Below are 72,089 nucleotides of genomic sequence, written 5' to 3' on the forward strand. Positions count from 1 at the left end.
TTGACAACCAAATTCACCTATGCTACAGCAAAAAAAGGGCAACAATATTGGTAATTTCGATACTGATGATTATGTAGTCTAATATACTGAATTTGATGCCTTCACTAATTAACTTTCTCTTTGACAATGCAGAAGTTAACTAACAAATTTCTTAGATATCAAAATCCCTAACCATTAAAATCATGAATGATTTTGGTTAAAGCCTTATAATGGCTGGAATTGCCTAAACATTGAAGCCAAATTTAACAAGTTAACGGCACTTGACAGATGAGAATATACCATACCTTTGTATTCATAGGAGGAAGTGAAGTTAAATAATAAGATAAAAGTAGTGCATCACCCACAACAACAAATCAAATAGCGTTAAAGAAAGCAGCGCACTGTTATCATTGGTTCTTTTTTTTGGTAAATGCACTGTTATCATTGTTCAGCCAACCAATTTGTACATTAGCATTTATGGATCTCAGTTGGGGAAGTAGTTAAAACTAGGAATAAGGCATATATGAATTCACTTACAACTAGCACACTGTTTAAAAGAAAATTACTCGCTAGTTTTTAGGCAGAAAACTTCACTCAAAAACCCATCAAGTGGACACTGAGTCTATCTCATCATCTTTGAGGTCAGAAAAGAAGGGGTCCTTGAGAAGTTCAGAAGCTGAAGGTCTTGCCCTTGGCTGGGCTATGCATTTCTCGATAAATGCCTTCACTTCTGGATCTGGGACTGTGTTCAAGGCTCGGGGTCTCACGCCAGAGGTGACCTTCTTGTATATTTTGGCAACACTGTCACATTCGCTATAAGGTATCTCCATTGTCACCATCTCAAGCAAGCACATTCCAAACGAGTATATATCCACCATCTCTGTGTAATCTTCCTCGTAAAGCTCCGGTGCCATATATTCCGGTGTCCCTATTATGGAATGTGCACAATGGCTTCTCCCAACTATTGCCGCAAGTCCCAGGTCGCCAATTTTCACCTGGAGATAAAATTAAAACAATTCAAGTTTGCAGTTGTCCTTTCAAAATGTCTCAACAACTTCCCCGTTTTATCCAGGAACTTCCACTTCAAAAATTTTAAATTTCTTCTAGGAACACAGATGTAAATATTAATTAGTTTGTTTGCTCTTAATCCCTAAAAGAATTACTTAAAAGTTACTATGGGTAACTGGTAAATGAAGAAGAGAACTCCACAGTTGACATCCTTCTCTGTTATATGTCACTTCCTCAAATGACTAGAGGAAACAATATGGATCCAGCATTGCCTGCGTATACATCTTTTCTTAGATCCGTTTTCCCCCTCACAACTAAAAACCATTAGGTGACTCAGCAAGCTGCTTAATAATAAAATGGTTATCTAAAATTAGATTGGATGGCCAAAAGGCCTTAGCCTTCAGCTACTAAAATATATTTGGTTATAGATTACTTCAGTGCAATTTGGATCCAGTTTTTAAGTCCTGGAAAGTTAGAATAATTTAGTTGCCTAAATAATCATCTATGAAGTTGTAGTTACAAGGAAATAACATGACAGCGGAGGTAATGTCTCATAAAAGTTGGAAGCCAGTTTTATACATCAATAGGGAATAAGCCCACTTACTTGGCCAATGTTCCCATTGATGAAGATGTTGCTGCAATTTAGATCTCTGTGAATAATGCAAGGGTCATGTGTATGGAGATATTCCAATCCTTCAAGTACCTGCTTTGACCACTTCTTCAAGGCCTTAATGGACACGTGGCGATGCTTTTTCCTGTAAGATCTCAAGTTTCCCGATGTGCAGACCTCAGTGATAAAATTTAATGTGTTATGTTCTCGATCCCTCCAGACACTGTAGCAAACAATGATATACTTGTTTTTCAACGTTCTCAGCAACTGTACCTCGGATTGAAGCCTATTGATAAGCACAGGGTCTTCACTGAAGTTGGTCAATTTCACTTGATTCCAGGCCACCTCTATACCTTCCTCCTGATCAAATGCCCTGTAAACCTTCTTCACTGCACCGGCACCAAGCAAATCATTATAGCGCCCAAAGCGACCAGTGGGATCAACCTCAACAAATGATTCTCCCTCTCGGTCAGACATATTGGTGCTAGCAGCCGGCATCTTCAAAGATTAGAAACAAGAGATAACATTTACAGATTATAGTTGCAAAAATTATTATCCAAACAAAGAATTTTCCAGAAAAAGTACAATCTCGGCAAAACATAACATGAGAAAAACCCTGATCAAATTGAAACAAAATCCAAGATTAGCAGTAAATTAAAAGGGGGGAAAAACATGCCGATTAGCAACGACAAAGTAATTAAGAGAAGTGTTGAACTGGAACAATAATTCAGTGTCAGAGACATGTTTGAGGTTAAGGCATTGATCATACCAAAGTATTCAAGCGATGAATTTTGTTCTTTGATTCAGAACTGAGATTGCATTATCAAACGTACAGTATGATTAGGAAGAAGTAATCTTCTATTGAAATATTAGCAAAAAAAACATGCAATTAAAATTTCTTTATGACAAAATCAATATGATTAGAGAAACGGAAATGAGAAATGACTAGAGCTTGAACAAAAAGAAAGAATGAAAAAGCATTAGTACCATTGAACTACTTCAATTCAATATCCAGAATTTTGCACCAATTAAAAAATCTCTGCAGAATAACAGCCTAATTTGAATTCCTAAACTCATAGGGCGTTCTAGAAGCATGCGAAGTATAATTAATAAAAATAAGAATAAAATTGAAATAATTGATTACAAGTGCATATTAAAACAAAAAAAGAAAGGAAGGAAAAATAAAAAGATATAATGCGGTGTCAAATGTAGAAAGAAAGATCAACAAAAGAGACGCAAATTAAGCAATCAAAGTTGGAAACGGAATTCGAAAAAAAAAAAGAATGACGCCAGGATATAAACAAGAAACGTGAGGAAGTAAACAAAAAAAAGAAAGAAAGAAAAGAGTTACAAAGAATTCAAAGGTTAGAATAGTTCCAATTCGAGGTTAGGATTTAATCAGTCCCACAATTGATCCAGGCCACGGAAGCATCTTTAATCATTTCCAATACGTATCTCTTTTTTCCCGATTGATCAAACGTAAATACTAAGAAAATAAAAGGAATTTGAGATGCATGCATAAAGTTAAAAGACAAAAAAATGGGAGGGGGAGCAGAGAAAGTGAGAGAAAATTACCTTGGACGAAGAGAGGAAAGAAATTTAAACAAGGAGAAAGCAAAAGTTGTTTTGGGTAAGGAGTGAGGTGAGAGAGAGGAGTTTCGTTTGCTTTGCTTTCTTTTTGAGGTGGGAGTTGAGGAGGGTGCAGGGTGAAGCAGGTATTTATAGTTGCCGCGTTTTGCATAAACAATATGTTTAAAAAATGGAGGGTGAAACGATGACGCCCGGGGTGGTGGAAACTGAAAGGCGAATAAGTAAAAAGAAACACGTGGAGGTTGTTAAGGTTGGGGGCGCGTCGGGTAAAATCCCGAAGGGAAAGGAAGGTCAAGGGAGGGATGGTGTTGGAATCTTTTTCTGTTATACCACCTACGGAGAACCAGAAACCTTCCCTCCTTACTCACTAGTCTACAGGCAACACTCATTTTCTCATTTACAATTACAGACACAAAAACTATTTCTTTGTTTGATATTTTATCTCCAACCCACTCTTTTATTTATATAACCATCATCAATCTTTACTACAAATTTAGAAGAACAGGCCATTTCTAGCAATTCTATCTTACAAATATAAATATACATTTACTTTTTACGTCCCAACCAAAATTCTATTTATCATTTACAACGTTTTATCATAATTAAGAATTATGTGAGTTGAATTAATTGTTTTTTATTTATTTCTGGTGACATAAATCAATTAAATCGAATTAAAGAAATTATGAGATTAATTTGTTTTACCTAAAGATGAATCAGTTAGACCAATTAACTTAACCATTCATATAATTTTCTGAAGCCCCACTTTTTTGCTAACTATTGCCTCCAAAAAGCAAGAAGGTGATAGTGATACATAGTACAAACCAAAGTCAAATTACACAAGAAAAGAAGCTTCTCAAAAGCAATATAGCCATTGCTTTCCGTGGTTGGGGAAATTAATACTGTGAGAACATAAAAGTGCAATAAAGTGGAGAAAAAGGAAAGTCACAATTTTGTTCACAAAAAAAGAGAAGAGAGAGAGAGAGAGTTGTAGAGCTGAAGTGGGTGTCTACTGTGGAAAGCTCGCTTCACTCGTGAAGAAAAAAGAAAGAGAGAAAAATTATGAATTCATGAAATAGCCGTGGGCGAATCACCATCAGATAACACTTTATAAATCTCAACAACGTCATGGAAAAGCGGTGCAACTGCTAGGATTAAATTTGGTCAACTTGGCAGTTTATGCATACATCCCAATCAGAACCTGGCTACAATTGTGGGATCTTTGAGGAGTTCCATCAAGGTATAGATGACAGGTTCATCTCCTTTGCCTTTTGCCTTTTTGCTTCCTACGTTTGGAACACCCCAGAAATCACCCTAAACCACTGAATTTTGAGAATAAAATTGTTGATTCGCTTTTGATGGTGGTAACAATTTACAGGCAGGCTGGTATTTCACGGGGAAACAATGAGACTCCACAGTCCTCTCCCTAGGCGTGAGCAATTAAATGGAAATATCAAAGAAGTTAGAAGTAAGCCTACAAAAGTATCAGATAAACTATATATGGAGACATTGCCTCATCTTCTGGGTGTGATTTTATGAAACATGATACATTGGATTTCATACTCGACCTTATGTCTTAATGATTTTCCTACGACTGTATCTTGTATTCTTCCAAACCTCCCACCTCCTAAAGCATATCTACCAGATAAATGCCTGCATTTCACTATACTATAATATTCGAATTGATAATTTTTAATGAACTTAAAAGGAAAACAAATGAAATGAAATAATTTAAATATTTGATAATGAAGTTTTGACATTGTTATACTCCTTCCCCAATAATGATACGTGACAGAACGAAGGATGACTTGCCCAAACAAGTGCCCACAGGTGGCCTTCCATTCCACACCTTTCATGGTGGCTCTCCATCTAATCATTCATGACTAGATACTCGCAAACCCCACTCGAGCCAACCAAGAGGCCACTTGTTGCAAGCAACCTGCATTTAGCTACCCGTTACGAACCCTCTATGAGGACTATTGAGGGACTACTAAGGCATAACAACCTAATACAACCTCAGCAAGGAGAATGTCAAAACAAGACCACATAGTATTATGCATGGCGACAATTGACATGCAATAGACCTGCTACTTAATCGACCACCCAGGAAGGCCTACCATCCGTATTATCAATGACATGACACTACCAGATAGGGACCCTTGTATATACCTTGAAGCACGAAGGCTAAAAGATCCTTCTCCTTTCTCTCCTCCTTAGCTTTACACTTCGGTTCTCTGCTTGTCATAAGTGAACCAACCCTCCACTCACCATTACCTTCTCTTACTTGTCTTCTCCTTAATGGTTTCCTGTATCAATAATTGATGCGGTGAGCATAGATTAAACACCATGGCTCATTCTTCCATTGATGCCCTTGTGAACCCCACAAACCCAAACCCATAACTCCCTTTAACCCAAGCACAAACCCAACAACATGTGCAAGGCACTCATCAGTCACCTCTCAACTTTGATTAGCAATACAGAACTCAACCTCTACCAAGTACCTCTTCCACCCTCCTTCGTGACACTCATGCTTGTCCACCTTAGAATCAGTTTCCACCTCCACCTTGGCGGTATGCCTACCCTCCCTAGGGTTAAATGGAACAACACTGTCCATATTCTATGAAAAATAATAAGTATTTTATATAAATATAAGTGCTAAATCAAATTTGTAGTTGGGAAGAGTTGGTTACCCTTTTTTGATCTTTTATTGTTATTTTTTCCAAAATTGAGGGCGGTTAAATCTAAAAAAGGGTGAAAATGTTCCAAAGAAGTCCCAATTTTGTAATGAATTAAACTTAACCAATGATTTAATTCTCATAAAAGCATTGTCGTTTTGGGCCAAGTAGATACCAAAAAGTGATTTTTCAAAAAAATCAAGAGAATATAATAAATTTATAATGTTATAAATAAAAGATTATGATCAAATTAGTCTTAGATCAAATCAGTCTTAGAGCTAAACCTAAACCTTATTTTTTCCTATTGCTTGCAAATATTTGCAAATGTTATAATAAATTTGAATTTTCAATTAATATATCAAAACGAAAAGAGAGAAAATAATAGAAAATAAATATAATATGTAAATGGTATAATATATAAATGAATAAATACACATATAAAAAATAAAATTAGGAGAAAAACTTTCTTGTAAACGGTATAATATCTAAACGGTAATAGCTTTTTATATTTATTAATAGGCTAACACCCTAAACTAATATAAAATAAAGTTAATTTAGTCTTAAATTTCTTTTTTAACTTTCTCATATTTTATTATGGAAATCACATTACCATGTCGATGGGAAAATAACTCTTAAGGGAAAGTTAGATTCTAAGAAAAGTAAATGAAATTTGAAATACTAAACATTGAAATCACTATCCAACTAATAAATTTCCAAGAAAGTGACAACTTTTCATAATACCAAATGCTACCTTAGGATAAACTGCCTAAATAGTCACTTTAGTTTTTTAGCGAGTTCCTGTTCTGGTCACTGGAAGTTTTTTTCTTTGTTAATTTCGTCACTCTCATTAGGTGAATTTTCAATTCTAGTCACTCCATCATTAAAATGTATTTGGTCACCAAACGGAACGCCAATGTGACTTTCTTTTGATTGGTATAATGATAAATTTAGTCCCTAATATTCTACACATTTTATCAAATTGATTCTACTTCTAAAAAATTCAATATATTTTATTATTCTAAATATTAAAAATAAAATTATAAAATTATAAAGATAAAATAACTCAACCATTTTATGAAATAAAATTAAATTATGAAAGCTATAAAATATAAAATTATAAAACTAAAAAAGAAAAGAAAAGAAAAAGGTGGAGTCCTTTTAAATTAAAATATTATTATCGTTTATAAATGGTGTTGCCTAACATGTTGACTCATCGCCTTTTTCTAATTCATTTCAATTCATTCTCATAAATAATTTTTTACCACCTAAATTTCGTAAATAATATATTTTTGGTATTATTTAAATAAAAAAAACCCCTCATTTTCTATTGAAAGAAAAAAGACGTTTGTTTTTTATTTAGTTTTAAGCACTTCAAAATCCTAAACTGGGTTTTCTAGAAAATAAGGAAAAGTGTCCTTTCTCTTTCTTGGTTTTTTCCTCATATTTCACTCTTGAATTTTGGGTGCTAACAAACTTTAGGCTTTAATTTTTATTTTAGGTTGCGAGATAGGTTTTATTTTTTCTTGTTAAAAAGATGTGAGTTTTCAGCAAACATAGTGAAAAAAAATTAAAATTAAAATTGAAAATGAAAATTGTAGTGTGAAATAAGACAATAAACTAATTAACTAGAGAATAGGTGAGGTATATGTCACGGGTAGCGTATATAAGCTCTTGACGAATATGCGCAGAATGTCTCATGGAGGTCAATTGATTAAAAGGGGCTCATTTGACCCGCTTGAATTGACTCAACTCGTGAAATACACGAAAAAACTTATTTACTGATAGCCTCGGTGACCCAATGAAACACTCTAGTAAAACTAAAGTTACCAATGTAATTATTAGAAATCCTAAAAGATAAGATTATATAGAGATTAATAACTTTAGAACTCTCATCTTGTAAATAGGCATTAATCGCAATTGTTGACGTAATTCGATTTGTACCGTTGGATTTGAGGAGCTTAACTATTTATAATCACTCAATTGTATTTATTTAAAGTAATAGAATTCATTAAGAGTATCTACTCAAACGCTTAGCTTGTTATTATTCGCTTAACTTTTTTTTATTTGATATAAGTTTTTTTATCTTTTCAAATTTGTTTCCGTTTTGTTTTTAAAATTAACTTAAACCAATTTTAATACAAAAAAAAAACACCTAAAAGCATGCAGTTTATCATACTAAAATTTTAGCCATATGACACAAACATAATCAATAGGGAGAAAAAGAAGGTAAAGTTGGAAAGAGCAAGGCTGAAACAACGATCCATTGTCTTTTATTCTGCTATTTAGTGAAACAACGTTAATTAATTCATGAGTGATATTTAAAAATAGGCTTAATTTATAAATTAATATCTAAATTATACTCTCTCTTTTTAATTGATATATCAACATTTTTTATCACTTGTTATCTAAAATGATACCTAAATTATATTATGTTATCTAAATTATCCTAGCCATTAAATAAAATCTCTTAACCTATCAATTTTTTGACATGCGACAATTTTAATTAAAAATAAGTTAAATATTATTTCCTTAAACTTCTTTTTTTTTTTTAAATTATATTTGTTTCTTTTATTTTTCACCCAAGAATTCTAACGAAAGAAAATTCAAGAATCTATTAAAAGCTTATCTAAACTCTATTTTTGGCAACAAAACTCATATTTCGATGAGTTTTTTTCTTTTCTGTTTTAACCCTCAATTTTGTTCTTTTCTCACCCTGATTCAAAACATTTGTAATATTTTTCTTATAAATAACTTTCTCCATTCTCCTCTAATAATTAATGTTGGCGAACCTCTATAATAATATTAAAAAATTAGATAAATCATGAAATCTATATACTAGAAAGAAGTTGAGTAAAATAATGATAAGAGGATTGCAAAGAAAATGATTTTTTATATAAATAATATAAAAATTATTTAATTACAAAAATGGATTGAGAAACAAATTATTTACGAAAATGGATTGTTTTCAACAATGCTCAATGGTTCCGCTTATCTAAATTAAACATTTTTTATTTTCAATTTTATCTAAATTCAAATATGCTACATAATGAATTGAAACATAAGCCCTTCTCATTTTTTATTTATTTTTAAATTCAAATATGCTAGGGAATGAATTGAATGTTTAAAGTTAGATAAACTTGAGGAATTTTTTTAGGGATATATTTGGATAATTTAAATGAGATTTTATATAATTTTTAATTTAATTGTTTTAAAATTAAAATTAAAATGAGAAGGATTTATTTTTTATTCTTATATTTTTAAGGGTTATTTAAATTTAATTTTAAAAGGAAAGACCTAAAATGCAAATAGACCAAAAGTTGAAAACCATTTAATTTGGTTTCATCCACACTCCTTTATTCAACCAATCTAAAAAAAATAATTGCTTCACCAGATCCTTAAACATTTTATATAATCACACTTCAGTCCAATGTCGTCGATGTGCCAAGTAATGATTAAAGCATGATTGAAGAAAAAGTAAGTTGATACCGCTTGACATAAGGACAACACCGTTGGATACGGTTGAAAACGGTCCATTTTCGTAAATAATTTTCCCTTAAATTAATTATTTTCGTCATTAATTAATTTTTTTAATTATTTATATAAAAAAACCAAAAGAAAGTTATCCAACAGTTAAAAAAAAAGTGCATCATAAAGGAAGAAAGAATCGTGAAAATAGAGAATGAAGATTTGAGAAGTTTAAATTTAATTAAATTCTATATTTTTTTTCCTATTTTAAATTTAATTTAAAAGTGTCACGTGTTTGATTAAAAGATTTTTATTTCTTAAATGCTAGGATAATTTAACTAAAAAATATAATTTAAATATGGGTAAGAAAATATCGTTTAAGTACTATTTTATGATTTAAATCCTTACCAGAGAAGGGTGCATCGCTCCTGATCTACTTCACGGGCGCCTCTCCTATCAAATATACTAGCCTGCCATTCCCATATCCATTACTAGTTAACTGCTGCTTTCCCTTTGCAGACATTGGTTCAAGTACCATTTAGAGGTATCACATTCCCTTCCTCTATATGCTCTTCTAAGTTCTAAGCACAATGCCAATTCTGCATCACCGTCAGAAGATAGTGGTGGTTCCTTGCAGAGCATCACAAACCTAAAACCATGATCTCGTTACATCCAGACCTTCAATCACTTTTGACATTAACACTATTTAAAGTAGCAATAGCTGTCCGCCCAGCTATGTAAAACATTGGGTCCGAATTCACCACCTCTCTGAACAGTTGTGCTTAGCCCAGAAAGTGCCTCATTCATCTCTTCATACAAAAGGGTAAAGTCATACATCAATCTTTTGAGATTCTCAAATAAATTTATGCCGCATAAGATGCTATTCTAATCTTACAGAACAAAATCATGCAGAGCATATAGGCACTTTCATCTTTATACCCTTTGCCATGGGTAGTAATGGAGCCATCCTATCCCATTTCCTAATATATATCCCAACAATCAGAGAGCTTTATGGATTATAATCATCCAAGTCAATGTCAGATAATAAGATTTTATGTAACAAAATAGAGCACATTTCATATTTGAATCTGTCTTATATTTTCATTAAAAGAAAAAGAAAAAACCAAAACTAAGATGATAAAAAACCCTGAAAGGGTAGTACATACATCTACCGTTTAAACACAAATGGGTACAAACAAGTCAGTAGCATCAAACTATAATACCATTGGTACTTTAAGACAACTATTACCATGGAGGATTAGAACCCTCCCTTACAGAAGGTGATCTGGAATTCATGCTGCCATCCCTTCCAAACCTTGAAACACTTCTTACACTTTTAGGAGTAGACACCCCAGGGCTTGCACCTCGATAACTGGCACGAAGAGTTTCATCCACCGACGAAGAGGACTTTGCAATTGCACTTCTTACAAATTTCTGGGCAGCAGGGGACAGCGTACGTACACTTGGACTAGCACTACCCCCTCTATAAGGTGAGGGCAACGGTGGCTTCTTAAACATCTTTGACCTCTCTCTCAATTTCCGAGCTGCATCCCTTGATAAGGAGTGTGCCTTCACATCTCTGGCAGGAGGACAAGGAATCTTAAAATGAGGCCCATCACCGCTACCACCAATATCTATTGGTGTATCCTCAGCTTCCAACCTCAGAGGTGTCCCTTCGATTTCACCCCATGTAATAAAGGGGGATTCATCGACACCTGGTGCAGGTGAAGGTGTTCTTACAAAACTATAACCATTCTCGGCTTTCTTCCCAGATTCGACATAAAACTGATTTGGGGTCCTCCTCAAATCCTCCAAATCATACTTTTTGCCCTTATCCTGATCCCTACCTGACATAGGCATTGGAGTCGCACCGGCAACAGGAGTATATAACACCTCCACGGATCCATCATCTCTTGGCCTAGAATCCATCACTTTACCATGAAATCGTGTGTTACCACGATTTATCTCCTTTGTCAAACTCTTCAATCTTATTGCTCGTTCCTCCTCAGTCAACGGGGCCTCACCCCGATCAGCAGGATGATACATCAATAAATTCTTGGCCGTATATTTCCACCCTTCCAATGTGCTCGTTGGCTGATCAGACGTTCCATATCCATCAGTGATCCTATCCCTCTTCACATCCTCGATTAATTTAACATCCCCCTCCGTATTTTCGCTCTGGGTTAAATACCCATACTTCTCTTTCTTCTTCCTGTTAACCTTCTCTAAAATCTTAGAAAAACTATCGTTATCCTCGCTCGTATACCTCCTAAAAAACTCATCTAAGGACAATTTCGTATCAACCTCTTCCTCGCTTTCCCTACAATCACCCTCACCGGATAATCCCCTACCTAAAACACTTGGGGTTTGGGGGGTTTTGCCATCAATTTCATCAAAAGGAGTAAAATTCCTCGTAAAAGTAGAACCAGGGGTTTGCGTTAGGCCTCTACCCTCGGAATTTGCATTATTTACCTTTTTGCCGCGGCGCTCGATGATCTTCAATTGGGCATCACGGATTTGAATCGGATCGCCGGTCTTGACGGCTTCGAGCCAATCAAGTCGGTCTCGGAGCTTGGAAATATCGGGGAAGAAATCGCGTTCGACGATCTTCTCGATGGCGGCGACGTAGGAATCTTCGTCAAGGACGCGGGAGCGTTTCCTGGTAGGACCACTTGGGGTGATTGAGGAAGAAGAGGTAGGAATTCGAAGAGCGTTGTCGGAATATGGAGACGGAGACGGTGACGAAACGTGACGGGGAGAGTGGCCTGGAGATCGAAGCATCGTGTCTCAGAAATAGGGTTTTCAAAGAAATTGAAATTTGATTTTAGGGATTCCATTGTTTTATCTCTCATCTTATATTTATACGCTAGAATGCGTCGCTGGCCTCCTTCTGTAAAATATAATTTCATTTTTAAATACGTTTCGGTTTTTAAATTTTAATTTAATTATTATACAAATTACAAGTAATTAAAATATTATATCAGATCAAATGAATACATAGGGGTATCAAAATTTATGTTAAATAAATTATTAATATGCAAAATATATTATAATATTTACACATAAAATTTATTAGGGTTACAAATATTACATTGTGCAAAATTTGTGGCATAAATATTTAACGAAAAATACTATGAGTTAGGAAATGACATGAAAATACGGTACAATAAGAAATATTTATATTATATATAATCTCTTTTATTGAATCAGTATCCTCTAGTAGTGAAGTCTCAATTTAATTGTAAATTTATTAAAATCTTATTTATTTTATAAATAAATAAATATTACTTTACTATAATAAATATATGAATGGGTTAAATTTTATTATTTCAATCAAAATTTATATTTAATTTTATATTAATTTTAATAACTTTATTACATATTTATTTTATCCACATGATTGTTGTGTGCCATAATATAATAACAAAACGTTATTCACATGCAAGAATGCGTCACAATTTACTTTTAACCGGTATAAATGTTTTTAAAGTGTGATAAAAGGAGGATATTATGTTGATGTTTAGTGAGAACTAGTTCTAGTTGTTTTAATTAATATCACTTGAACTTGTTTTCCAGTGATTCTAAAGTTTTTTTTTTTGGTGTAAAAATAAACTAATTTAAAGAAAAACAAAGCCTAAATCTACATCTTTATTCGACAACTGTACCTAAGTTCTGCTTGATTTCTTTATTTGAATCTTGAGATAAATCCTACGTATGAGAGCTAGTATATCGTCTTGTCCAACAAACAGAAATCTTGATGGTCTCTGCTAGACTCCATGTTAAACTTTTGAAAACAAATAGGTTCCTATTTTTCCATATGCACCATGCAACTAGCCCAAAAAGGGTGGGCCATGAAGTTTTGGCCCATGTTAGCCACTCGTGATGCCTTAAATTTTCCTCCACCCATTCAAAAATATTACTTGAAAAGAATTGGGTTTGCCAGTTTGGAGGCACAATGTTTAACCAAACTTCTTTAGTTGTTGGGCAATCTCTGAGAATGTGTAGAACGTCTTCTGTGTTATGTTGACAGATTGGGCAAGAGGTGTTATGGTTGAGTCCTCTTTGCGCTCTTTCTAAATTGGTGAGCAACCGTTGTTTGCAATCTAACCATAGGTAGAACCGAATACGTTGGGGGACCTGGATTGTAACACCCCTAACTCGAATCCGTCGCTGGAACAAGGCTACGGAGCATTGCTGGAGTTTACAAATCAAACAAACAGAAAATGAAAAAATTTCATATCATATAGCATTCATGTCAAAACCAATCAAAATCACACATATTATCCCTTATACAAGTCCTTGAGACCTAAATTATGCATTAGACACAAATCGGGACTAAATCGAAAACTAATAATTTTTTTAACACATGCTCGTGTGGTCAGTCTATGTGGATCACACGGTCAAGGGACTCGCCCGTGTTTCAGACTGTGTGGACATTCGAAATAAGGACACACGGTCGTGTCCCAGCCCATGTCCAAAATTATGGGCTTACTAACTTGGGTCACACGGCCAAGCCACACGCCCGTGTGAAAATACTTAGGCATTTTGTTTTGTGCAATTAAAAGATACAGGGGAACACGGTCGTGTCACCTGGCCGTGTGTCACACACGACTGAGACACACGCCCGTGTCTCTACCCGTGTGGACAGAAATAGGTCATTTTACAAACCATATTTCTCACCCAATTTAGTGTCAACCTACAATCAACTTTGTGCATATCTACAAGTCATAATTAGACATCCAAAAACAAGTCAAAATCAAGCTTTAAACATATAATATTGTCACTTACAATCAATATGCTTTTAGGCACCTCAAATATCAAATTATAACAGGTATATTCATATATTCAATATATTCATATGTATAACTAACTTATATGCATATTTGTACCTAAAGTTTACCAAGATAATTTGCATTATTTCTAACCAAGTCACTTACCCACCAAAACTTACCATAAACCAAACCACACATCAAACATATAAGACAAATATGCACCAAACCAATATGTGCCAAAACACAAGCCAAATAAGTGGCTAATATTAACAAAACTCATATAAGCTAACATTGAACAAAATACTTATACATGTCATTATAACTAAAATCAAAACATTCGAAAGTATCGATTGTAACACCCTCTAACCCCAAACTATTGCCGAAACAGGGTTACAAGGCATTACCGGACATATCAAACAATTTACAATTAATTCTTAAATAAATAACAAACATATTATAAAATGATTATAAATTCATATAAATTTATGCTAATTGGCTTCATTCTTTTTTTAAAAAAAATTTCGACAGTATTTCTGCTTATTTTTACATAAAACCCCCTGCAAACTTAAAACCAAAAACAAACCAATACCAATATTTCAATCAATGATTTTATACTTTAAAACGCTACTAAATCATGCTTAATAAATTGATTCACTATTTTATTTATCATTCAAAAGATTATAACCATTTACTCACAACCAAGATCATTTAGCATATATATATATATATATATATTTATATATATACAACTCGTGTTCAATCACCTAGCACATGCCACTTAAACAAAAGGAAGAAATACATCACCAAAATTTTCTTGATGGAGTCGGGATCTTTCTGGATGCTGAACTGGACCTTGAACCCTAATGACCGCACACGAAACAATCAGACATTTGAGTATTTCATACTCAGTGGTATTACTATAATTTAAATTATTTAAGTAAAATAACAAATAAACATGCCAAATTATATAACAATTAATTCATAAATAAACTAATTTATTCTTAACTTTCATTTCTCAACAATAACAACTCAATTTGGCTATTCATCAATTTAATATCATATAACATTTCATTTGAACATAAATATCTTCATGAATCTTTGATTCATTCTTTTCATTCTCATTTCTCAATTTCAATTCACTTTTCATTTCATGAATAAAGTCGATCATTTTCATTTGATTTTTGCTATTCCATTTATTTGCCCCTATTAACAAGACTCGGACTTTGGTGGATACACGAATCCAACAAAACACACCAGAATGGCACCCAGTGCCTCATCGGATAGTTCAAAGCAAAGTTGACACCCAGCGTCTCATCGGCCAAGCCGAAGTAAGTTGGTACCCAGTACCTTATCGAATCTATCCGAAGAAATATAGTGACACCCAGTGTCGTATCGACTCGAGGTCGAAGTATCCCTGAACTCTTCCAATCCTATGGCATGCCAACTATATCCGACTCAGCCCAACTAGTTAATAGGGTATTCAAATCTTTTTTTTTCTATTTCAAATTCACTTTCGATTCAATCACAATTCAATTCAATTTCATTTTCCACTTTTTAATCAATACACAGTTCAAATAATTTCACTTCGATTCAATTCATTTCATTCACTTTTATTCAATGAAATATTTTAATACTCACCTCAATTTCACTTACCAAGTACTTTAATTGAAATTTAACAATTGAAAATAAATAAATTCAAATTATAGTAATATAAACCGTAAATCTCCCGTTTTAGTCCTTGATAGCTTTCTCCTTTCCTTTTGATGCCAATGCCTCGGGTTCTTTGTTAACTACAAAAATAATAATAATTTACACTATTAATTACAGCACTAATTATTATAAATAATTGAATTTCTATTCAATTTCTTCTTTATTCTCAATTTGATCCTAACTAAGTTCACTTACTTTCCTAATTCAATTCACACTCTATTTCTATTCAAATTTCATCCAAACTCAAATTTAACTATTAAAATTTCAGCATATTTTCCTAATTTCGAATTTCTCTCAATTTAGTCCCTAAAACATAAAACTTATAGTTTCTTTTACAATTTAATCCTTTTATCAATTCTAACTTGAAATTTATTCAATTAAATCCCTAATTCAACAATTTATTCAACATGAACCATGCTTAAAAACCTACAAACTTCCAAAACCTCAACTTATTTTCAACAAAACTTTGTTTTAAAGCTTTTAAATCATCAAAACTAAATAAAAAGAGCTTAATTTAGCTTACCAATTAAACTTGAAGTTTTAAAATCTCAATTTTCCCCTTTTCTTTTCTTTCCGTTTCTCTTCCCCTGTTTTCGTCTCTTTCTCTGTTTCTTTTATGTTCTTCTTTTGTTTCTTCTTCTTTTGTTTTACTTACTTTACTTTATTTCTTTTATTTTAACTAATAATATTAATAATATATTATTATAAAAAATATTTTACTTATTATTTAAGCATATATTTATTTTTATTACAAGTGTACCTATATAATTATAACTATTACACTTGTCTTTAATCTTTACCATACATTTGTCATCTATTTAGTTTATTTAATATATAATAATATAATTAATATAATATAATATATTATATTATATATATAATAAAATAATATATATAAAACATAAAAATCTAAGATTTTTATCACTTCTGCTGCCTCATTTCTTGTTAATGGCTTAATTGCCATTTTAATCCTTTTTATTTTCTATTAATCTATAATTCAACTTTTACCCCTAATTCAATTTAATTCTTTTTCCTAATTTCTCTTAATTAAACTAAATTCACCCAATTAATACCTAATTAAGCACTCAACTAAACTCATAATTACTTCAAATAATAATTTTTTTATGACTCAGTTTACTAAGACGGAGGCCCGATAATGTACTTTTCCGATGGTTGTGAATTTTGGGTCATTACACCGATAGAACCGATGGATAGTGTGATATAACTCCGATAAGCTTCCAACCTAATCGAGCTTCCGATAATCTGAAAAATAAAGAAAAATAATTACGTAAGCAATAAATGCTTAGTATGTTCATATAAACTTTAATCATATCCATTCATTTCAAATATGAAATTTATAAATATCAAGGATAATCTAATATTGATATCACAATACTCATGTGGCTAAATTTGTCAACTCACAAGGTAAATAAATCCACAGCATCACTTGTACATATTATCTCTAGCATAGCAGGAATTTAAACAACCTCAAACTCTTCCAAATTTCTTTATTTTTATTTGCATTTCTTTACTTTCTACACTCATTCCATATGCATAATACACATGTCATAAACATATCATTCAACCATAGCATAGCCACAAACTAATGCATTTAAACATAACTTTCTTTTTTGAATTAATCACATAATAAGTCATTTCATAAGAAATTGTATAACTTGAAACTTACCACTCTTTCATGAACACAAACATATTTCCATTGGAGCACTTGCCGTTTCAATGCATCTTATAATTAAACATATTATCATTCAACCAATAGTTTGACACTTGCCTAAGCATCAAACAACAACATTTGTTAGCGTACTTGAACATTTTTCATATAATTTCAACATCGATAACTTTACTATTTCAAAATGTTACATTTGTGTTTATTACTCGTCTCAACTTACATAATTTCCATGCATCAACATATCAAGATATTGGTATATATACATATCTTAATACATATCATTCTCTTATTGTTTCTTCATATACATATATCATTCAAAACTACTCCTGATATTTTACCTTTCGAAGAACGACTTACGGATTTGAGTATATCGTTAACAGAAGCTCGAAAGTTTAACAGAAGCTTATGAGAGCTAAACAGAAACCCATAAGGGTTGAACGGAAGCTCATAAGAGCTAAACAAAAACCTATAAGGGTTAAACAGAAGCTCAAAAGAGCTGAACGAAAACCCAATAGGGTTGAATTGAAACTCATATGAGTTAAACAGAAGCTCGTGAGAGCTAAACGGAAAGTAAACACGAAAGTTCACACGAAAGTTCACAACAAATGCTGAACTTGACTTACTTGGGTAATTTTCCGTCAATTCTTCCTTTACTATCTTTCGCCACACAACGATTGTACTTAATCTCGCGTTCCATTCGTTTGAGCATTCAATTTGAAATTTATAATTTTAACAATATTTTTCTTTCAACAATAGACATGAATGCATACATAATATCATTCATCAATTTAATATATAAACATTAAATTTTAACCATACGAACTTACCTGGTTAAATTGCAAAAATACCAATATTTAGGGGCGTTTTGGAAATTTTTCATTTTCCTCGATTTTCCACTCGACCTTGATCTAAATTAATAATTTCATTCAATATATTAATTTAGACAATAAAAATTTTATTTCATGCAATTTGGTCATTTTAACATTTTACAAAATTTCTCGTAAAGTTTTACTTTTATTCAATTTAATCCTTGGGCCCAAAACATGAAAATTAACCATTTTAATGCAAACCCATGCTAGATGAATTTTAATGACATTCAATACAGCCCATTTTTCAATAATTTCATAACAAACCCTTGTATTTTTATTATTTCAACAATTTAATCCTTAATCAAAAATTCATCAAAATCACTTAACAAAATACTTTTAAATAACAAATAATATCTCAAATTCATCATTTAACATCAAGAATCATATATATTCATCAATGACAACATCCAAAATCTTTAACAAAATAAAAAACAAAGGTAAGATTTAGTTAGACTAAATTGTAACAATCTCAAAAAACATAAAAAATATAAGAATCGGGTAAGAATTTAACTTACATGAAGAAAAATTGAAAACCCAACTTAAGCTCTCTTCCATGGTATTTTTGGGCAGAGAATTGAAGAAAGAAATGTCTAGAAATCTTTATATTTAATTTGTGTCCTTTTAATTTTGCCTAAATTACAATTTTGCCATCCATGGCTTTATTTTATTATTTTCTCTTATTATGCCCCTCATCCATTAAATTTAGGCATATTTGTTTCTTAAGTCCTCCTCGTTTATTAATCAAGCCATTTAATCACTTAAATATTATAATTAGCAAATTTTGTACTTTTTTCAATTTAGCCTTTTTAATTAATTAACTATCAAAACGTTAAAATTTTTCAACGAAACTTTAATACTACCTTAATGGCACTCGTAAATATTTATAAAATATTTACAACTCAGTTTAATAGAAATGAGGTCTTAATACCTCATTTTCTAAAACCACTTAACCGAATAAATCTTTATAAAACACAAATTACTAATTCAAAAACCTTTTTAAAACCATATTTGACTCATAAATATTAAATAATAATATTTACAAACTTACTTGTCGAATTTGGTGGCCTCGAACCACTATTTCCGACACCATTGAAAATCAGGTTGTTACATGGATATTTCCATATTTCCTTCCACCTGGTATTTCGAGTACACCATGAATTTTTTGTTATCATTTGGTATGTATTTTTTATCGAAAATTTTCCAATGGAAGCAGGCGCCCATTTAATTTCATCGGGCCCTGCTCAATGGTATGAGGAGGTATGTCTATAAACTTTTGTACTATTTCATCTGCTAAATTTTTTTGAATGCTTCTAGGTTCTAGACCCTTTCTGTTGTTATCATGTCTTTGAGTAAACAGTCATTTATTGGTCTATTTGAATTTTGAACATGGTTGATCAGTGGTCTAACTGTAGGAATCTAGTGATCTTTCCAACAGCGAATTTTCAGTCCTGCTTTAATCGACCAGCATTGATTTTCTTTTAATATAGGCCAAACCTTCTCAATTGCTTTCCATAGTGCAGAACTATTCTTTTTTCCTATATTCTCTGGAATTACCTCTTTCATTCCATATTTTGATCATAATACACGAGTCCATAAGGCATTTTGATTGGAGATGAAACTAATTCCTAATTTTAACAAGAATGATTTATTTTTTTCTTGTAAACGTCTTAGGCCTAAACCACCACTTGTACGAGGTTAGCATATTGTCCCCCAATCAATAAGTGCTAGCTTCCTACCTCCCGTGTTGGCTCCCCGAATGAACTGTCTTGCTAGACGTTCAATTTGATCGCACACCCTTTTTGGAATTTTCATGGATTGCATGAAATAGTAAGGAATAGTTAAGAGGACTGGTTACACAAGGGTAAAGCGTCTTGCCATGGATAATTGCTTTGCATCCCAATTGCATAATTTTGACCGGACCTTTTCGACCACAAATTGTATTGTAGATTTAGTGATTCTTTTGTGGAATAAAAGGATACCTAAATATTTTCCTAATTCTTGTACTTTCTGGTATCCCAAGATCCCACTAAGTCTATCGCTTAAGTCTTCCACTACTTCTTTTGAAAAAAATATGTTAGTTTTCCTTGTGTTGACATAGTGTCCTAAAAAACTGCAAAATTGATCAAGAATATTCTTTAGCAGTATGCCATGTTTGATATCTGCTTTTGAGAAAATCACCAAATCATCCATGAAGAATAGATGCGACAAGTTGGGTCTAGTTCTGGATAATTAATCGGGAGCCAATCTCTTGAAGAGATGTAGGATTAAAAGCTATGCCCTAGCCATTCCATGCATAGAACGAATAAATAAGGTGATAAAGGGCAACATTGTCTTACTCCTCTTGTAGGCTTAAATTTTTCAGTGGGTACCCCATTCCATAAGACTTGCATAGTAGTCGTTGTGATGGCTGACATAATGACTTTTCCATAGATAGTCTAGAATTTCGACAGCTTGGATAGATTTATCAATGAAATCCCATCGGACTCTGTCGTAAGCTTTTTCCAAGTCTATTTTGATCGTCATTCATTTCTTATTTTTTCCACGCATTGAATGAATGACCTCTTGCGCTATGATGATGTTGTCAGTGATGTTCCTCCTGGCGATGAATCTAGCTTGTTCTTGTGAGATAATTTTAGGGAAAACAACTTTCAATCTATTGGATATTACTTTTATGATCAGTTTGTAAAGGACGTTACAAAGGCTTATTGGTCTAAATTGAGATATTTCTTTGGGTTGAGCAATCTTTGGGATAAGGACGATTAATGTGTTGTTAAGTTCTGGGTCTATGTGCCGTCCATTGAATACTTCTTTGACCCAAGCACATACTACTCCTCCTATGTTATCCCATTGGTTTTGAAAGAAGTATGGTATCCATCACTTCTAATAGCTTTTAGTGGAGCCATATCAAAAAGTGTTGCTTTGATTTCTTCATTCATGACTTTTTTTTATAGAAAATCGATGTCACTATCTTCTAATGGAGGGAAGCGACTTGGGGGCAGCTCTCCCAATCTGCTCATTTCTCACTATATAATTTTTGAAAATAATTAACTGCTTCTTCTTGTATGTCTTATGGGTCATACAACCAGTCTCCGTTTATGTTACGGAGTGCAGTAATGCGATTAATTTTCCTTCTATGCATTAAGAATTTTGTATACCTATCCACTACCTTGAGCCAGTCGCACCTGGACTTTTGCTTCCACAATAATTCCTCATGACTAAGAACATTCTCGAGTTCTTCTCTAATGTTCATTTCCTTCTGGGCTAGCGAATATGAATATGATCTTTTAAGTTTCATTTGTATTGAACTTAAAGATTTTACTAATTTTTGTTTGCGAAGTCCAATGTGCACGTATACATTTTTGTTCCAGACTTTAAGACTTGCAGTGAGCTGATTTAAGGAACTGTACATGTCTCCACTATAGTTTCATGAATTTTTAACTATGTTTGGGAAGTCTTGGTGTTGTGCCCATCATCGAGAAACCTGAAAGGCCTTCCTCTAGGGAGTTTAAAGTCTAGGTTAATGTTGACAAACAACGGCCTATGATCGGATTTAATTCGAGTGAGATGTGTTATTGAGCACTGAGAAAATGATTGACACTAAGCTTCATTACCTATCGCTCGATCCAATCTTTCGAAGACTCCTCATCGTTGCCAAGTAAATGAGGGTCTTTGGAAACCCAGGTTTTGGAGGTTCTTGGATTCAATGAATTCTTCGAAGTGTGGGCACCTTTTCTCGATGGTGCTACCACCTTTTTTGCCTTCTTTAGAGAGTATCGCGTTAAAATCCCCTAAAGCAATTCAAAGGGTATTATCAGATGGTATGGTTGCTTTTAAAGCTTCCTATAAACTTTTCCTCTTAATGGGGTTGGGACTTCTGTAGACAATAGCAGTTAGGATTGGTTGTATTATTCCCCCATTATGAATTTTTACAAGGATAAATTTGGGGTGATTTTGGATTATTTCAAGTTGGATTGTATCCCTCCAACCAACCCAAATTCTACTGGAAAAGCCTCTTGCTTCAATTCGATGAGAGTGGTGAAAGCCTAATTTAGCAATTATGTCGTCCGCCTTGCTACCACTTACCTTTGGTTCTAAAAAGCCCACAATGTTTGGTCTAAAATTCGCATTATACTCTTTAAAGATTCGTGAAAATTTAGCACTTGCGCATCCTTGACAATTCCAAATGAAAAGTGATAAATTAAAATTAGAATTCATCATAAACGATTTAGAAAGATCATACCCAAACTAGTTTTGCTGCTGTGTGGTGTTCTTGCTATCTTTACATCTGGTTTCTTCCTCATTTTCTTTGTTGAAAACACTTTGCTTGACTTGTTCTTGTAACAGTTCCACCATGTTTGTTCTTTAACTTGTTTACATTGAAATGAATGGTTTGTATAATATGATAAATGTATGATGCTTAAGTTGTTATTAAAAGAAAAATTAGTCCTAGTTGCTTTGACAACGAATATAGTACTCTTCATTTAGACACGATGACCGAGTCGGGTGTGGGGGTACAATAATTATAAATGTTTATTAAAAATGTAATTAAATGTCAATTTAATCATTCTCAATTTTTATTGAACATAATCAAATGTTAATAATCATAACCGAAATGTTAGAAGTTTTAAGAACAACAATAATAGAAAAAGAACACATAAGTAAAAAGAGATGAACACTTGAATTCTTTGAAGTTTTAGCAACAATAATAAATAAGCAATGAATTCATGAGAGGTCGGCAACTGAATTAGATTTAGGATTTATTTTTATTTAATTAAAGAATATGTAAAAGTATAATAAAAGTTATATTTAGAATTTAGAAGCAATAAGTTTTGTTTTGGGTATTAAATGGGTTTATAAATTGAACTTATATGTTCAAACAATATTGGGGCTTTTTTGAAATTTTCAAATGTTATTTTTTACTTTTAGGTGATCAATGGAATAAACTTAAATTGAATTATGGTTCAATGATATCATCTAATCGAAATTGAACTGAATCAAATAGAATTGTCGGCTCAACTCTATTTCTTGATTTGATCAACTTTTTTTTGCTTAGTCCTACTCAAAACAATTTTAACAATAATCACATGTGACTCATATTAATCATTCACAATGTTAAATTGAGCTATCACATGAATTTGCGTTAGCTTTTATTTATTGTTTATATAGGCTTAGTGCATCATTTGATACTTGAGTTTGTGAAATTTTTTAATATAGTGTGTGTTTTTTATCCAAATTAATATCCGTATTTGACAAACAACATGCAATATAATCTAAACGAATAACAACGTTAATTTTTAAAATTGTGACATATTTATCCAATAATGTATTGACACATAAAATTTGACATGGACTTTGTGATTAATAATTCTCATACATAGATATCACTGAATATTTCATCTTTTAAAATATTAATTAATTTTAATTAAATATATTCATTCTAAATATTAGCTTTAACTAAAAATTACCATAAACTAGTTGAAGAAAAACAATTTCAATAGTTAGGAAAAAACCATATTAAATCATTAGATTTCTTAAATTCTTTAGTAACACTTCACTTTCCTTTAGCCATAATCCTTAAATTCTTTAGGAACACTTCATTTTTCTTGGCCATTCAACATTTGGATTAAACATATAACAATAACATTTAATTGATAATCTTTAAACTTGTCATTTTATCTATTAATCGACAATCATTTCAAAATTTAACAATTGAATGAAAATTCTTTTTATCATTAATTTTTAAATTTATTTATCGTTTCATTTCCTTGCATCTTAATGCATATATACATGTATTTTTAGAAATAATGCATCTTAAAGAGTGATAGAATAAGGTACAAATATCAATTACTTTAATTTGATTTTTGCATGAATGGTACGTCTCAATATACATTGATGAAAGATAATAAGTGGTTAGAATATGTAGCTAAGAATAACATTGATAATTTTTATTGATTAAAGTAGCAAAATAAAATGTAGTGGTTAGAGTATATTCATCATAGCATATGCAAAAATAAAATCAAAGTTTTTACTTTTAAAAGAATCAATTAAAGTGAATCAATAACAAATGGTAAAGACTAGAGAGCAGTCATAATTTTCTACCTCCAAAAATTAGTAACCTAAACCAAAATAAAAGATTAGTAGTTTTGTTTTACCATTTATATTAATATTCATGAGAAAATAATTTCTAAAAGAATGTTATTAAAATAAACTATTTTTATGCACATTTCAACTAATTAAATGAAAATTTTCTATCATACCCAATATCTCTTAAAACTACCCGCACAAGATACTATAATTCAAATAAAAAATGTTATTCCAAAATCTTTTATTACCCAAAATTTGGGGTCATGATATTGTTCAATATATTTTTCATTCATTGTTTTCTAATAAATTAATCATCAGTTCACCATTTAAATGTGTATGATAGATCCATAAATTATCCAAGTTATTATTGTAAACATTGATTAAAATTTGATATAATTAACACAAAAGTAATAGATTTGAGCCAAACTAAAAAATGTGAGGTTAATGCTAATATTTCATCTTTTGAGTTAATGTGTTTATATACAATGAAACGGAATCTAGGGACGCAATTAAAGAACAAGAAGGAGACAAATGGTTATATGAAACAAAATTAGAAATATGAAAAAGGTCAAGGTTAAGGTTACTTGGGGTTGGATCAGATGACGAAGACATCGGTGTAGGACATGTATCATGACTCTCTCTAGTTTGGAATAAACTTGAGTAATCGATGGCCTTGTCAGAGCAAAAATCGAAGAATTAGAATTATTTGGTTCACTAGTGATAGTGTAAATTAACCAATCATCTTCCTCCCCCTATTTCGAAAATTTCGAAGACATTTCTTCTAAAAAGAATGAAACTTGTTCTGAGAATGCAACATCAATAGACACCAAATACCTGTTGAGATCTAAACTATAACACTTATACCCCTTTTGAAGACAAGAGTGCCCTAGAAACACACGCTTTAAGGATTTTGGATTCAACTTAGTGACATAAGGCCGAACATCTCAAACAAATCAGGTACTTCTGAAAATTCTTGGTTTCATTGGAAATAATAGTTTGGATAGAAATAGAACATTATATGGGTTATCACCATTAAGTATGGAATAAGGCATGCGATTAATTAAAAAATAAGTTGTTAAAATAACATCAACCCAAAATTATTTAGGAACTTTCATTCGAAATAAAAAAGGTCCAGCTGTCTTAGGAAGATGTCTGTTCTTCCATTCTGAGATAGTGCGTCAACATAAGAGGTTTAATGAAGGATCCCATTTTGGTTCAAAAATGCCTTACAATAGTAAAAAAAGAAGTATTCTTTAGCATTATCACTTCACAAAACCTTGACAGACACTAAGTTGAGTTCCTATCTCAGCACAACATAAGATGGTGCGTCCTAGCTCGTTTGTTAGCTCTTGGGCTCAAGGGCTCCATCAGTGCTTAGCAAAGTGACATGCTTTACATTCCAAAACAAGGAAGGTTTTAAAATTTTAAACATAACTTCTTCAACAAATAAAGAGAAGGATGTATTAATCAATAATGTGCTTCCATCGGTGAGAGAACAGTAGGATGTGCCACAAATCAAGGAACCCACAAGTAAAAAATATAAAGACTATTAGATACATGCCCTTTACCAATAGTGCACTTCGTCATAAGATCCTCAAGGATACAATGATCGGGAAAAAACCAAATGGAGCAATTTAGATCACTAATTATAAGTTTACTAAAAGAGATTAAATTGAAGGCAAGGTTACGTAAATTTAATACCGACGATAAGGTGATAGACAAAATTAGATCAATATTTCCAGAACCAACAACTTTATAGGTGGAACCATTAGCAATAGTAATAGAGCATGGTGAATTATGTGATCAAAAGGTAGAGAAAATGTTGAGATTACCTCCTATATAATTTGTAGCTCCTAAATCAATTATCCATTTGGATGAAGAGGAAATAAAATTCGCATTAGATTTTCCTAACTCCAAAAGGAAGCAAAGTGACTCATTTCAGCAAAGAAAACAAAAAATAGAATAGTGTTGAAACAATACCAAACAACAACCAAATAGAGACCAAATAGCACCCAAAAAGCAACCAAATAGTGAATAGTATGAAAACTTCAAAACATCCCCCAAACCACCTCCAATAAGCAAGCTGACCATTAGGCTTTGGTCGGACCAAAGAATCGATGTCACGGACGGAAGTTGATGGCCAAACAACGCTCCACGCGCTCATACATGTTGGTACATGAAGGTGAGTTGCTTTCTTTCAGGTGGCATGTGAGCCTCACGCACAAGGTCTTTAGTGACTGAAATGTGAAAATCGATGGCGGAGGCAGTGGTCCACCTCCTTATGCCTACAGTGAACCCAAAAAATCACTTTGAACAAGTGACCTACAAAAAACTCAAATTGTTCGTGTTCAATACAATGAAACACGAACTCACTAAATCGAGCCAAGAGACTCTCATACCATGTTATCGAAAACAAAGAAAGGAAATATACGAAAATAGTCAAGAGAAATTGTTTTTATTTCATCTCTTGAGTTGGTGTGTTTATATATGTGTCTATATAGTTTAAATAAGGAAAGAACAATAAAATAAAATTCTAAACTCAATCATAAGAAATTGTAACTAAGAATATCTAACATACCAACTTGTAAATTTCAAATAGTTTAGTGTCTAATTTGCAACTTTTTGAAGTTGAGTGACTAAAATATAAACTACGTAATAGTTTAGTCACATTGAGTAAATTTACCCTTAAACACACAAAATTAATAGCGTATGAAGACAAAAGAGACATAGATGCTGGATTGTTCCCGACCGTAGTGGATTATTGTCCCAACGCTCTTCTTCCTTTCCTAACTTATTTTTGGTTGTTTCTTTAATCAGAATAACAACCTGAAACGCTCTTTCCCCACTCTACAACTTCCATCCTTCAGCTAACCAACTTTCGCTACCCGGATCCAACCTCCATCACCGCTCTGATCTACGCCTCTGATCCAATCCTCAACTCCCCCTTTGTCAACTTGATCTGCCTTGCTGCTCTCTTAAACACTTACATAGGTAAACCTTTTTTATTTATAAAAAAAATATTTTATTTACTTGGTTCAGTTTTTTTTTTTAAATTGTACCTAATTTATTTTTTCTGGAGTGAATTGAATTGCCTTTATCGTTTTCCCGCGTAATTCTTTAAATTCTGGTTCTTAATTTGTTTGTTCTGTTTGGTTGCCTAGAAACTCGAAGAAAAAGAGCGACAGAGTTTTGAAAGCCATACTCTTTGAATTAAATTTTCAATAGTTGGAAAATAAAATTCAAGTTTCGTTCTTAAAGTGAGAGATTTTTCAGTTTATTTGATGGTTCTTAGCTTTAGTGTTAAGGATAGGACGAAAATTTCTTAATTTAATCTCCTAAATTTCATAGTTGTATTACTACCTGAATTAGGAGTTGTTTGGTTGGCGTTTTGAAGCATTTCTTGTCGTGCTCAACGTAATCGTAACAGGAAAAGGTAAACAAAGAAAAAAAAGAAAAGAAAAGAAAAGAAGCTTTTGAAATGCTTAATTTTTCCGCAAAGGTTTGTTAATTTTGAAATTCTTAATCAAGCATGGCAGTCATCAGCTGATGCAATATGATAGGATTATTATTGTCTAAATTTATCAGCAATTCAGTATTAACGGCTGATTGTTCTACTTCAGATGGTTCATTTCAGAATAATCCGACCCCTATTAAGTTATGCACGCATTATTGTGTTAGTATACATAAGATGTTTTTCAAATGCCTTTTTCATGTTTGGGCTTGCTAATTTTATGGTAGCTAGGGTTTTGCTGAAATACTTTTAACTGATAAAAGATTCTTTACTTCAGATGGTTCCGTCAGGGGAGTGTGTAACTGATGAAGTTGGTAAAGATAAATTACGGAGCCCAGATGCTGGGAGTCATGCATTGCAACATAACACTGATAGTAAAATTCCCTCGTCACAATCTGATCAAGGAGGAGAAACCCCCTTGATTAAATCAGAGAAAGACCCACTTTCACAGTCGGAGAAATTAGGAAATGCTTCCTCTGTGATAACCAAGCAGACTCCCTCTCTGTTGCCTGGTATGGAAGGAAGCAGTCCTGTAGCACGTGAGAGAGCATCGCAGGATGGATATAACTGGCGTAAATATGGGCAGAAACTTGTTAAAGGAAATGAATTTGTTCGAAGTTATTACAAATGCACACATCCAAACTGCCGAGCGAAAAAGCAACTAGAACGTTCACACGATGGGAAAATGATTGACACTGTTTATGTTGGTCAGCATGATCATCCAAAGCCACTGAACCTTCCACTAGCTGTTGGTTTTGCTGTCTCTGTTGTTGAAGAGCGACCAGATAAGTCATTGCAAATTGTTGTCAAAGGTAAGTAAACATCTTAATCAGTTGCGTCTAGTCTAATCGAATGAAGTGTAAAATCTTGTTTTGTAACTGGCCTCATATTTGAAGACAAGTCATTGCATTCGCAAATGCCTCACCAAATTGAGCCAAGAAGTGGTTCTCAACCTTTATCTAGTGCTGTCAGTGATGTTAAGGGTGCAGCTTCAAAATCAAATAGGATACAGAATGTTGCCGACAGTGATGATGATCATCTCGTCTCAAAACGAAGGTACCTTAGTTTCTTTCTCTAGTGTGTTAGTTTATCTCTCAATCTTTGTTTAACAGTCATCAAATATAAATAGGAAGAAAGAAAATAGCAATGCTGATGCATCTCCAGTGGAGAAGCCAACCAATGACTCACGTATGGTTATCAAGACTTTCAGTGAGGTTGATATTGTAAATGATGGGTACCGCTGGCGCAAATATGGGCAAAAGTTAGTTAAAGGCAATCCAAATCCAAGGTATGTATTAAGGTCTTTTACGCACATTTTATCTCAGCTCATTAGCTATGCTGATGATTACACTGTTTTCCCAGCTGCAGATATCTTCTTATAATAACCGGAGAGTGAATGCATTTTACTTAACACTTTCTGATCTTAGAAAGTTTTCCTTCCTTTACATATATGTCATATTGTGGCTTTTAAAACTAATTGACTTGCTCTTCTCACTTGTGATGTAGGAGCTATTACAGGTGCTCAAGTCCTGGGTGCCCTGTCAAGAAACATGTTGAGAGGGCCTCGCATGATGCAAAATTGGTTATAACTACTTATGAGGGACAACATGATCATGATTTGCCTCCAACCAGGAGTGTTACCCACAATACAACGGGAGTAACTGTTCATTCAGCAGCTCATAGTGATGAATCAAGGACCAAGGTAGAAGAAAGTGAGACCGTCTGCCTCGACATGGTTGTTTATTCTGGTTCTGTAGCTGAGAATAAATCAAGTGAGCAATTGAATGGAGAGTTGAGAACCAAGTCAGATTTTAGCGGTACTGTTTGCGTCAGTCTGATAGATGCACCTATATCAGGTCCTTGAAGTGGATCAAATGAGCAACAGATTGGGAAGTTGGATCCTAGTGAAGAAAGCGATGCGGTTGACTGTGGTACAATTGTTCATAGTAAATCAAATTCTCAGAATACATCAAAAGAGCAACTGAGTAGCAAATTAGAAATGAAATCGGAAAAAGATACTGTTTGCATTGATAAGATGGTCCATATCACTCCACGTTCCGAGTGTACTTTCAATGAGCAACGAATGCCTAGCGCAGAACCCGTTCAAAGCTGAGCTGGGGCTGATAGTTATAAATTATAATCATGGTCGCAAATGGCAGTGTATTCAAATGGATCTATTTGGGGTATTGGAGTTGAGGCTGCACTTTTGTATCCATATTGGCAAACCATATGTGTAAAACAATTTAACCTGTTAAATAATGCGAGATTAAAGGTGCAGTAATTTTATCTGACAGTATGGTTTGATATAAAATAGTTTGTTACTTGTAATTTTTATCGAGGGCATCCTTGCAGTTATTTTTTACCTTTATTGGTTAATAACATATTTGTGGTTTTATGGCTGCAAATCTTCTTTCTACATTGTCAGTAGGACCTCCATGACAGCTTGCGAACCAAAGAAAACAATGGAATGAGATGACTGCAAAGGTGGATAACCTGTAATTTATAAGAAGTACATGGTTAAAAAGAAACCCCGCTTATAAGCTCTTGGCAGCTAAGAGAAAGAGGACTATGTACCAAAGGTAGTGCCCAGTCTCCTAAAATTAACACTAACAATAAAAGCATCATTGTCACTTCCATGCATGCCAGAGGCCTTGATCAATGGTACAAGAACAGGGTACTAAGAGGCCCTCAGTTCAAGTCCCCTGTTCTCAAATGTGTGAGGACAATAGTAAAGAGAGTAAAAGGACAAAAATGTAAATCACTTCCATGCGCAGGAAGCAACCAAATCCCTATTCATCCAACCAAGGTACAGAGCCCCATCTCTCTCTTCAAGCCTATATCTATCGCAGTAGTTCTCAAGTAGCGTTTTTATGGTGGCATTAACCAAGGAGCTTAGAGGATAAGGAGTGAACCCTGCCATTCTGAACCTTGACCTCCACTTCCCCAAGAGTTCATGTCGTTCCACTCTCTCAGCCCCCTCACAAGCTATGATGTTAACAACATCCCTTGCCAGGCATTGCTGCTCAACATCGATCCGCTCTTTATGTTCCCGGGGGAGAGTCACATCAATTGATTCAAACATGGCTGTGTAATAGTTCAATGTCTCCAGGAACCTTGGGAAGAATGGAGCAGTATTTGTGTTAGATTCCTGTTCCACAAGGGTTACAACCTTCGGAGACAGGCTCTTAACTAGCCTCAAGAGTCGGTCACGATGATTCTCAGTGCTGACACTCTCATCAGGCATGTGGTGAAGCATGAAAGCAAAATTTACAGCTACAGTCTCTCCTGGTCGAACTTGAAGGTGTTCCCGCTGGACTTCGCAACCAGACATGGCAGCAGCATGGAATTCAAATGGCACTTTAAAATACTCTGCAAGCTTAGACAGCCTCTTTCCCACAATGTTTAGGCCTCCTCCACGGGCATATGCAGATGTGGAATCATCAATACCAGTTATTCGGATATGGGGTGGTCCACCAGGCCTAGCTGCAAATGCTTGGATGAGAGTGATCCACTGACTCCCCTGAGCTATTTGGAAATCGATAATATGAACTCTATCTTCATCTTTCATGGCCTCTGCAATGGCTCCATTTGCAGACATGTAGCCAAACTTTAAGTAGGGGCAAACCTCATAAAGAATGTGCATGTAAGATAATAGATCAGCACTCTTTGGTTCTTTGCATCGCAAAGCCTTATAGATTGAGCTCCCTGAGGAGGCTAGTCGTGCCACTAGCCCTTCCAACATGTAGGCTCCCAACCTCTGGATTGGCTCCCCAGAAACCGACACCATTCGGCGTAATTCATCCATTAACCACTGTGCCATCAAGAGATCATTATCTGACAGGGCTTTTGCACAAAAGACAAGGACCTGTTTTAAGTCCCCTCTGGAGATTGCATCTGTTACAAGTCTCCAGGTGCCCATCTCTAGTGAGGTCTTACTGTCAATAACATCAGAATCAGGGCCCAACATCACAGTTTCCAGCTCTTTCAGCTTATCCCTCAAATCACTTACATCATCGGTTACGCAGGAACCACTAATAGGAGAGCCACCATTATTGTCAGGAGAGTGATGCAAGTCGGATGGATACGACTGAGAATCTTGCTGTGACATTGGGCTTCCATTTGGTGAGAAACCGACAAGTGATGTAGAGTTGTAGGCAGTATAACTGCCATTTGCAGAGGATGACTCCAAAGTGCAAAAATTTTCATTGGAACTCTCAACAGAGAAGTGGAATCCGTCACTATAGCAGAGAGAGGGGTCAGTAGGTGGGAGTTGAGGGAACCAGTAGGGCTCAGGCTCGACTTCTTGCTTTATTTGATGGTACAATCTGCTAGCCATGACTGAGCTTCTGTGTTGCTGGGATGCTTGCATTGATGGACAGCTTGCCAGAACAGTTTCTGTCCCCTTGTGGGGGTTGGAGCAATCAAAGGATTCGAGACTGGCAGGACTGTTTCCAACTAAAATGAAAATTCCAAACAGTCAGAATTCAGAATTTTCATCATGGTCATAATAGCAGTAACTTAAGAAACCATCATAATAGCAGTAACTTAAGAAACCTTGCATTCTCTTTATAAGCTAAATGCTGCTTGCAAACATATGAGAGATAAATGAACATTACCATGATCCTTCAGCCTTGACAGCCCAGATTCTTTCCATCTGTCTCTTTATGATCTGCAAAATATTGAAACAAGCTCAGCAAGAGCGAATGACAGCACTGAGGTTGTAACACAAGTTCGAGATTCAGCATGCCGACCGACAATAACATTCAATGTCAATTTGAGGGAACCCTAAGTGAAACATTTGTTTTAGTATCAAACTTTATTTGCAAAGTGGGGAAGGAAACACTAAGGTTCATAAATATACAGAACGTATCAGTGAATACAGATAATCACAATCCAGAAGGTTTTATTTCTTCCATTTCCTCTTGCTGTAGATTTAAAGCAGAGAATAAACAGTGAATATTATATACGAATACATATATATATGTATGTATCTATGCAAACAAAACAAAGCTTTTATTTCTCTCCTATTTTGCCAGGCTTTATTCAACTCAAATGAAGTGATTCAGACTCGTAAACTTAAAAGTACTGAAAATCATACTGATATTTCTATGTACCCTCTAGATTGCTAAAATTATCTCCCTTTTCTCCCCCATGGATTAGCTAGACAGATATGAAAATTTTGACATCTACAAACCTATATCAAGAAATCAAGAAACAGTTCCATATCGATGGGATCAGAGATGAAATCTCGACATCTTCAAAACACTTCCTCATCAACCGGATTCGTAAAGATGAGAGATGCAAATTTGGCTACTTAAAACCACTTCGATAATAGGTTCCTAAACCTTCAAAGAAGGAGGATGCGATGATTCTTAACGAAACAAAATCAAATGACCCAACCTACTCTACCTGCTACATTCTTTTCTTAGGTTGATACATGAGGGACCTCCCTATTCAACACAACTTTCTAGCAGAAGGAGACAAAATCATTATATAAGTAATTCAGTTAGATACTTGAACAAGATTTAGCCAAATGAAAATCCACCATCACAACTCAACACTTCAATTCCAGTCTACACATAAATGACTTTTACTCCAATTACAGCTTCAGTTTTGCTCCATAAAGTCAGAGACTCAGAGTTCGACTTATTTAGCACTTCATAAGTAAATAAAAAACACATTTCCAGCACTAGATCATATTATCCATTAGGCACCCTGTTCTAGCAGTTGCAGAGCTGAAGGAAGTTTATCTTTGAAAACTGAACAAGAACAGAGCCATTTCAAGCTTCTTTTTTTCAAAAAAAAAAAAAACCAAAACTTTGAACATCAGAAAGAGCAGATTACTTGGAGTATAACCAACTAAACTTCCAACCAAAAACTAGAAATTCTTGAAAACCATCTTACTGTTAGTTGATCCTCACCAAACCATTTCCACAAAACTCAATACATTCCCCAAAATACACACTTCCCTCCTCCCCCCCAATAAAGAAACCCTTAAAACAAGTTCAATCACCAAAACAAAGCTAAACCCAAAAAAAAGAAAAAATCAATGAAGGAAGAAGAGCAAACCTTAAATTCAAAAAAAGAACAAATTCAATTCCAACATCAAATCAATGGGGGCACCGCACCTTATTCTAAGGAATCTTCAGCTTTTGGTGAAACTGAAGTTGAAGAAAACAGAGGGTTTGAGAGATGGAATGAGACAGCATATGATTTGTTTTGGTTTCTTTTTTCTTGTAAAGAGTCACATCAGCATGTGCATTCCTTTTTTATTAACTAAAAGAAAAAGGGGTGCATTTTCAATCCCCTTCACATCAAAATTAAAACATACACCGTGAGTTGTCTTGCAAGTTACTTATACTATTATTATTGGATTTGTTGAATGGACCATAATGCCCTTCTTAATTTCACATTTGGTCAAATGTATCCTATTGTCTCCCCCAACAATAAGCATTTTATATTTATATAACTAATATGAAAAATAAAGTAAGCATACTCATGGTTGGTGTACTTATATTATAAATAAAATTATCAATATTCTAGTATCACTTAAATTTTGAGTATTTAAAATATTTTCAAAAGCCCCAATCAAAGAGATCACATCCATACATTAAAATAACATTCCAAAGATTATGATGACATATATTTATGTCTGAACATGATCTCTTCATTTCATCTTCTCTTTATCTTTTAATATCCAATTTTGGGTTTTCCTTCGACTCTACTTTTATGGAACATTCTATTTTATTGTTATATTTAGAACACTAATCATATAAATAGGAGGATAATATGTTGAAGTATCTTCAAACTCACCTTCTTTTATATTGATAATAATTTCCATGCTAATCAATTAAGACTCAATCGCTTATTCAACTTATTTAAAGAAAGAAGAAAAAGAAATGTCTGTAATTATAGAGAGCCAAACTTGTTACCTTTTACTTCAATTCTAAACACCATTCCATAGATGCAATTTTCTTTCTTTTAAGGGTTAAAATTAATATTTATTTAACATACTATACTTAATGACTAAATATACAGTTTTGAAATTATTATTATTAGAAGCGTATGTATGTGGAAAGCATGTACTATTTAAAATATATATTTGTGTTTAAAATTAATATATAATAAACAATGAAATGTATGGACATAAATATATAAAACTTTAGAACACAGATATAACTTATTAAAGTTTGAAATAAAATTAAAATTGCTTTGAAAAGGTTTTATTGATAAAATATATAAAAAAATGAAAACACCTACATAATCATATTTAGAAATATGAAAGAATAAAATTCAAATACAAAATACTATTCAATGTTTAACAAATCCACTCGTCAATAAATCCAAATTTGTCAATATTATTTTCTATACCGACTAGTACATCGTTAATATATTTCAAGCAATATGGATGAAATCTAACGGTAGAGTTGGTTTCGATTGAAATTTTTACCAGAGCGAATTTAAATTCTATTGTTTGGATTAGTTAGTAGAACAAAATATTTTGATTAAGATAAGAGTAAATCCAATGATAAAATTAATGGTAAAGTGTTTAACCTTTGGTTGTTTATTGGAGAAGAAGAGAAAGGTTAAATTGGTAAGAATGGAAAGAAGTGATGTATTTAGTTGAAATTAGCTTTAGAAAAAGAAAATCCAACATTGAGGTAATACCCAAAGTTAAGAAAAATTTAAGGAAAAGGGTAAGTTGTTTCTTCTTTGTCCCCTCCCCAAAGTTAGTGGGCCACACCACTTAAATATTATTTGTTAATGTGACTTTAAGTCTAAGTTATCATTATTATTGATTCATTGTTTGGAGGATACTATGAGTCTTGTCAACCTAACCATGATCTTCCTATTTTACTTCTTTATGTTTTGGTGACTCATCCTTCATACTTATCATCCAATTTAAATTTCAAGAAATACCCTTAACCTATTTATTTTACTTTTACTTTTCTCCGGTCGCTTTTTTTTTATAGGTGAAATTAAATTATATATTTTATGATAATTTTATCATCTCAATAGTTTATATCTTTATAAAATTTGAAGGGTTAAATCAAATTTTTATTATTTTGAGTAGTTTTATAAATTATAAAAATTTAAATTAAAATTTACATCTTTACTATGCTCCGCCTTTGATTGTAGGAGTTAAGTAAAAGTAGAATGAGAAGGATATGTATATATCACATCAAAACAACTTTCAAATTAAGGAAGGAGAGTTAAAAGGGATATATAATTGATTTGAATGAGTCAAAAGTAATAAGTTAATAATAAAGGGTAAAATGTAGTGTTGATTAAAAATTTTCATTTTTCAAACGAGAATAAAAGCAGTATTTTCTATTTTCGAGACTGCTATTTGCCCATAACACCGCCCCAATTTGAATGCAATAAGAAAACTATTAGATTTTATAAGTAATTAAAATAAATTCAGAATTTAATCTTTCTACTTTTATTTCTAGGAATTTAGTTCATTTATTCTTCAGATTTCAAAACTATTAATTTTTTTGTTACATTTCTTAGAGTGACGTTTTGAGATTAAAAAAATACTCACTCAAGAAATATGTAGTTAAAAAGGTAATGTTGCAATGATCTTGAATTTAATGAATAACTTTAATATCGTCCATTGTTAGACCTAGATTTTGGAATTTGAAAAGTAGAACTCTTTATTTTAAAAGTATAAAATTAACTTTCAAATTTTCAAGAATACAAAAACTTTATTTTAACCAAATATAAACATTAATGAATCGTCTATAAAATAGAAATGAGTTAATATATAATTTGACCCCTGAACTTGTCTATTTCTACTTATTTTGTTCTTAAAAAGATTTTCAACCTACTTGGTCCTTGAGCTTGTATTCTGTGGTACTTCCGCACTAACACCGTTAGTTGTGCTGACATGACAACCTCTCCGTGTGCCACATGGCAAACATAAATTAATATATAAATATATAAATGATGTTTGCACATGGCATTTTGAGAAGCTACCACGTGGTTGCACTAGATTGGCTAGAAATGTCACGTCAACATAAGCTAATGGTGTTAGCATGGAGGCACCAACTTGGTTGACAGAATACAAGTTCAGAGATCAACTAGATTCAATAAAATTTAGGGACCAACTAAATACAAATGAACAAGTTTAAGAGCGAAATTATATATTATTCGAGTAGGAATTTGTTAATGGATAGATATCTTCTTTTTATAAACAACAAAAACTGTCCACTAAGGAATTATAAATTTTCTATTCATAGATTCAAAAGTTAATAGACTAAGAAGGATAAAGATTTCATATTTAACAGTCTTCTCGTGCATAGTCATTGAAATTTGAAAACTTAAAGTTTGAACTTAGTCCCTCTCTCTATATTTATATTGAAATATTAAATTTAATAACAACCCTAAATCAATTGGTCAAAAGTCGTTTTGTCTAATTTATGAATTGTTTTCACGAAAATCTAAAAGATTAAAAGAGAAAAAATAACAGCACTTTTGCAAAATTTTAGATTTATTAACGAGTTGGATTAGACTGGTGATTCTACGCGGTGAGTCATTGAAAATGGATGGGTTTTTTTGGTTGAGTTGAGCAGAGTCGTGTGAGTTATTGCGGAGATCAATATTATTTACATTAAAATTCGATTTGATTTCTTTAGTAACGTTTTAATATATAATATTTTATGGAAAATAGATAAACTTTATACATGTGTCTAGCAAAGATGTGGTGTTGTGTGAAATTCATCATGTTTAGGTTCGCGTGTGATAAAGGGTGGATGGTACACTAGCTTTGTTCCGCTAGATACACATGACTCATTGAGGGAACAACTCCGCTTTTTCATATAAATGATCCTAATTTTTTTATTAATTATGAAAATAATCCACTTTTCTGATTATATACGTAAATGACCTGAAATGAACAATAAAAGTTGGTGGAATCAAAAATATGTCATGTCAACCACCGAAATAAAAATTAATTTTTTAGTGGTGTCAAAAAGAATGACGCCGCCTGTATAAATATCAGAGAAATACTGTTATTTCTCAATAATTTGGAGCTTTAGAAAATCTATTTTTTGGTGGAGCCATTAAGTATGACAACACCACTTTTTTAATGTGTCAAGAGTTTTCTTTTTTTAATTTAAAATATGTTATTTTATTGGGTGGTTCGAATTAGAATGGCGCCACCACTTTATTTATTTTGTGTCAACTTTTTTTTAAAATGTTTAGTTTTTTTTTAGTTTTATTATAGTTTTTGTTTTTTTAGCTTTTTTAAAATTAAAAAAATGTTATTTTATTAGGTGGAGCTATTTGAATCCATTACCGCAACACGAGCAAGTTTCTCAGTGCTATTAAATTGTAGCTCGAATGCTATTGACATTGATGATCTCACTCGTGAGGTTCGATTTGGAATTCCTTAAAACCTTCAAACAACCCAATGACCTAAGGAATCCCAAATAATCCACCCGTAGGCTGTATAACCAATTTAAACTAGTTATCGTCCTACCACAACCAATGAAAACACTTACATAACCAATTTGAACTCGTTACCGAATAAAAAACTGGCATTCGAAAATAACAATTAAATTTACCGGTGTTGAAGCTCTACCGAATTATCGTTAAACAAAATATGCCTTCAAATTAAAAAATTTACTAAATAAACAAAAAACACAAATACATAATAAATAAATAAATAACGCTCATCATCTCTCTCTTATTCATCCTCTAACAAAATATAATTAAAAAAAAGCTTCAACTTAGATTAATCTACAACTGGGGTTATATATAGTTGTTTGATCATGCCAAAGACAATATTCCATCAAATAAAATATATATTTTTATATTTAAATTAAAAAATACATTTAAAAAAAAGGTTAGCACAAAATAAATACATTGGTGGCGTCATTCTAATTGGAGCCACCAAATAAAATAACATTTTTTTAAAATTTTAGAAACCCAAAAGAAATAAAAAAAATACCCGAGACACATTAAAAAAGTGATGGCGCCATACTTAATGGCTCTACCAAAAATAGATTTTTTTAAAGCCCCCAATTATTGAGAAATAGCAGTATTCCCCTGGTATTTTATACAGGTGGCGTCATTCTTCTTGGAACAATCAAGAAATTGATTTTTTATTTTGGTGGCTAACGTGGCATATTAGTGGCGCAATTCTCTTTGGCTCCATCAACTTTTACTGTTCATTTCAGGTCGTTTAAGTATATAATCAGAAAAATGAGTCATTTTCATAATTAATCAAAATTTTAGGTTAATTTATATAAAAAAGCTTATCAACTCCTCTAAAGGACAAGTGTTGGGATATGTGGTGTAAGTATAACAATATTGAATTTCAAGCTTACAACAGCTTACCTTTTTTCAATGGAATAAGCTAATTAAGGTATTGTTTGTTAAACTGGAAAATTAAGTGCTTAAAAAGTAAGTTCTAGAAAATTAAGTATTGAAAATTTAAGAAGTGGATTTAAACTATAAAATGGTTTGATATATTACTTAAAATTAATTAAGGAATATAATTAGATTGTTTGATAAATATATAAAAATATAAAATTCTACATTTTATCATTAAATTTTAAGCATTTCATTTTATTCTAAATAAAAACTAAATTTTAAAGGTAAATTTTTATAATATAATATAATATTAAAATAATTAAAATAGAATAGAATTAATTGAAAATATTCTCCATTGAGTGTTAAGTAGCTCTTATCTATTTATTATTTTCACACTTTTTTATAGAAAAATTTTATCGATTATTTTTATGAGGATTATCAAACATGTGTAAAAATTAAATCATTAAATATTAATTTTCAATAGATTTAATTTTTTCAATGGTCTATCAAACAAGGTCTAAATTAAACTTCAAATTCATTTCATCTAACTTAATAATTTAATGAGTTAAAGTGCAAATTTGTCACCATACTATGCTATACTTTGTTTTAATTTACATTTGCCATTATATTTTGAAAATATTAGTAAATCTGCGTGTAACAGCCCGATTTTTAGTGGTATCGAAAAATACAGTTTCGGAACTCCATTTTCGTAAACTAAGCTCATAATTATTAAATATTAATATTTACGAGGATTTATATTAGCGATTAAAGTTTGGTCCGATAATTGTGTTGAATTAGTAGTTAATTAAGGTCCAAGGACTAAATTGTAAAATTTCAATCACTATAGGTTTTTAATTGGTCAATGACTTAAGGTGTAACACCCCTGAAATTGATAGATTATAAAAGTAGTATAAAATGACTATTGTAATATTGATTTTTCGGCAAAATGAGAAAATGATATAAAGATGATAAAAGAAAAGATTGAGAAGTATGTTGCGGGATACTAAATTAAAGTAAGGATTAAATCATAAAGGTGTCAAAAGTTTTGAGGTAAGTCTTATACTATACATATGAACTTACTAAGTATCTTATATGCTTACCTTGTTTGTTTTCTCTTTTTCCTGTAGATCGTCACATTGCAAAACTCGTCAAGTCAAATTGTCTTGAAGCTCACACTATCATTGAATATAATCATTTTGAGTCTAGGGTTGTGGCATGTATATAAGTATCTTGGTGTAATCCTTAATGTATAAAAGTCTTGATGAGTTGAAAATTGTGATGACTATGGTACATTGTTAGGATCGTCCCGATTAAGCAACAAACAAGTACAAATAGCAGAAGAAATTGAGAAGATGAACACATAAAATTTAACGTGGAAAAACCCCTCCAAAGAGGATAAAAAACCACGGGCAAAGTTAATTTTACTATAATGGCAAAAGAATGAAGAGTACAAAAGATGGAGATAAAAACTAAACCCGAAAACCCGAAAAACAAAGAACCCGAAAACGTAAACACAAAATTCTCTGAATGTGTTATGAGTTCTAATCTAATGGGTGTGTCTAATTTCTAAGATTGTAAAAGAGCCTATTTATAGGCTAAATTAGTAAGTCAAATAAACTATACTAATAAATGCTAAATATATTATACTAATAAATACCAAATCTTCTAGAAAGAAAATATATTTTTGTTTAACTTGACTTGCAAGCAATCTCTTAGAATTTGGGTCACACAATTCTAACATACATGATGATTTTGAATGTTGGGCATGGCATTTGATTTAATTAATGCATAATGCTTGATGCTATTGGGAAGGAGAGATATGAATCTATTTTAAACTTGATATGTTAATTTTGGTAGGATGAGATAAGTAAAATGGCTAAGTTGGTCCCTAGTTAAACATGGTAAGCTTGATTGTCATGCTTGAAATATGTGTCGGTGTATAGTTGATTTGATTCACGTTAGCATAGGTTCATTTGGCATTTGATTGAATGTATTGAAATGAATGGTTTTGTAATAGGTTGAACTCAATTTGAATTGGTTTTGATTAGAAATGGCTAAATGACTTATTTTGGTATTAAATGTTATGAGTTCGGAATGTTTTAGGTGAATATATTGAAAGGTTTGATTGGAAACTTTGGATTAAGTGCTAAATTGTGCATTTTTGCCAAAAACAGGGTCCACGTCTCGATGACCACCCTCCCTCATCGCAACATTGGCCAACAGTAAGTGACATCGCGACGTCAAACGACATGAAGTCGTGATGTAACTTACTATTTTGACGACATCACGACGTGGAAGTGATGAAATCGTGACTCAGATTAACAATTTGGTCCTATTTCATACTCAGATTAACAAAAGAGCTTTCGTAAGCTCATATAAGACCTGGAAATGATTGTTTAACATAAATTGAATGTGATTGAGGCTTAATTGTACATGTTGAATGATTAAATGCTACGTAATTGTTTGTTATTGTTTTAATAATGAATGTAGTATTCCGTAGCTCGGACCCAACGATAGGATAGAGAGAGGGATGTTACATTGCCATTCAACTCTTATGTGATTGAATTTTATTTAATTTAGTCACCAACTTTGATTTTTAATTGATTTTACAATAAATGTTAATATTGATAATTTGAAAACATAATTTAATAAGAATTTTATTTCAAATATTTTATTTTAATAGTTAACAGTAATTTAACTTTTAAATATTAAAATTAATAAATTAAATTAGAATTTGTATTTAATGAAATAAAAATATATATATCGTAAAAGAAAAATTAAGTTTATTTTTATAAAATAACTATATTTATTTAATTTCAATAATATATTAATTAAAGTATTATTGTTAAATATTAAAGTAAAATATAAATTTTATTTAATTAAATTTTGTCTTCAAATTATTTTAAATTAAAATTGAATAGGAAAAGTCAATCAAATAAAATTAAAGCAACAAAATTCAATATAGAGTTAAAGTTTAATGGTAAATTTTTTTAGTTTATAAGAAAATGGAAAATACCAATCAACGAGGAGTATAATGGCAAATTTCAATTTTCATAGTGGCATATTCACATATTTATCCTAATTTAAATTAATTAATATTAACTAGATTACGGCATATTCACTATGTGGGTTAAAATAATTATGTCATAAATTTATTCAAAATGACATAAAATTAAATATGATTTTTTAGTTGAAATGATAAATATTAAAGTATTTTAGGTTTATAAATCCCATTTCATGCATATAATTTTCCAATTTTATCAATATATAAAAAGATATAAATACCCTCAAATAATATTTATTATTTTGTAAAATAAATTAATTTTTAATAAATTTACAATTGAGTTAAAATCTAATTAGTGGGGAAACCAATTAAAGCATTATATTCCCTCAAAAAAAGGTGTAGATGAGTAAAAAAGTCATCAACTTTTGTCTTTAGATTTAAGATGCAGCCAAAAACATAAGTTTTACATGGTCTGTAGTAAATGAAACAAGTGGATGGCTACAAAATCCAAAATATATGTGCAGGGGAAACATTTTTGACACAAAATAATTTATATATATATATATGTAAGTTTGACTAATTATAAAAGTTTAAATTATATATAAAAGGTTGATTGGATTTTAATTTAGTTGGTATCAATATTATTGTTAATATAGAAATATGTGAATTTGAGCACATTAAAACACGTTTATCTATTATTTAAAAATTAGAGGCGAATTATAAATAATTCTAAACATTTTATAAATAAATTAAATATAAAAAAGGGACGTCATTCAATATTTTCGTTTGTCCTATCCCATAAACTCAACATTCCTATCCTGAGACAAAAAGTCTCAAATTCTGACTGCTTCGCTGTTTTAAAGAAAAATAAAAGATGAAATCAACCCTCAAGAGTTCATATACAAATTTCCACGCATGGCTCCAACATATAAATAATTTTAACACTGATGTAACCATGTCTCTAAATTTGTCAAAGCTTTGCAAAGTTTGATGAAGGAAAAAGACATGCGATGGGTGAACACGAGTTCTCTTTTGCCTTCAAATCTCTGTCAATCTTCCGACCAAATGCTTGAAATTTGCATCTGCATGTTTCTGTTTTGTCTAAACTTCGGGATTCGTGCCTTCATGTTTTGTTAGTATATTTTAGCGTCTCATGTTTGGAAGTAAGTATTTCGTGCATGGATGAGGTTTATATCAAATAAAATTATATAATAATAAATTGTTATTGATTAAAAGTGTTCATGGGAATAGTTATTGTATCATCATGTTGAAGTACTTCTTATACTTCTCATATATGAATACAATGCACCATTATCGAGAGAGCATCATCACAATGTCACTAATATCAATCACCACATCAGATTCAATTTTATTAATATTGGTAAACATCCTAATCATATTTTATCATATGCCTAAATTGGATTCTATCCAATCATGTAATGAAATAATTACTCTAAATCCTTCTTTATCGGTAAATATCCCTTCTTCCAGAAAAGATAAACAAGATCATATATATAACTTACAACTTAGATAAACTGTCATTCTTAGTGGCTTTCTGCATCATCTACGATATGAATCATCATCATTGTCAACTCCAATATATCTAAAACTTAATTGTTATAACAATTGACATCATATTATGATGGTCAAAGGGGATATTATCGACACGGTTATGATTAAGAGAAATAATATAAAAATAAAATTGGGTTGAATTATTAAGATCATGTTGCAACACCCTCACAAGCGAAGGATGCAAGGGTAAATGAAAACCCAACAAAAAAAATGTCCAAGGACCAGAATATGACCTTCCCATTGCCCACGATGTCGTTTTAACTGGTGCTCGTTGTTTTTAACTGAAAATTGGTAGCAATGGCGGAGATCCTTAATCCCCCTCGTGGCAGGGTTGAGGATGTCCTCATCTTATATCTTCACCTTACCTTTACCAATTTTCTTCAATGGGCCAGCTATTAATGGATATAGAGCAAAAACGAAAGAAAAATGGAGAAATAGCAAAGAGTAGAAGAAAGACCAAAAAAATGAAATAAAAACTTCCTAAAGAAATAAGTTTGGTGAGCTTCAAAATTAAATAGAAGAAATTGAGAGGCAAAAATACAAGAATTGAAACATGGAAAAGAACTTACATTAATTTTTATTGCTTAGGTGAAAACATATGATATGAGATGAGAGGCCAAAAAGAATGGAGGTCACTTAATTACAAATTAAATAAAAATTGCTATGTACAGGAAATGCCACCACTTTGTCCCTTGAGCTTGGCTGATTGTATAAATGGAAGACAATCGGAAGATTTTGGGTACTCTTTCGACACACTTCGGAAGCAATTTCTTGGATGAAAGCTCGGCATTTCCTGAAGATAAAGTCCCGCATGGTAAACATCCTACGATCATATCTTGGCTTCGGCATTTCATCAAATACTATGTATTCATGATATCAAGAAGCTTCTTTCATCACTTTAAGTCGCCAGTTTATGGATTATAGATCATAGATAAGGAGTGATGCCATAAATTACCATATTTCAGTCGTCCACCGTCATGAGGCAAGACATAGGCCTGCGTAGACTCATGTCAGTCGAGGATTGTCACTTGTTAAGACCACTGAAAGTCATCGGGGGGTCGACCAAAGCAAATACAGTTGAACCACCTTCCACTCTATAAGCCGGACTCAAAAAACCGTGCAACGGCCAAATAAAGTTGCTCTTCCTCAAAAGGCTTCGATACATAGTCATCCATCCCACATTTCAGGCACTTTTCATATGTAGCCTGGATCACATCAGCTGTCATTGCTAATATTGGAATGTGCCAGTGGGACACGTTTCCATACATCTCAATAGACACTTCTCCAGAAGCAAGTTTTTCATTCACCTCATTCTCCGCACTGCGGATCTGCCTAGTTGCTTCAAACCTGCAAATAATATTTGAAGTATCAGGATCAAGGATCTCTTTCCATTAAAACATATCTTGGAGATGTTTAGACCAAGGTCTATCAAGCTAATCAACATTCTGGCATCTGGATATACTTGATAATAATATTGCCTCATAGTTTTGATGTATTAACCGAGTAAATGCTAAACAAAGTTAAAGGGTTGTTATGGATTGATTACCCATCCATTTCTGGCATCTGGAGATCCATGAAGCAGGCATCGAAAGTATGGGGTGGCTTAAGCTTGTTGAGTGCATCGTGGCCTCTTTCCACACAGGTGACAATTGCTCCATATTTCTTTAAAGCACCTTCTGCCACTCTTCTGTTAACCTTATTGTCATCGACGACTAAAATCCGCTTTTCTCTAAGTAAGCTCCCGAGTGTAGACATTTTCTTTCCACGTACTTTGCCCTTTGTACCTCCAAGGGCTTCTTGGAAACAGGCAATTAAGACACTCAACCGAAGAGGTTTCATCAGCACATTATCTACAAAACCAGAAGTCTTAAGCTTGGAGCGCTCCACGGGGCTCATGGAGGTACCCAAAAGAAAAATTTTCGGAAGGTTTGTTGAAACATTTAGTTTGCAATTTTTCCTATGTTGTTCGAGCAAAGATCGTAACTGAAGAACTGTTTCTTGATTCCAAACATCTTTGTCAATAAGAATCATGGCCAAATGTGCAAATGTGCTGCAGAAAAAACAATAAAAATGAATCAGCAAAACCAATGTAAGTTGAATGCTGCGGTTGAAAATTAATTGTCCTCAAATTCTTATATATATATTAAGTACCACCACAATTATTCTAGCTACCTTGTGGTGAAAATGCTTGACACGTAGGTGCATGCTGACTCCAAACTGGAAGTTATATCAACAGATATTCCCAGTCTTCGAAGATGGTATTTTGTGACCTCAGCACGGATGCTTCTATTATCAATAATAAGTGCTCCCAATCCTTGGAACTCTGAAACCACTGGATCATATTGCTTCCATTTGGAATCAAGAGAACTTACTTCGCCTTTTCCAAAAGCTCCAGTAAATGAGAAAGTACTGCCAACGTCAGGTTCACTCGCAAACCCGATCTCCCCATGCATGAGTTCCACCAGATGTTTGCTGATGCTCAATCCTATTCCAGTCCCACCATAATGTCGTGAAGTGGAACTGTCGGCTTGAACAAAAGGAGTGAAAATTTGATCTTGTGCATCTAAACGAATCCCGACGCCTGTGTCCTCAACTGTTACAAGTAATCTAATCTTTTCAGGGTCATCCTTTGCGTCTTTTCCATTTAACATTTTGAAATTCTCCCAGCTTCTCCATCTGTCTACCACCGGAAAACCACTTAATGTATTATAGGTTTTGCTTGACATGTCCTGAACTAAGTTCAAGCCTTGTTGTAGCACCTTGTCCCCCACATCGGATGTGCCTTTCATTTCATCTACCAGATGCACCGAGACAAAAATATGTCCCTTATCCTGCGTGAACTGCAATTTCAAGTTCTAAGTTAGAGAACACGTACAAATTTCAAAGATTTGGGGAAAATAATGGAACTTAAATGTTCATCTGATTTCCCGGATCTCTACTGCAAGTTAAACACGAAAGAACCATGGAACTGTGAATCCCCGGCATTCAAGAGTTGATAACAAATCTCTACATTAAGTTCCCATAATGCTGCATGTATGTTGATTTAAGTTTCTGAATAAAAGGACAAGGTGATACCCCCACTCGATTATCCACAAGAAAATGCATCAAGTTCAGAAGCCATACATCCTTTTCCAAGTCTTCGGGAGATATAAGTTTTAGGCGTATGATGCAACAAACAGGGAAGAAACATATAAATTCAAACATAACAAACCTTAATTGAGTTTCCAACAAGATTAGTAATTATTTGTCGAAACCGCCCAGGGTCACCAACAACAACTTCAGGAACCCGATCAGATACATAAACCGCCGACTTCTCATGTTCAAATAAGACAAACAAACAAGATTATGTAAGAACAAGAAGAAAAACGGAAGAAAGGAAACCAGATGAGTTACTAGAGACATATCTTGGTTTTACCTCGATTCCTTTATCATTAGATTTGTCAGAGGAGAGTGAGAGAATGCTATCGAGAAGGTTGCGTAGATCAAAGGGCACATCCTCAAGTTCAAGCCTGCCTGATTCTATCTTAGCCTGATCAAGAACTTCATTTATCAGCGATATAAGATCTTTACCACTAGCATGAGCAGTCTCAGCGTAGTCCCTTTGGATCGCATCAAGATCAGTGTCCATCAACATTTTCAGCATACCTGTGAATGTTATAACAACAAAATGTAAATACCACAGTTTAATTAGTTGTGCTGGACTGGAGAGTTGAAGGGCTTTCTAATCACCTAAAACACCATTCATTGGAGTTCGGATCTCATGGGAAACAGTAGCTAGAAACTACAAAATAGAAAACCATAAAGTTAGAAAACACTGTAGAACTATTCCATTATAGTCATTTTTTTCAGGAGAAAATTTTACTTTAGGACAACAATCGCTAACAAAATGAATTTGGATAAAGTTAAGCCAATCTTTTTTTTATATAGTAGAGACTTGTTTGCTAGTAGTAGCGAAAGAACCTGAGATTTAGCTACATCTGCAGCTTCAGCACGAGCTTTGAGCTCCATCATCTCTCGGCAGTCGTTCTCCACTTTCGCGATACGACATATAGCTGCATGGAAGATATGACCAACAAGCAAAGTAATAACTAAGACTCCCACAGATGCATTGATTGCCATCCAAGGTAATGGAGGTTTTTGCTTGAACCTACAAGAGCAAAAAATTCCAGTTTTGAGGAAACATAACATCTCACATCTTTTTGCTAACATTAAAACTTCTTATTTATATTTTAGGGGGAAAAACACCAACCTGCAGTGCATCTCGTGCTTCCTTAATGGGTCGCCAAAATCAAGGCTGCTAACATGCAGTAAACCAGTATCGGTTATATCAGTACCGTACATGCTGATTGGAGCAGATGCATTGGTTGTGTCGTACACATTGACAACTATCGTTTGCTTGCTAGCAAGTTGGTGCAAAAGCTTCTCCACCAGGGAGGGGACATCATAAGATGCACCCAGATACCTGCAATTGAAACTGACTATTCAAATGTAAAATTGAACTGACAGTGACAATAACAGTTTAAGAGATAATTACCCCACAGTCGCTTCAGTACGTTGCTCAGGTATAGCATCTGGAGGCAAATCCTTGTTATAAACTGCAAATGTGAGCACAACACCAAGGTGGTTGGATTTTAGTAGCTTAAAAGGTGATGTCAATACACCCTTTCCGGTTGCCCTTGCTCGCAGGATGTTCTCAAGGTCTTGCTGTGAACAGCATAAACAGCAAATTAACATAACATTATTTGCTAAATGAAGATGCAGTAAGAAGATGTAAATAGGAACAATTCTAAGGGAATTGTATTCAACATTATAACTACTAGTTGCCTACTAAGTAGACAGACTATTACAACATGATAAAAGAGGATCTGGTGTTGGTTCTTTAATTTTTTTTAACCTGGTATTGAAGAAGATTTCCAATTCACTGCTATGATTATAAATATCATACTCCTATTACTTTGTGTTTCCGTGCTTGTTGATCCCTTTGCCTAATACTTTGATGTTTTAGTGTTGAAATCAAACATAACATTGGGGAAAATGTGGATTATATACTTGTAGCTAAGCAACTAAAATTTAGCAAGTCTCACAGTACACACTCATCCTCAATGTTTACAAAATCACTGAAATGAAACTTGAATGCTATAACCAATTAAACCATTTCTCATCATTCAAAAACTTGAAGTTCAAGGAAATTTGCACGATTTCCCTACTAAATGGTAGTCCCACTTTCAGTAGGGAGGGTATGTGCTGAGTTACTTTGGTTCCTGCTCTAGTTCCTACTTCGGCTGAAACTGAATGCTATAAAATATATAGTGCAGCCTCAGATAAAGCAAAACATACCTGTCCAGACATCATGTCAATAGAGACAATATGAGACACAGTTTCTTGTGAAAATATCACTGGTGCATATTCATCTTTAATGGGTGCAGGGTCCAAATTTTCAGTCAGGCAATCTTGGACTAAAGTCTGGTCCTCAGTTTCCATTTTCTTTATTGTCCATCCATGCTGCTTCTCAAACTGCTCCCTCTCTGAGTGAAGAACTTTCAATGCATAAGCAACACCACTGGTAAGCGGCCTCTCAAAAGCTGTTCTCTCAGTATACTCACCAAATGTTTTCTAGAAAACATGAAATTGTAGTTCAGATAGACATAAAACGAGAGCCAAACTTGTCTACATTGTAAGCACTAGGAATTCATATACAATTTTAAGCCAAGAACTATGGTTCCATAGATGACCACCAAGTCAAGTGATGCAAGCCATCATCTTTCATTAGCATAGCCATACACTAATCCATGTAAGTAAAAATAGAAACACATTAGTTATTCAGATATAAGCACATAGAATATGACCTGATCAATGGCGGATGGATGCTTCCCATGGTGAAAAGTGGATACAAGAATTGCCAAGGCATGAACATGATTCATGCTAACATTGAACTGATCTTGCAACATCCGTGCTCTCTCATCACACATGTTGGCGAGTGTGTGTTCTCTCCTCAGAATGATCTTTTGGTTTAAATGCCAAAATAACCAGATGGATGTAAGGATCCCCAGAAGTACGAAAACTGTTAAGAGTTTCTTTCTCCACTTCCCGGCACCTTTGGGAGGGCTCTGGTCTAGCTGCTGCTGCTGCTTCTGTTGCAACAGCAGCTGTAGTTGCTGAGTTGCAGGTTGCAATGGAGCTGGCTCATTCTTTCGTTTCCACCTGAGCTTCAAACAAACTCCTGGAATCTTACAGCTCAGTATCACTCCAACAAGAAGCAACCAACATCCTTTCCCCATACAGAAAGACAAGTTCTTGAAATTGTCTTTTGGTTGGACTCCAAGTGCACTTCCTTGCAAGATGTTCTGCTTATGCCAAAACAACATAAATGATGGTTATTTTAATAGCATTACTCATGGAGCACTTTGAGGCATGCAATTTCAGTAAGATTATATATATGCATATGAGTGAAACTATCTGATTATGGAAAAGGGTCCATCATTATATCACATGTATAATCCTGACAGTTCAGCTTGCAATTGAGACTGTAAGTTTCATCATATCACTCCTAACGAATACCAGAATTTATTAACCAAGAATTATAAAAGTTCATTGCATTCTCTAAGTTGAATTGTCTTTAACATTCGATGTTCCTTTACACATTGTAGTTTTATGAGCACACATATACCTATGAAAAGAAGAATATATTTATCAACTTCTTTTCAGAAATCTTTGCAGCCAAAATTATTATCAGCCAGTGGTGTGCTCCACAAGTGTAAACAAACAACTATTTTTTTCTGATAACATTACTTAGTGATCAAGTAAAGAAAGGGGCAAAATTATGTTGCAAAGTTTTAGCCATCAGTCAGAAGAATGCATTGTACAGCATTAACTAAGCTTTACGAAGTTAAAAGTTTGAATATTTACTACTGTTAGGTGTTTCTAACATCTAGATGCTACCTTTCCACCACTATGATGCTCCCGTGATATTGATGAAACAGATTTTTGTGAGACATAAGTATAGTGATCCAGCAACGAGAAGTCATGCTCGCTGTGAATATTCTCAACTTGGACTGGACATTGATCCTTAAGTTCCGTAGTTTTTACGATCTGCACCTGCTGCATTCTGGAGTCTTGCTTCTCTGGACACAGTACTTTAAGAGCACAAGTAACATCATCACTCCATGGCTTTTCAAGTCCTGAATGCTTGCCACATTCGAGAAATGCTATCTGTAATATGCAGAGGAATGAGAGCATGATAAAATTTTCATATAGAAAATCTAAGACATGCATTTTGGCAACCATATTTGTAGCTGGAAAGACTGTTCGTGCAACTTCACAACAAACAATTTATTTAAAATGAGACATCGAGAACTCAATCCTATCTTCACAAAGATTTGATTGCCTTGTCAAAGGAATCTTGAAATACTCTTGATCTTAACCACCTATCTAGATCTTAAATTCTGTTCACGGTTATAGTATCATATAGCATTGCCTATCAAGAAAAAGATATAAACTTCATTTTCGTTGGCGTTTAGCTGCTATTAAATAATAAGACATGTTCATACGATTCCACTCCAAAGAAATGTTACTGGGAAGGAACTTAGAGAACATTTCCAGTCTAAACAAGAATATTCTTTGAAGAATCACATATTAGTTGAGCACAAGAACAATTTAAAGGGATCTGGCCCTTCATGCTCGAATGAGAATGAGAATGAGGACTAATGCATCAATTTAATAATATATTTCAAAAACAGGAAGAGAGCAACTTTCTGGGACTCATTACCCAACCATACAACGAGTGAAGAAGGCGATAACAAGATTCGAAAATAGGTTACAGAATCATATCATGACCCTATTTTCAGATGAATATCTTCTATGATTTCCAGCAAAAGAAAAAAAAAACAGTACATACCACATAATATATTTATTCTACATTATCTTCCAGAAAGGAAAAATCGGATAGAACAAAGCCACATTTGTCTTATCACATTATATTGACCAAATTCAGCCCTCATAACAAAACCAGACCTTAAAAGCAACAGCTTTGTCGGTATATAAACTAATTGCAGCTAGGGAAGTCTAAAGCTAAGAAAGATACAAAAAGTTACCTGATCTGGTTCATAGAAGAAAGAAGCTAAAGCAAGAAATTGGTTCTTGCTAACATTGAAATGTTGAAGCAAGATTCTTGCCTTCTCCTCACAAGAATCGGTTGTCTTCTTATTGCTGTCCAAAGCTACACTGTTGAAACTCAACAAGAACCAAATAATCCCAGTGGAAACGAAGCCTAAAAGCCAGAGGAAGAGAAGGTTCCTCTTCCATTTTCTGAAAGAATTGGGTCCATGCATAGTCTCCTTAGCTTTCTTCAGCCTGAAATTTGCTGATAACCTACAATTAGAACCAGAAAGCTTGCCGTTCATAGACATCTTGAGCAAAGCAAACTTATGTATTTCCCCAAGGCGCCTTAAGAACTTCACAAAATTCCCAGTTCCAGAAGAAGAACAAATTCATGAAAGTAAAACCACCAAGGCGACCCCAACACCAAAATTCAAAACAGATTAAAGTTTGCCAAAATGAAACAGAGAAAAAATTCATTCACCTAACCGACAGCACTACTCAGGAGACAATCCAGCTCATTTCTCAACAAAACAAAGCTCCAGTTATCCACTTTACCCAGAAACCAAAGTGGTCCAAACTCCATATACCATCCACTTGAAAGCTCATAAGCTCGCATCAAAAGCCATGCTTTTCTTTTGAAACACCACCAAAACAAGATCAGCAATCATGCCAAAACAAACAACCTGAACCCAACCCAGTGTCTTTTTGGGCAACCTGTGAGGGAATCATTAAATGGAGTAAGTTGAAAAAATTTGGCTTTTTCCTATTCCAAGTTCTCTCAACCTTCCTTCAATGTCTGTAGAAACAAAAAAAAAGGTGGTATCAAGAATGCAACTTGATTAATAAAAACCTCATATTGAAACCCAAATTTCTAGACTTTAACCCGGTTGGTTTCTGAGTTAACCCAACTGGAATCAATCATCACACTTTGGATAAAAAAAGGAGGTCAGTAACTTGTCTTTCTTTTCTTTTTCTTTATTTTGGCCCTTTTAAACACAGTCACGGAGCCCAGCATTTGAAACTGAGGTTTTAGGGGGGTTACATGATTATCTCATCATCTAAGTGGGGAAGGTTTAGGTCCCAAAACCAAACAAACCACCCTTCCAACAAGAAGAAAAAATTAATTAAAATAAAAGCCTTCATTATTTTAAAAAAAAAAGTATTTTATTATTAATATCACATCAAAGTTTGTAAACCTTTTCACCGCATCCATTTTTAAATTTTTATTTTCTGGGATTTACTTTTTTTTCGAGTAGAAAGAGACGGCACCAGTTTAGAGAGGGAAGATAATTTGTTTCCTCTGCTGTTTTGCAGCTGAGCTAAGCTCAGGTATACGGACTGAATCAGACACTGTAACAAAAGAAGGAGTCAGAGTCTGACAACGTGAAGGCTAAAGTTGGTATTGCACATCCCCCTGTTACAATTCACGTCACCTAACCATGGTTTCCGCTTCACACTTCTAACTCACCCTCAACAGTAACATAGTTGTTTCAATGGAAATGGCGGTAATTAATTATATTATTTACTATATAAATTCAATTTGTATTCACATCTCTCTCAATGAAGCATGTAATATGAAAAAAAGACGCTCTCTTTTATGTTACAGAATATCATCACAGAGCAAGCACATATTATTTTATGTTAACAACAAAAGAAGCAGGAGGATCCAAATTTAAGTAAAATTAAATCATGACTTTCTGCAGCAAAGTTAACAACAAAAAACAAAGGAAAGAAAGGTGGCGGAAAGGTTGAAGTAATATTATTAGTTAATGATGTAGGCAGCAACCCAAATGTTGGTGTTGGTGTTGGTGGGCTATATACTGCTTAATAAACTAACTATTAATTGCATAAAAAGGATTAAAATAATAAAATATCATTAGCTTAACCATGTGATAGATTAGAAAGCTTTTAGACATCAATCTAATTAACTCACTATCTTAATTAATTTAACCAATTTGTATCTAATATCTATTAGTCTTGAGGAATGGGGAACATGTTTTCTTTTGTTGGTGCAACTAATTTAGCTTCAAACCTTTTTTAACACCATCATTTCGCTTCGTTTTTGTTTAATTAACATTTTTACCACAACTGACCATGTGGTTATGATTCTTGTTTGAGAAACCATATGAATGAATACTCTTCATTTGATTAGTATTTTTTTAACTGTTATATCTCATTTTTCTTTTATATAATGCTCGCTTTTTAACCCAACGCACTCCAACCCACATCTTTTTATATTTACAAAAAGTGATTTTAGATCCTATCTTTAAAATTAGGTGGAGTTATGATGAGTAAGGAGAGGTCCACCTATTCATCATACTAATAGGATTTATGGTGAGTTTTTCATAATATATTATATTATTAATATTTAATAATTTGATATTTATATATAATATTATATTAATATTGATTATGTAAAAAATTGAGAATGTTTAATTGTTTTTCATGGTTAAATAAATATTAATAAAAATAGTATTTTCAATAAATAAATTAAAAATATCAGATTAATTTAAAATTTACATGATTAATAAGTAGGGAAATTATAGGTTGACAGTATGGGAATACACTATCTGTTATCTGTCGTTGTTGTTTTCTTAGTTAGATTTAAAAGTTATGTTTAAGAATTTAAGGTATAAAGTTTAGGGTTTTAATATTTTAAGAATTATAATTATAATTATTTTTACAATAATGGCAACTCACATTTGTCAATAAGTGCACCAACTGCGAGCTAAATCCTTCCCATAATAAGTCAAATTTTAGTAAACCCCATTTTTTATGATTTATTTAACTTTTATAACAATAACATCCATAATCATCAAGTACATTTTTTATTAAATTAATTCTCTATAACAATATATTTCTAATTTTTATGTAAATACCTAATTCATATCATAAACTTATTAATTATCATTTATCAAATGAAAATGATCTTAATTAAAATATTATTTCAATAAAATGATTAAATTTCACGTGAAAAATCCTTTAATCATATTTTACCAAATGAAAATATTTTTCAATTAGTGGAATTAAAGATATCAATTCAATAAACTATTAAATTTTTAAGTAAATATTTTACTATGAATTTGGAAAATCAATACTTGAATTTAGCAATTCATATTGACTAATTGAACTGTTAGATTTATGAACTTTATAATTAGCCATGTAAAATAAAATATGCATAAAAGTAATAACACATGCACTTGTTATACGACTCTTAATTTTGTTAATTTGATTCTTACTATCTTTTTTTTTTTGAATATAAGCTCCACTTTCTTTATTTTATGAAAATTAATTAATTATATGAATTTTAAAATAAGTTTACAACGACTTGTCTCCCCATAGTAATATGTTGTTATAGTTGTATAACAGCCACCTCTTTATAATATATAAAATCTGAACAAACAAATGAGATTATGATAAAAGGAGTCATTATTATTATATAAGAAAAATGTAAAATTGAAGTTGATTTTATAGATGATTTGAGTCGAGTTGAAAAGGAATCAAAGGGAAGCGTATCGGGATCATCAGCGGAGGATAGATGGCGATGGGAACTTGGGAAGCACAAAGTTTGAAGTGCCTCAATGAATGGGCCATCTTAAGCAACAACATTTAGGTTCAATTATTGCAAAATCCAGTTGGACATCTTTCATGTTAAAAGTAAAAACAACTGGATTAAACATCCAATTGTTTAAATCATCAGATTGTAACTAAATAAATAATAAACTAAATGGGTTGGATTTATGTTTTATTAAAGAAAAGGAAAAAGAAATATCGAAGTAAATCCATGGCCAACCCATTTGTTCAAATCATGATAGGATTTAGAACATCATTGATTCACAACAAACACATTTGTTAAGTTTGTTGGTATGGAATGAAAATGTTAAAAAAGCTTAGGAAGGGAGGGTTATCTCTAATATCATGATTTGTTGCTATCAAATGGGAAAGAGTATGATTAAGCATTGGAGGCTTTGATATGAATACATATAATTGCTTACTTAATTATTCTTCCTTTCCTTTTGAGGGTATAATATGTATGTCCTGTTTGTCATCTTCATAATTAATAATGATGCCTTATTAGACATGCTTGTGCTTGAGGGAAGTCTTACTTTGTAATATCATTACTCCCTCTTATAGTTTTATATCAACATTAAAATGATATTAAGTTTAAAAAGTCCAAAAGAGGAAGAATTATAACAAGTTTTAAATATTGTATTAAAAAAACCCTTCAAAATATTAAGTGTCAAGTTTAAATTATCTTAAAATTTATTCTAGTCTAAATATATTTGGATTATTATTTTAATAATTCATTGTAATTATATGTTAATTATTTATATTTGACACATTCAAAGCAACTAATGAATAATATTATGTAAAAATTCTTTCTTTGAAGGATGCTCTTTTCTTTTAAAATTTGATAAATCTTTGTCACTGCTTGTAAATTATTTTATCTATGATTCATATATGGATGATGTGCTAAATATAATTCATATTATAATTTTTAAATTCAGTTGAAAATTTAAAATTAAATCATAATCAAAAGAAGCTTAAATAGGTATTGTTTTGACTGGTAAATCTCTCAAATTCTGAAAATTATAAAGTGGATAAATAGTTTGTATGAGAGCGAAGTTAGAAAAAATTTTGGAGAGGATCAGAATTAAATTGTATATTTTTATAATAGTAAAATATATTTCATCATTTTAATAACTTTTATTTTTATAAATTTTATTAACAACAATATTTATTAACTTAAAAAAATTTAAACTTAGTAAGGATATATGAATAAGGTTTTGGTTTTATGGTAGGATTTTAAAATTAGATTTTATTAAGTGTGATTTTTATAATATTTATTTTAATATATTTTGTAATTATTTGAATATATATTATTTAAAAGTAAACATATATATTAACTATAAAAAAAAAAAAAAGATGCATGGGGTTGAAAATGAATAGGAACTTTCATTTTCATGTAACGTCTCTACGCCACACACTATAATTTAACAAGGCCGAGCCAGCCAAAAAGTTCCAAATCGGCCCAGTGTTTCAATTTTAAATATTATGGGGCCGTGACAATAACATGTGGACCCCCATGACAGCTAGATCTGACAATTCTTTTCCCTTCTATTTTTCTTTTATGGGTAAATTACACCATTAGTCACTAAATTATGGCGGAAATTTTAGTTTTGGTTACTGAATCATTTGAAAGTTTTTATTTAAGTTACTGAACAATTTAAAAATTTTTATTTAAGTCATTGGCCTGTTAATTTTTTAAAATAAATTCCACCAGCGAGTTCCAAGCGACGATTGGATGTTCAGTATGGTGGATTAGTACCCATCAACGAGTAAAAAAACAGACTTTAAATCCAAGCCGACCTAACGATTAATGTCGAAGATCAGAGAAGAAAATTGTTTGAATTTTGGTTCGCAAATTTGTGACGTCCAAAGCTATTTCATGAAAAAAAAACTGAACTGTAAAAGATGAGGGGAAAGAGAACATTCAATTGGTGCAGGCAATGCAAACAGAGAAAACCATGTAACATCGATTTTACAGCCAGTTACTTAAATAAAAACTTTTGAATAATTTAATTACCAAATTATAATATTTTTTAGTTAAGTGATCAAAATGTAAACTTACTCGTAGTATACCCTTCCTATATTAATTTTGACGACAGATTACATAGGAACTTGGATGGTTAAAGTACTATAGAACCTTATACCATAATGATAATGTCTGTAAATTTGATAAGGAGCAAAATGTTTGCTCTCTTGAATTTTCCATTCATTTTTCTGCTAACTGCTGATGTGGATCTTTATGTAGTTTTTTTGTTTTTAATGTAAATGAGGTGAAAAAGAGTGATTATTAAGATAAAAATTAAATTTAAAGAGTCTTACCCATTACCCACTTATCCTTTAATCTCTAAATTCAAAACTCATTTCTTTCTCTCGGCTGAACCACTGTCCATAATTTATTTTGAGGTAAGTGTCTTGTCCATGGGGTACTGAATTCTTGGCACTCATCCCCCTTGTTTGCAAGATATTAGAAGATAGAACAGTTTAATGGTCACAAATCGCTAGAGCAATCAGATAAAGAGAGTGATATCCAGGTTCAACTTTAAAGGACGAAAAAAAGGGTTTTGAATTTAGGGGTTAATGAATTGGATAAATGGGTAATTGACTCAATAAAATTATATAAAATCATTTTTTTTTATCTTAACCATCACATTTTTTCACCTCGAATATGCTACATCAGCATTTAACAAAAAAAGAAGAAGAAAAAAATTTCAACACAAAGACTATTTTGCTCCTTACAAAATGTACTTTTACTAAACTTTGATCAATCTTAAAATTATATGTAAATATTAGAGGATCAGTTGATGATAAGAAATTATATATATATCGTGAGGAATATATTTTATAAGTTTTGTCTTCCAATTCTAAAGAAAAATTAAAAGTGTTAAATGCTCATTCTTCAAACTTATAAAATTTAATCTGAATTGATTTATTCTTAAAATTAAAAAGAAAATTAAAAACACCAAATTCTCATAGAAGGCGGATAAGTTATAGATAATTATTTAGTTAATTCCATAAACTAGATTAAAAATTATAGATAATTATTTGATACATAAGTATTGGAGTTTTTAACAGGTTAAAAGTTAACAAATGTCTTTAATTGATATTTAATATTTATTTTTAATACGTTTGGTAGGAATATTATTTTTTACTCATGTTTTAGTATATGAGTGAGCAATAAACTAATTCAATTGGTAATATGTACCCATTCCTATAACCTTTTTTAGCAAAGAGGAGGAAAATGTTTCGCTTATTTTTAAGAGTTTTACTCATCTTTCTAATTTCAGTTTAAAATTTTACAACTATTTTTTATTTTTGTTTAACAATTGTAATACATATGTAATGAATAAATATTTTCCTCTTGTTGTAACCAAACGAGGCATAAATGTATAATTATATAATATACAAAAGGTGGGAATTTTAACTCCATGAGCAGGGTTAAAATTTTGCCACTACATGTCCTATTTATTTATTTTTCATTGCCAATATACTAGATAATTATCATTTTAAATATTAATTAAGGACAAGTGATGTTTTCTTTATCTCATTGTGGAGTTAAAAACCCAATTACCTTTTTATCAAATAATTACTCTTAATTTATTAACTTAGTTTAATTTTTGTATAATACATAAAAATTATTAGTGAGTTTGGATATAAGTATTTTAAAGATTATATAAATATAAATCATATATATCAAAGTCAAGTAATTCAATTAACTCGATTTTGGTTTTCAAAATTGAAACCAATTCAACTTAACTATTTTATCCTACCTTTTCACTTTAACCTACAGCCCAAGATTAAATAATCCGACCTGTTGAAATCAAAACTGACTTATTCAACTGGTTTGGTCTTTTTAACTTGATAATTCATAAGTTTCCATTTAAATCACTGAACTATTCAAAAGTTTTTAGTTAAGTCATTGTTTGTTAAGTCTTTTTTTTTTTAATCTGACTAGCAAGCTTCAAGCGACGGCTCGACGATCTATATGGTGGATCAATACCCATTGGTGAGTAGGAGAATATACCTTAGATCTAATATAACTAATGGTCACTATCGAAAATCAGAGAAAAGAGCGGTTTGGATTTTGATTCACAGATTCTTGACATTTAAATATGTTCGATGAATAAAAATTGAACTACGGAAGAGAAGGGGAATGAGAGCTTTCGGTTGGTATATTGACATTTAAATATGTTCGATGAATAAAAAAAGCCATACAACATCAATTTTAATAGCCTGATGACTTAAATGAAAAGATTCTAATAGTTTAATGACCAATTTTGTAAATGTTTGAAGTTAATTAATAATCTAATCTTGGTCTGCAATTAAAAAAACATATATCTATCCTTTATCGTTGAATTAAGTGAAGACTAAGTTGAGGCATGAAAATTTGAGATTTTAAGTAAAAATATTATCTAAATATTGTAGTTTGAAGGCAATTAATTGAAAAATCCTTATGAATTGTGTGTTAGTGATTTTTAGTATATTATTTCAGTAAAATGATCTTCATTATCACCAATTCATTGAATTTATTTTATATAAATATATATATTGGTCTGAGATTAAAAATTTTTTAATATTTGAACTTAAATATTACACATTTTAATGACGAGAAAATTAAGAAAAAGCACAGGTTGGGAATCCCATTGTATTTGCATATTAGTGCTATAAAAAGGTGAAGGTACCTTTAAATTATGTATTACAAAACCACAGAGGACTTGTTGAAAGATTGCGTAGAAAGCAAATAGATCCTCAAAAAGTATTTGCTCTAACGCTCAATATTTATGCTCTTTTCTAAATTTTCTTGTCGTACCTATGAGTTGTTTGTATTTTCACATTGCCATTGTAATTATAAAAAAAGGAGTTAAGTGAGGGCAGCTCCAATATGGTAGTGTGGGCATGGCAACCCTCTAAAGGTAGTAAGAGGCTGAAGGACTGAAGCAAACCCTTTTTATAGCAAAAGTGACAGAAAGAAAGGGCTGATGCTGATGAAGTGATGTAGGGTTAGAATTAGTCATAACTTGAAACTGAAGTTGAGATTTGTTGAAATGGAAAATGGAGTGAGTTGCTAAGCCGGATTGAAGATGTTTTTAATGCTTAGTAGAGTAAAAGCATGCGTGGGAAGCTTAGTATTTGGAATTGATTTGTGGGTTGCCCAAATGCTGCCCTTTATGTAGAATCTTCTATTTATGTTATGAGCTGCCGTGTTTAAGCTATTGGGCTTTTCTTATATTTTGATATGGCTCCGCTTTAGATGAGTTATTGAATGATTTGTATTTCAATTTTGAGGAGTGAAGGGACTAACTTTTTCTTTACGAGGGAGTTATAGTGTATATATTATACCGGTTTGATATTACTTTTTAATAAATATTTTTATTTTCAGTATTCTTTATGTCTATTTTAGGGTTTATATTCGGAATTGGTGATTATTCTTTCTAACAATGTCATCCCCAAAATTTGAATCCATATCTCCCTTTAAGAAAATATAATGTGCAATACTTATTAATATAAACAATCTCTATTTAAAAAGATGATGTATAAAACAAAGAAAAATGGACTTTTACCAAATCATAAAGGAGAAAAAGTTTTAGACTCTCCTCAATGATTCTGAAACTCCAATAAATCCTAGTTGTATTCTAGGTCATATATATGAATGGTAGTGCTAGGCAACTACTGAATTGAATCGGAGCTTAGATAATTGATTCAATACTTGTCCCAGTATAAGCACACATCAAAGCTCAAAAACCACAACACTTGGAATAAAATAAAATCTCAACATCAGCCGATTTAGTCTTAGTTTAGTTGGCATTGGTTTTATTGTCAGTGCAAGAAGACGTAGGTTCGAATGCACTGAAATACATTATACTCTTATTTAAGGGTCGATAAAGGATTATGGATAGTTCTACACTCATATGATTTGAAGTAAATCAAAAAATAAATCTCAACATCGGATATACATAGTTGTCTACAAGAAAAAATATATTTTTTATAATAAGTACAATAATAAACTTAAGGGTAAATTACACCAACAGTTACTCAACTTTGAGGTAGCTAACAAAACAATTACATTGGTTTCAATTCAGTCACTCAACTTTAAAAAAATAACAAAACAATTCTTTTTTTTTCGTTTTTTGTTACAAATGTAACGACAAAGTGACGTGGTAGATGAGGGCTTGCTTGGTGTCATTAACCTAACAGTTGGCCAGTTAGCACCAATTTAAACAACCATATTAGTAGCCCTTTAGGGTTTATCAGAAGAGAATAATAATAATAATAATAATAATAATAATAATAATAATAATAATAATAATAAGGGATTTGGGATGGTTTTGTCCAAGGTAAAGGGGCTACCAAAAGGAAAGAAGGGATTATCAGTGGCCGAAATCGAAAGAAACCAAAGTCACCCAATTAGCTTGAACCACTTCCCCACTTGATTCCAGTTTCTGAAACAAATTATCAGTGGCCTAGTATTGAGATAAATTGAAAACTAGGCTTTTGCTGTTCTGAAAGATGAATTTATCGTTATTTGAACAAATAGTCGTCCCATTTGTTTTCATTATCTAGCTGGGTGAAATGGTATCGGTTGAAAAATCGAAACTCTGCCAATTCCCATAAACGAGATTCCCCCATCTTCCAATACCAGCCTCGTCGAATTCTAATTACCAGTCACTAATGGTTGTTCCAGTAACAAGTTTTGGCTTGAAGAGTTTATTAAACGAAGCTCACCATTGTCACCGATGACAAGAGACAAATTTCGGGTCAGCGGAGAATCATCATTAGCCAACCAAACAATGGTGTTATTTTTAGATATGTTGTAATACCAAACAGAGAAAGTGTAAAGTTTTGTAGAAGAACCCATTGACTTAAACCTAACAACGAAGACTTTGTTTAAAGAGATAAGAAACTTGTTTTGAGATGGAATCCATGGGAAACCCGAAAAATTGAAAGATCAGTCTTGCCGGGACAACAATGGCGGAAGGTTACAGAGGAAAAGAGCTAAGGAGAAGAAGAAGAAGAGCAAAGACATGGTGTTTCAATGGCAAAGAATCAGACCCCGCCAAATTAGGTGAAGAATACCTTTTTTTTTACAGTCTTTTCTTCTTCTTCTTCTCTGTTATTAAGTTTTTTTTTCAATTTCTTTTTAAATTGGATGGGTTTACTGCCACGTCACATGCCCCATTAAGTCTGCAACGGAAAATGTTAGTGGGTGACTGATTTGTCACTTTTTGATAATGTTAGTGACTGTTTTGTTATTTTTCTAAAGTTGAGTGACTGAAAAGAAACCAATGTGACTGTTTTATCAGCTACCCCAAAGTTAAGTAACTGTTGATGTAATTTACCTAGACTTAACCTCTAATGTTCATATTTTTTTCATTTTGATTTTAATTAATGTTGTTATTACTTGATTTTCAATCTTTCAAATTAATGAAATTGTCAATTATTTAATGAAAATTTTGACGAAATTGTGAAAATTTTAGCAAGATGAATGATAAAAGGAATGATGAATTGGATCACGTTTCTCAAATTTGACTTTTCATTCTTCTTCTAATTAATTTATATAAACATATATTTGAAATCAATATTCTCAAAATTGACTCAACATATTAACCAACATCTCTCATAAATTAATTGACTTAAATGTCTCTTATCATTTTTAACTCATGATTTCTCTAATATTATATATATATATATTTGAAAGAAAATAGGTTGGGTTATATTAATAAATAAGACAAAATAAAATAAGTCCACAACCAAAAGCAAACAGACTAAATAAACGGACCAAACCAAAGGCCTAAAACAAAAGAATATAAAAAAACCAAAAAAGGAACAATATAGAAATCCACCGATATGTTGCCCAATCAGCTTGCACCAAGCACCCGTTCCAACATTTCAATCATTTTAGTCTTAGATGGTTCAGTGCACAGAGAGAAAACAACTCACATTTAATCCAAAAAATAATTTCTCTCATTTCTTCCTTTCCCTTCTCCGATCTACTTTACTTTGGCTCATACAACTTTTTCGCTACCATCAACCTCTCAGCAAATACTGGAACTCCTCCTTCTAGGTAATATTCCTCATTTCTTTTCAATGATTCTGTCGCTAAGAGGTTCACTTGCCTATTCGTCGATCTGGGTGTGTGAAAAAAGTCAATATGCTGAAATCTAACTCTTTAGCTTTGAATGTCATAAATGTAAACACTTAATTAAGATTTATCTAAGGTTGATGACAAACATTTTTTTTATGATAACTAACACATCCCCTTCTACTTTACTTCCGGCCAACCTCTCTCCAAACCCACTTGCACTGCACGGAGACAAACAATCACTTCGATAGTGAAGCTCGACAGAGTGTTTTCATGGAGCATCGAACAGGAAAATAGCACCTGCCCCTCCATATTTCGTGCTACTAACCCCATTGATGATCTAAACATGTTGTTACTAAAAGCACCATCAAAATTTATCTTTATAATTGGTCTTGAAGGTCTCCTCCAATTTGCTACTACAAACTTTTGTGTGAGTTTCCTCTTTTCCATTACCTCTAACTCAATGCTATAACTATTGATGAAATGAGAAATATCATGACCAGTATTGACCTTACGTTCATGAACTCTGACATTCCTCTATTGAAATGAGAAAACATCGAAAACCCAAGTAAGCCAATGATCAAAACCCAACTCAGGTTTACTCAATATATGAGAAAAACTTAAGACTAACCATGTCTCAATTGATACAGGACAAACCCAAAAAATGTGATCCATTGACTCCACCTCTTGTGCATATCGTGGACAGGCTATATTACTCACCAATCTTTGTCGCTACAAGTTAACAAGTTTAAGAATAAAATGTCGTGATAACCTCCATAATGTAATTAGAAGTTTAGAGGATAGTTTAAGGCTCCACAATTGTTTGTAGAAATTTCAAAAATTGTTCTGTAAAGCATAAGCGTTAGGACTCCGTGAAAGGTTTTGTAATAGTTTGTAGGCGTTGTGGACTGGAAATTCACTCGAGAGGGGACGCCACACCAACAGATCATCAAGGTTGGACAACGCTAAAGGTATTCAGAGAATCCAATTCGCATCCTCCTCTGAAAAGGTATTGATAATTAACTCCCTTTTCTAATTTCTAGTAGTGAAATCGATTAAATCGACAACTCTACGATTATGCATGTGTTGATTGACATTAGATAGACGATAATCAACTGTCCCTAGAATACATGCATCTTCATTAATCGAAATATTTTCCCTGACCCTACTTTTCAACGAAACCCCTCATGTAATACCCCCTTCGTTGCCCAAATGCTTTTCCACGTATATGATGGTACATAACCCAAATTTGTATTAAAGAAATCAGAATTATGATAGTATTTAGCTTTAAGAACTCAAGCAACTAATAAATCTGGGTAATTATTAAGTCTCCAACCTTACTTTGCTAACAAAGCAACATTGAAAGTACTCATATTATGAAAGCCCAAACCACATTCTTCTTTTATTAGACACATTTGTTGCTAACCACACCAATGTATACCTCTCCTACCCTGCCCTTTCTTCCACCAGAACCTACTTATCAAACTTTTCAATTCACCAAAAAAATATTTAGGTAATAAAAAGCAAATCATGGCATAAGTAGGAATAGCCTGTAAGATGGACTTAATAAACACCTCTTTACCGTCCTGTGATAAAAATCTTGTGCTCTAGCCTTCAATCCATAATTTGATCCGATCTTTAAGGTTTTGGAACGAAGCTTTCTTCGCTTTTCCTACCATATTAAGAAGCCTTAAATATTTTTTCAGATTTGACGAATACCTCATTCCTAACATTCTCAATACACGTATCTTATCTTCTAGAGGTGTGTTTGTACTAAAAAATATTGTAGACTTATGATAATTCACATATTGACCTGAGCAGCTTTCGTACTAATTGAGGATATCTTTCAACAAAGTTGCCCCCTATCAGTTGCATTCCCAAAAATAATACTATCATCTGCAAAGAGAATATGTGATATCTCCAGCCCTAGCCTACTCGCTTTAGCACCTTTCATCAATCTTCCACTAATTGCCAATTGCATTAAGGATAGTAGTCCTTCATTTTATATTAGAAAAAGAAATGAACTAAGAGGGCCATCTTGACGAAACCCTAGAGTTGGGTGGAAAATCCTCCATTGCTTTCTATTGATGATTACCAAATAAGACACCGAAGTAATGCATTGCATGATAAGAGTCACCCATTCCTTTTTAAATCTCATACGTAGTATCACTTCTTTAAAAAAAACCCACTCAACTTGATCATAGGCCTTGCTCATGTCCAATTTTACCGCCATGTACCCTTTCTTCTCATAATACTTCTGCCGAAAGATATGTAAAAGCTCATAGGCTAGAATAACATTGTCTGAGATCAAGCGACCCAAAATAAATACACTTTGTGCACAATCACTACATTTTCAATAACTCCTTGAAGCCTGTTTGCCACTACTTTAGCTATAAGCTTCTAAATGACCATGCAAATGTTGGTGGGTCTAAAGTTCACCAAATTTGTCGGGTTTGAAATTTTGGGAACTAGTACTATATTAGTAACAATAGAAAACTCCAAAAATTTACTTTTATTCAGTATGCCCAAACAAAACCTGATGAAATCACTTCCAACTATGTACCAATATCGTTGGAAAAACATAGCCGGAAAACCATCAATCTTAGGCATTTTCATTGGACCCATTTCCTTTAAAGCTGTAAAAACCTCATCTATCGTATATGTAGACAAAAGGATCTCATTAATGTCAGATTTAATACTAACTTCAATTCCAGATAAAATATTAGAAATATCCCCCATCCCGCTAGATGTGAACAAACTTTGAAAATAATCAATTGCTGCTTCCTCGATCCCCTCATCGTCAAACAGTTCATGTCCACCCTTCTACTCCAATCGAGAAATTTTGTTCATACGTCTATAAGCAGTAGCAAATTTATGGAAAAAAAAGCGGTATTTTTATCCCCTAAGTGAAGCCAGTTTGCCCTAGCTCGTTGCTCTCAAAATACTTCGTCTTTATCAATCTCCCAATTTAACTGAATTTTGGTATCAATAAATTCAGATAATGTCTCACCATCACGTTCCACTTTCGCCAAACCTTCAAGTTTCCTTGTAAGAGCCCTCTTCAACCCCGCCCTTCTATCTTTGATTGACTTAAACCAAACCGTCAAACCCTGATGTAAGTTGTCTAGCATATTCATTATTGACCTCAAGGAAACCTTCTATAACCTTTCAATTTTCCCTTCTATCGACTCATATATTGTCCAGCAAGCCTCGAACCTAAACTTTTCTACCCCTAGCGTTTCTCTCATTTGATCCAAATTTATCAAAAGCGGACAATGACCCAAGAAAGAGTGTGGTAAGTGCCAAATATATGCATGAGGAAAATTTGTCAGCCATTGATCATTCACAACCCCTCTATCAAGTCTCTCTCTCATGTTTGTTTCCACCAGATTGCCTCTCTCCCAAGTGACCACACCCTAGAGAAATCGACATCCATTAACCGACATTCTTCTAAAAATTTGCTAAAAACCTTCATCCTCATTTCCACCCACGGGATGCTATCTACATTTTCAAAAGAAAATAATATTTCGTTGAAATCACCACTAATGAGCCAAGGATAATTATGGTCTTGTTCAAGCCATCGTAATAAATTCCAAGTACCATTCCTATCTATAACACCAGGTGCTCCGTAAAAATCGGTGAATCTCCATTCCTTGTCGTTATGATCATCCTTAACAGATACATATGATTCTTGAAAAAACTCCTTAAGCTAATCGAAACATCATCTTTCCAAACTAAACAAAGAACCCCTCTGGAATCTTCCGCATTTACTTTTATCCCACACAAAAATCCACACCCCTCATTATTTTTTCCATTCTTTTATTATCCAATTTTGTCTCCATAAAGAAGACTATACGAGGATTATATAACCTCAACGTATGCCGAAGTCTCTACACTGTCCGTGGGTTTACCAGCCCACGGACATTCCAACATTATTTTCATTGTATCTGATCAGTTGACTTCTTGTCAGCTGCCGATCAAAATTGAAAAAATGCAAGAATTTGTATCGGGGTCTTCATCATCACATCATCTAACATTGAACATTCTAAGGCATCAAATTTGGTCCTAACCTTCTTTTTTTTTGGTTTTCCCATGATCAAAATTTTGAAATTCCTCATTCATTTTCAAATATAGTTTCCTCTTCCCAGCCACGCAATTCAATTTTTTTTAGCAATCAAACTTCCTGTTACCTTCCTTTTCCAACTTCTTTTTTTAGACTTTGGAGACTTTCCTTTAATAGGGTTATTTAATCTCCATACTGATTTCTTATCCACAGGATTAAGTTCTTACCCTTCCCTTACCTGGAGAGGCATAACAAGTGCTAAGGGATTGTTGGAAAAGAGCTTAGGCTGGTGCATTGATGATGGGGAGTCTGTGAATATATGGAATGATCCTTGGATTTCAGGACTTGGGGATGGTCGAATTTGATGTCAAAAAATTGATATAAGGTATACAAGGGTGTTTTATCTAATTAATCAGGAAAGTGGTACCTAGAATGAAGCGACCTTCCATGATATTACAGACGAGGATCAAGTGCAAGCCATCCTATCTATAACTTTTGCCAGGACAAAACTACCCAATTCTAATATTTAGAGGCTGGACAGATCGGGGGTGTATATAGTGAAAAATGGTTACAAGCTACTTGTACATGGAAACTCTAAACTACAGAAAGATTTGCCTACTCTTATGACTACCTTTGCAAATAATTTCTTCTTGGATTTATGGGCATTACAACTTCCAGAAAAGATTAAAATTACGTGAAAAATATACAATGATTTTATGCCTACGTATGCTAATCTAAACGAACGTCATATTACTATTCATGTTCTTTGTCCATTGTGTCAGATAGATTTGGAATATGTTGATCACCTACTAGGTTTCTGCTTAGTAACAAGCTAGATTTTGACATTTTTGCAAATTACAGTGCCCCCTATGTCAAATCATCTAGATTACAAATCTTGGTTAGTAGAGGTTTTCCAAACAACAGATGACATAAATAGAAAATTGGTGACCCTACCTGTTTGGTTTATTTGGTTTGCACGAAATAAAATAATCCACGAGGGTATAAGGCAAATAATGAATGATTTAGTGGTGTTCATTTTAGGCTACCTTGCTGAAATCAAAGCCCTAGAAATAGTGCGATGCCCTAGTTGCCCCACTACACAAATTTATTGAAGACCACCTAGTCCGGACTTTATTAAATTTAACTTTGATTCATCTTTTAATCTTCAGAAGGAAACATATATCTCAGGAATTATTGCAAGAAATGAAAAAAGGGCTGATTTTAGGGGCTTGTACTTACCCTTATACTAATATTGCATGCCTTTGTTGCGGAAGCCCGGGCGTGCGAGTAGGCAATTCGGTTTGCGTAGGAGATTGGTTTCCGCCATGTCCAGATTGAGGAGGATTCATTGACGATTATAAAGAAATTACATACAAGCACGGATGATAGATCATTTCTTAGTCCAATTATAGCTGATATTAAACACATGTTAGGTTTTTTTTTAGCAGATTACTTTCCATTATGTTAAGAGATAAGCAAATACTGCAGCTCATACCTTGGCCAAGGAGGGGTGTCGTCAACGATTCTAAATTGAGGAAGCACCGGAGATGGTGGAGTGAGTCGTGGAGATAGATAGGTCGAACTGTTCCTCTCTGCCCTAGGTTGTTTTGGCTTTGGTTCATGGGAAATTTTATACTTTACTACGATGATGACACTGAAGCTCCACTCTCTACTAGGTTTTGTTGATCACGGCTTCATGCATTCTTAGTTTCCAGAGATTGGAGAGTTTTAGCTAGTTCTTTGTTTTGAGTTTTTTGGGAGAAACTAGTTCTAATGATCGGGATTCTTTTTTTTTTTGGTTCTTTCTTAATTTTTCTTCTCTGCTTTGTATTTGATTTGAATTCGGTTTGCACTTTTCTTTAGGACTTTTTGAGTCCTGATGTATGTGCGTATGGGACACATTTTGTGTTTTTCCCTCTTTTTTTTTTTGATGCTAGCTAGTTTCCATTTTAAAAGAAAAAGGAAAAGAAAAAAATGATAAGAACAAAAATCTTTCAAATCTTTTAATACAAAATATTATTTTCAAATTTTAGAAAATATAAAAATAAAATATTATTCTTTAATATTAAATTGATGTAAAAAATACATTTTTTTGTTAATTATGTATTTAAAAGACTCTTTTATTATATTTATAGACATTATGTCTTAATTATATTTATAGATATTAAAATTTTATTACTTTGTTTTGAATTTTTAATACATATAATTGATTATTTTGTAATGTATATAAAATAAAATATTATTAACTTTAGTTAAGGGTAAATATTTTATATTACATAATTTAATTTATTAAAAGGCATATTCTTCATTCGAATTATATATTTATTATTCTCAATCAAATGCATAAATACTATTCTAATATTCATTCCATTTCATTTAATCGAACCCCTGTTATGTCTGTCCTATTTTATTTCCACAGAATTTGAAAGGTGAGTTGAGGGATTGTAGTAAGGTTTAGGGTTTTGTGGGGAAAACTAACGAAATGAGGGATATTTATAGGTGGGTGGTTGGACTAATGTAGTTAGCTTAAATTTTACCGCCCAGTCGAAGTTAAATCAAATATGAAGAAGAAAGAAACTATTGCTTAAGATATTAGGATCACTTTGATCTCCATTTTGGGGAACCAAAGAAGCCGATGCCTAATTCCACTCATTCAATTTTAATTTCTTCACATTACACAACTTTATTTCTTTTTTTATACACTTGGACACTTAATTAAATAATAAATTAATAGTCTAACTTTATTTATTTCATCATTTTATGAGTCCCCATAATTTTATATGTTATTCTTGGAATGGATTTTAATTCAAATGAGTAACCCTACTTGTATTTTTTTCACAAGTCTAAGAATTAATCATAATTATATAGTTAGAGTATTTTATCAACAAAATACGAATATAAAAATGTTAATCTACCCTGAATATATATATTTTCTATTGGAAGAATTGAAGTCTAAAAAGTAGTTGGCTGACCAATTCCAATTTTTGTGATTGATGTGACATTCACTTATAAAAAATTTATTTTTTGAAAACAAAATATAAACTTTTATTTAAACATATGTGTAAATAGTAATCTTCTAATTATATGATATAACACACAATAATCCAATCTAGCGATATCTTCTACTCAAATGCTTCCAAGTATCAAATTTATCTTATAATTTGAGTTTTATCACACCACATTATCAAATCTTTACTTTGCATTCATTACACAATCTAAATAACGGGCAGTGAATTTCATGATACCAACATCGACATAATGATTTTTTGTCAAATCACTCTAAAATGGATAGAAAAGTTAACGTTTTTAACTTCCTTGATATGGCATACACGTGGATGACACGTCAGCATTTAATTGATTTTTTAAAAATTATAAATTTATTCTCAAAAATTAAAAATCATTAAAATTATTTAAGAAATATAAGAAAATATTTTTAAATTTTATAAGTTTTTTTTTTTAAAGTTAGAAAGGTAAAAAAGTGATGGAATGTGAAAATCAACATCTGGCGTGTTGAAGTTAAGTGTTGGAATTGGAATGAATGCCTTAGGGTTGAGTTAGGTAGGTCAAATTGTAGTTTCCAGGAGTTCAAGTTTCATGTGTTAAGGGGAAAACACATATTTTGAAATTAAATTCCAAAAATTAATATCAAATTCAAATATAAAATTAAATATTTAAATGATAAAAAAAAATAGTAGAGACATGAGATAAAAGTGGATAATTACAGTTTGTTTTCCAATATTTAAACAAATTTACAATCTCAATCTCAATGTCTCAAAACAATCTAAAATGTAGAAAAAAGGGAAAAACAAATCCAACCCTGAAATTCTCGCTTTTCTTTTTTCCCTGTTTTCCATTTCTCACTCTTTTTTGCTCTCGTGTTTGTTTCCCGAGGAAAAAGAGGAGAAGGATTGGGATCTCAACAACTGTCACTCTAACCTCAAAACTGTTGTCCTCCATTTTTCTTTTTAATTTCCCGGGAATCAAAGGGACAGTTATTCTTTCGGTCCGTTTTAATTTGATTATCGTTTCAAGCAGCGTTAATTTTGATGGGAAATTGGTGATCAATATAAAAGCTGAATTTCTGTTGAAATAATAGAGGAGATGACCAAAGAACACCCGCCTGAGCCACTCGATTTCTTCATTTGGACTGTTGAGGTATTTCTTTCTCTCTTTTGTTTGTTTTTACTTTTGATTTTAATTGGATCTTGTTCCTGTGAAGTTTAGATCTTTAGTTTTTCTTTTCGTGAGATTTAGTATTGCTACTTAATTGTGGAATTCTGCTAATTATGTTGTAAATTTTTTTTCACTTGGAAATTGTTCGTCAAAACTTATTATCGATTGTAAGATATTGGGTTATTGATCTTATGATTTTTGGAAACTGTTAAAGTGAATTGACTTGACCAAAAAGGTGATCACTTTTTTCTGCCTAT

General features: G+C 32.5%; 6 protein-coding genes across 18 annotated transcripts in view; 2 read left to right on the top strand and 4 right to left on the bottom strand.

The window, feature by feature from the left end:
* Nucleotides 1–358: 358 nt before the first annotated feature.
* LOC105803427 (probable serine/threonine-protein kinase WNK11) lies at nucleotides 359–3,329 on the bottom strand. Of its 3 annotated transcripts, XM_012635614.2 has the most exons (4): nucleotides 3,173–3,329; nucleotides 2,367–2,406; nucleotides 1,592–2,095; nucleotides 359–974 (listed from the first exon to the last, which is right to left on the bottom strand). In XM_012635614.2, exons 3-4 carry the CDS (start codon nucleotides 2,093–2,095, stop codon nucleotides 585–587), a joined length of 894 nt encoding a protein of 297 aa, XP_012491068.1. In that variant the 5' UTR covers nucleotides 2,367–2,406; nucleotides 3,173–3,329; the 3' UTR covers nucleotides 359–584. The 3 variants fall into 3 exon arrangements, with proteins under 3 accessions (XP_012491068.1, XP_012491067.1, XP_012491066.1); XM_012635613.2 differs by lacking the exon at nucleotides 2,367–2,406 and having other exon boundaries at nucleotides 3,173–3,305; XM_012635612.2 differs by lacking the exons at nucleotides 2,367–2,406; nucleotides 3,173–3,329 and adding an exon at nucleotides 2,585–3,153.
* A 7,069-nt stretch (nucleotides 3,330–10,398) lies between these two features.
* LOC105803426 (uncharacterized) lies at nucleotides 10,399–12,174 on the bottom strand. Its single transcript, XM_012635611.2, has one exon. The coding sequence runs from the start codon at nucleotides 12,103–12,105 to the stop codon at nucleotides 10,570–10,572; it is 1,536 nt and encodes a 511-aa protein (XP_012491065.1). The 5' UTR covers nucleotides 12,106–12,174; the 3' UTR covers nucleotides 10,399–10,569.
* A 15,068-nt stretch (nucleotides 12,175–27,242) lies between these two features.
* Nucleotides 27,243–30,285, top strand: LOC105803425 (WRKY transcription factor 1). The gene is made up of 5 exons (XM_012635610.2): nucleotides 27,243–27,437; nucleotides 28,235–28,769; nucleotides 28,854–29,013; nucleotides 29,087–29,245; nucleotides 29,464–30,285. Exons 2-5 carry the CDS (start codon nucleotides 28,235–28,237, stop codon nucleotides 29,819–29,821), a joined length of 1,212 nt encoding a protein of 403 aa, XP_012491064.1. The 5' UTR covers nucleotides 27,243–27,437; the 3' UTR covers nucleotides 29,822–30,285.
* Nucleotides 30,286–30,430: 145 nt separating this feature from the next.
* Nucleotides 30,431–34,264, bottom strand: LOC105803424 (scarecrow-like transcription factor PAT1). Of its 5 annotated transcripts, none has more exons than XM_012635607.2 (3): nucleotides 34,086–34,264; nucleotides 32,574–32,626; nucleotides 30,431–32,412 (listed from the first exon to the last, which is right to left on the bottom strand). In XM_012635607.2, the coding sequence occupies exon 3, from the start codon at nucleotides 32,324–32,326 to the stop codon at nucleotides 30,716–30,718; it is 1,611 nt and encodes a 536-aa protein (XP_012491061.1). In that variant the 5' UTR covers nucleotides 32,327–32,412; nucleotides 32,574–32,626; nucleotides 34,086–34,264; the 3' UTR covers nucleotides 30,431–30,715. The 5 variants fall into 5 exon arrangements, with proteins under 5 accessions (XP_012491061.1, XP_012491059.1, XP_012491062.1 ...); XM_012635605.2 differs by having other exon boundaries at nucleotides 34,027–34,264; XM_012635608.2 differs by lacking the exon at nucleotides 34,086–34,264 and adding an exon at nucleotides 33,862–33,886.
* A 10,134-nt stretch (nucleotides 34,265–44,398) lies between these two features.
* LOC105803420 (histidine kinase 2) lies at nucleotides 44,399–53,054 on the bottom strand. 6 transcript variants are annotated; one of them, XM_012635594.2, is made up of 14 exons: nucleotides 52,431–53,054; nucleotides 51,943–52,302; nucleotides 50,792–51,061; nucleotides 49,699–50,196; nucleotides 49,190–49,465; nucleotides 48,387–48,556; nucleotides 48,102–48,326; nucleotides 47,813–47,999; nucleotides 47,582–47,633; nucleotides 47,268–47,497; nucleotides 47,064–47,162; nucleotides 46,025–46,692; nucleotides 45,399–45,902; nucleotides 44,399–45,199 (listed from the first exon to the last, which is right to left on the bottom strand). In XM_012635594.2, the coding sequence occupies exons 2-14, from the start codon at nucleotides 52,255–52,257 to the stop codon at nucleotides 44,947–44,949; spliced, it is 3,747 nt and encodes a 1,248-aa protein (XP_012491048.1). In that variant the 5' UTR covers nucleotides 52,258–52,302; nucleotides 52,431–53,054; the 3' UTR covers nucleotides 44,399–44,946. The 6 variants fall into 6 exon arrangements, with proteins under 6 accessions (XP_012491048.1, XP_052479729.1, XP_052479728.1 ...); XM_052623769.1 differs by having other exon boundaries at nucleotides 51,943–52,219; nucleotides 52,431–53,053; XM_052623768.1 differs by having other exon boundaries at nucleotides 51,943–53,054.
* An 18,359-nt stretch (nucleotides 53,055–71,413) lies between these two features.
* The window catches only part of LOC105803423 (uncharacterized), a 2,703-nt gene continuing 2,027 nt past the window's right edge, over nucleotides 71,414–72,089 (top strand). The window contains exon 1 of one of the 2 annotated variants that reach the window (XM_012635603.2): nucleotides 71,414–71,814. In XM_012635603.2, coding sequence (XP_012491057.1) covers nucleotides 71,761–71,814 — 54 coding nt within the window. In that variant the 5' untranslated portion in view covers nucleotides 71,414–71,760. The remainder of the gene's footprint in view (nucleotides 71,815–72,089) is intronic. The other variant, XM_012635604.2, reaches the window with a different exon arrangement.

Source organism: Gossypium raimondii, chromosome 11 (genome assembly GCF_025698545.1).
Source record: "Gossypium raimondii isolate GPD5lz chromosome 11, ASM2569854v1, whole genome shotgun sequence".
Lineage (NCBI taxonomy): Eukaryota > Viridiplantae > Streptophyta > Magnoliopsida > Malvales > Malvaceae > Gossypium > Gossypium raimondii.

What these genes read in the sequence shown, in the direction of transcription:
- LOC105803427 (XM_012635612.2), bottom strand. An exon ending in TCAATGGGAACATTGGCCAA is followed by an intron (nt 975 to 1,591) that starts GTAAGTGGGCTT and finishes TTTTATCTCCAG; the next exon opens with GTGAAAATTGGCGACCTGGG.
- LOC105803426 (XM_012635611.2), bottom strand. Translation starts at nt 12,105, where the DNA reads ATGCTTCGATCTCCAGGCCACTCTCCCCGTCACGTTTCGTCACCGTCT.
- LOC105803425 (XM_012635610.2), top strand. Translation starts at nt 28,235, where the DNA reads ATGGTTCCGTCAGGGGAGTGTGTAACTGATGAAGTTGGTAAAGATAAA. An exon ending in CATCTCGTCTCAAAACGAAG is followed by an intron (nt 29,014 to 29,086) that starts GTACCTTAGTTT and finishes AAATATAAATAG; the next exon opens with GAAGAAAGAAAATAGCAATG. An exon ending in AAAGGCAATCCAAATCCAAG is followed by an intron (nt 29,246 to 29,463) that starts GTATGTATTAAG and finishes CTTGTGATGTAG; the next exon opens with GAGCTATTACAGGTGCTCAA.
- LOC105803424 (XM_012635607.2), bottom strand. Translation starts at nt 32,326, where the DNA reads ATGCAAGCATCCCAGCAACACAGAAGCTCAGTCATGGCTAGCAGATTG.
- LOC105803420 (XM_012635594.2), bottom strand. Translation starts at nt 52,257, where the DNA reads ATGTCTATGAACGGCAAGCTTTCTGGTTCTAATTGTAGGTTATCAGCA. An exon ending in CGTACTGAAGCGACTGTGGG is followed by an intron (nt 48,327 to 48,386) that starts GTAATTATCTCT and finishes TTGAATAGTCAG; the next exon opens with TTTCAATTGCAGGTATCTGG. An exon ending in TTGTTGGAAACTCAATTAAG is followed by an intron (nt 46,693 to 47,063) that starts GTTTGTTATGTT and finishes TTGAAATTGCAG; the next exon opens with TTCACGCAGGATAAGGGACA.